At 52.3% G+C, this 69,001-nt stretch overlaps 2 protein-coding genes across 9 annotated transcripts; both read left to right on the plus strand.

The window, feature by feature from the left end:
• The first annotated feature begins 15,131 nt into the window (after positions 1–15,131).
• CARD10 (caspase recruitment domain family member 10) lies at positions 15,132–40,566 on the plus strand. 6 transcript variants are annotated; one of them, XM_081059612.1, is made up of 21 exons: positions 15,132–15,250; positions 15,758–16,009; positions 16,786–16,923; positions 18,414–18,739; positions 22,625–22,816; positions 23,724–23,879; positions 24,471–24,596; positions 25,716–25,907; positions 27,212–27,346; positions 27,692–27,807; positions 28,654–28,682; positions 29,084–29,207; positions 34,358–34,517; positions 34,943–35,054; positions 35,552–35,795; positions 35,977–36,046; positions 37,084–37,186; positions 38,468–38,626; positions 38,708–38,823; positions 39,268–39,380; positions 39,612–40,566. In XM_081059612.1, exons 2-21 carry the CDS (start codon positions 15,775–15,777, stop codon positions 39,847–39,849), a joined length of 3,084 nt encoding a protein of 1,027 aa, XP_080915738.1. In that variant the 5' UTR covers positions 15,132–15,250; positions 15,758–15,774; the 3' UTR covers positions 39,850–40,566. The 6 variants fall into 6 exon arrangements, with proteins under 6 accessions (XP_080915738.1, XP_080915734.1, XP_080915733.1 ...); XM_081059608.1 differs by lacking the exon at positions 15,132–15,250 and adding an exon at positions 15,432–15,630; XM_081059607.1 differs by lacking the exon at positions 15,132–15,250 and adding an exon at positions 15,532–15,630 and having other exon boundaries at positions 39,265–39,380; positions 39,612–40,565.
• A 2,626-nt stretch (positions 40,567–43,192) lies between these two features.
• On the plus strand, positions 43,193–56,633 carry MFNG (MFNG O-fucosylpeptide 3-beta-N-acetylglucosaminyltransferase). 3 transcript variants are annotated; one of them, XR_013993969.1, is made up of 9 exons: positions 43,204–43,689; positions 48,003–48,051; positions 48,414–48,516; positions 48,949–49,102; positions 51,978–52,063; positions 52,284–52,449; positions 54,224–54,309; positions 55,683–55,943; positions 56,364–56,633. XR_013993969.1 is itself a non-coding variant. In XM_081058871.1 (9 exons), exons 1-9 carry the CDS (start codon positions 43,435–43,437, stop codon positions 55,754–55,756), a joined length of 1,020 nt encoding a protein of 339 aa, XP_080914997.1. In that variant the 5' UTR covers positions 43,218–43,434; the 3' UTR covers positions 55,757–56,633. The 3 variants fall into 3 exon arrangements, 2 of the variants coding, with proteins under 2 accessions (XP_080914998.1, XP_080914997.1); XM_081058871.1 differs by adding an exon at positions 52,632–52,678 and having other exon boundaries at positions 43,218–43,689; positions 55,683–56,633; XM_081058872.1 differs by having other exon boundaries at positions 43,193–43,689; positions 55,683–56,633.
• The last annotated feature ends 12,368 nt before the right edge of the window (positions 56,634–69,001 follow it).

The raw sequence follows: 69,001 nt of genomic DNA on the forward strand, positions 1-69,001 counted from the left end.
TTTGTGGGTTGTCTTTGAATTTCTTTAAAAAGATTTTATTGGGGAAGGGGAACAGGACTTTATTGGTGAACAGTGTGTACTTCCAGGACTTTTTTTTTCCCAAGTCAAGTTGTTGTCCTTTCAGTCTTAGTTGTGGAGGGCGCAGCTCAGCTCCAGGTCCAGTTGCCGTTGCTAGTTGCAGGGGGCGCAGCCCACCATCCCTTGCGGGGGTCAAACTGGCAACTTTGTGGTTGAGAGGATGGCTCCAACCAACTGAGCCATCTGGGAGCTCAAGGTGCCATGTTCAATCTTAGTTGCAGGGGGCGCTGCCCACCACCCATCCCTTGCAGGACTCACGTAATTGAACTGGCAACCTTGTGGTTGAGAGCCTGTTCTCCAACCAACTGAGCCATCCGGGAGGCAGTTCAGCTCAAGGTGCCGTGTTCAATCTTAGTTACAGGGGGCGGAGCCCACCATCCCTTGCTGGACTCGAGGAGTTGAACCGGCAACCTTGTGGTTGAGAGCCCACTGGCCCATGTGGGAATCAAACCGGCAGCCTTCGGAGTCAGGAACATGGAGCTCCAACCGCCTCAGCCACCGGGCTGGCCCGCGGGCTGCAGTTTTGACACCCCTGTTCTAAGGCTTTATTGTTTTAACCTTTCACATTTGGGTCTGGAATTTATTTCTATTTATGGTGTGAGGTAGGGGTTGTGGTAGGCTGAAAAACGGCCTCTGAAAAGATGCTCATATCCTAATCTCTGGAGCCTGTGAATGTTACCTTATGTGGTGAAGTATTTGTAGATGTGATTAAGTTAAGGATATTGAGATGGGGAGATTATCCTGGATTTTCTAGTTGGACCCTAAATAGAACCACATGTGTCCTTACAAAAGGGAGGCAGAAGGAGATTTTACACTCACAGACACACTCACCCATCCCCACCCCCATCCTCACAAGGAAGCCATATGAAGATGGAACAGAGAGATAAGAGATTTGAAGGTGCTGGCTTTGGCAATTAGATTGATACAACCAAGGAATGCTGGCAGCTCCAGAAGCTGGAAGAAACAAGCAACGGATTCTCATATAGGGCCTCCAGAGCGAGCTTGCCCTTGCTAACACCTTGATTTTGGCCCACTGATACTGATTTGGGACTTTTGGCCTCCAGAACTGTAAAGGTATGAAGTTCTATTGTTTTAAGCCACAAATTTGTGTTAATTTTTTTTTGTTTGTTTTTTTTACTGCAGCACAGGAAGCTATGACAGGGGTCAAGAAACATTAATCCCCCCCAATAGTCTATCCAGTTGACCCAGCACCATTTACATAAAAGATCGTCCTTCTCCCACTGCACTGCAGTGTCACTTTGTCACAGATCAGGTGTGGGTTTGTTTCTGGACTCTATTCTATTCCATTAGTCTGTTTTTCTATTCTAGTACCAACACTAGGCTGTTTAAATTCCAGTACTTACGAGAGTTCTTGATATGGGGTACAGTAAGTTCTCTAGTTTTGTTCTTTATTTTTGTATTTTATATAGATGGCTTTTCCTTTGCATCTCCATGTAAATTTTAGGATCAGCTTTTTAATTTCAGGGAAAAACCTTTTGGGATTTTGAATGGGGCTGCGTTGAATCTGTAGCGTAATTAGAGATGACTTGATATGCTTATAATATTGTCTTCTAGTCCATGAAAAGGATATAGTCCTCAATTTATTTAGATCTTACTTAATTTCACACGACAATGTTATTAAAAATTTAAAATTAAGATATATTTCACATAGGATAAAATTCACTCCTTTAAAAGTGTACAATTTAGTGGTTTTTAAGTATATTTACACAATTGTACAATCATCACCACTAATTCCAGAATATTTTTATCATTCCCAAAGGAAACCCCATACCCATTAGCTGTCTTTCCCTATTCCCCACTCCTTCCAGCCCCTGGCAACCACCAATCTACTTTCTGTCTCTACGGATTTATGTATGCTGGACTTTCCATATCAGTGAAAGCATGCAATATATGTCCTTTTGTGTCTGGCTTCTTCCACTTAGCATAGTGTTTTCAGTTTTCACCCATGTTGTAGCATGCATAAAAACCCCATTTCTTTTTATAGCTGAATAATATTTCATTGTGTGGATATACACGTTTTGTTCATCCATGTATCCGTTGATGGACATTTGTGTTGTTTCCACTTTGGGGCTTTCATGAATAATGCTGCTATGAACATCATGTGTAAGTTTTTGTGTGGGCATATATTTTCAATTCTCTTGGTTATTTTATACTTAGGAGTGAAATTGCTGGGTCATGTGGTAACTTTATATTTAACTTCTTGAAAAACTGCGAAACTGTTTCCCAAAGCTGCTGCACCATTTTCCTTTCCCACCAGCAATGTGAGAGAGTTCTAATTTCTCCACATCCTGGCCAACACTTATTGTTTGTCACGTTGATTATAACCATCCTAGTGGGTGTGAAATGGGATCTCATTGTGGTTTTTATTTGCATTTTCCCAATGACTACTATACAATAATATTTTGTAGTTTTCAGTTAGAGGACTTGCACACCTTTTAATTTACTTGATACTCTTATAGATGGTTTCATTTTTTAAAAAAATAGATTTTGTGTGTGTGTGTGTGCAGTTTTAGGTTCACAAGAAAATTGAGTGGAAAGTACAGAAGTTCCCCTGTATCTCCTGCTTCCACACATACCCAGCTTCCCCCACTGTCAACATCCCATTGTTTCAATCAATGAAACTACATCGACACAGAATTACCTGAAGTCCATAGTTTAGATTAGGGTTCACTCTTGGTGGTGTCCATTCTATGGATTTGCGTAACTGTGTAATGTCATGTATCTACCATTAGGGTACCATACAGAATAGTCTCACTGCTCCAAAGATCCTCTGTGCTCTACCTATTTATATCCCTACTTCCCCCAATCCCATGGATTCTTTTATATCTCCATAGTTTTTCCAGAATGTCATATGGTTGGAATCATACAATATGTAGCCTTTTCAGATTGGCTTCTTTCACTTAGCAATACGCATTTAAGGTTCTTCCCTGTCTTTCATGGCCTGGTAGCTCATTTTTTTTGGGGGGGTGCTGAATAACATTCCATTGTCTGGATGCACCATAGTTTGTTTATCCATTCACTTACTGAAGGACTTCTTGGTGGTCCCATGTTTTGGCCATTCTGAAGAAAGCTGCTGTAAACATCCCTGTGCAGGGTTTTGTGTGGACTTAAGTTTTCAACTCACATGGGTAAATACTAAGGAGTGTGATTGCTGGATCATATGGTAAGGTATGCTTACTTTTTTTTATATAGATTTTATTGGGGAAGGGGAACAGGACTTTATTGGGGAACAGTGTGTACTTCCAGGACTTTTTTTTCCCCAAGTCAAGTTGTTGTCCTTTCAATCTTAGTTGTGGAAGGTACTGTTCAGCTTCAAGTTGTTTTCCTTTCAGTCTTAGTTGTGGAGGGCACAGCTCAGCTCCAGGTCCAGTTGCCGTTGCTAGTTGCGGGGGGCGCAGCCCACCATCCCTTGTGGGGGTCGAACCGGCAACCTTGTGGTTGAGAGGACACGGTCCAACCAACTGAGCCCTCCGGGAGCTCAGCGGCAGCTCAGCTCAAGGTACTGTGTTCAATCTTAGTTGCAGGAGGCTCTGCCCATCATCCCTTGCAGGACTCGAGGAACTGAACTGGCAACCTTGTAGTTGAGAGGACACGTTCCAACCAACTACTGAGCCATCCGGGAGGCAGCTCAGGTCAAGGTGCTGTGTTCAATCTTAGTTGCAGGGGGCGCTGCCCACCATCCCTTGTGGGACTTGAGGAATTGAACTGGCAACCTTGTGGTTGAGAGCCCTCTGTCCCATGTGGGAATGGAACCTGCAGCCTTCGGAGTTAGGAGCATGGAGCTCTAACCACCTGAGCCACCAGCCCGGCCCAGGTATGCTTACTTTTGTAAGAAACTGGCGAATTGTCTTCCAAAGTGTCTGCACCATTTTTCATTCCCACCATTAATAAATGAGCATTACTCTGGCTCCACATCCTCGCCAGGATTTGGTGTTGTCGGTGTTTTGGATTTTGGCCATTCTCTAAAAGGTACTATGAGTTGTTTGAATTTGCAATTCTCTAATGACATATGATGTTGAGCATTTTTTTATGTTTATTTGCCATCTGTACATCGTATTTGGAGGTATCTGTTCAGATCTGTTGCTCCTTTTTTTGACAGGTTGTTCATTTTCTTATCGTTGAGTTTTAAAGTTTTGTATATTTTGGATAACAGTCCTTTATTGGATATATCTTTTGGAATATTTTCTCCCAGTCTTTGGGTTGTCTGCTCATTTTCCTGACATTATCTTTTGCAGAGCACACGTTTTAAATTTTAATGAAGTGTCCAGGTTATCAATTATTTCTTTCATGGATTGTGCCTTTGGTATTGTATCTAAAAAGTCATCACCAAACCCAAGGTCATCTAGATTTTCTCCTATGTTATCTTCTAGGAATTTAATGGTTTTAGTTTTAAAATGTTGTTTCCTATTTGTGGCCAGTGAATAGAAATACAGTTGATTTTGTATATTGATCCCATCTCTAGTGACTTTGCTAAATTCACATAAATTTATTCAGAGATGTGTGTTAAAAATCTCCTACCATGACTACAAATTTGTGTGTTCCTCCTGTTATTTCCATTAAGTTTTGCTTGTATTTTGAAACCCTTCTATTGGGTGCATAGAGATTTGGGATTATGATATCTTCCTGCTTGACATGTCCCTTTTATTTCTAGAATCTTCCTTCTGAAATTGTGCTTGGTAACATTGACACAGCTACAGTAGAGTGTTTTTGGGTGTTGTTTGTGTGGTATATCTCTCTCTATCCTTTCGTTTTCAACATTTCTGTGTTCTTATATTTAAATCATGTCTCTTGTAAGTAGCTTATAGTTGGGTTTGTTATTTTTATCTAGTCTGACAATGTTATCTTTTACTTGGAGTATTTGGAGTAATTAAAAAAAACACTACATCCACGTTAATCAGCATGAATTGAGTCTTTGAAGTAAAACATGAATCAGCTGTTTTACACGTTCCCCTACTTCCCCTCCAACCTACTTTCCAGTTATTATTGTTTATATTATTTTTGCTTTGTTGGAGCTTATGACATTTAAATTATGTTTTTTTTTTCACCGTAACATCTTCACTTGTTTAGTTTTAATTCTCTGTTGATGTGGATTTGATGCTCACCTCAGTCCTTTTCCCACAGCTTCTCCATTTCTGAGTTCATTTATTTAGAGGCGTTTCTTAGTTGGCTGCTTGTCATTATCAAGTTGTTTTTCAAGAGGGGCTCATATATGCTTTATGTTATTGCTTTCAGCAATACGACATTACCTCCATAAAGATACAAACATATAAAATAAAGCAAAACCAAATAAAACCATACCAAGACGCTCTTATGGGCTCCGCATGGTACATAGTATTTGCTTTTATTTCAGCTCTCCTTTGATCTTAGAAATGGTGGCTCTTAGTGAGATTTCATTCAAAACAGTGGTTTCCATTTCACCTCCAGAAGACTGGCTAAAATTACACTGACCACATCAAGTGCTGGTGAGGATGTGGAACTCACACCCACCACCACCGGTGGGAGTGTAAGATTGTACAAACGTCTGGCAAGGCTGTGCGTCAGATCTGCTGAGGCTGAACATATGAAGAACTGACAATTAAGTTTGTGAACTCATCCTAGAAAAAGTGCTACACACCTCACTGCTGAATATCACTACGGTCACCTTTGAAGTTCTCCCCTTGGGAAGCTATGCACCGACACCAGCGCCTAGCCCACCCTTCAAAGCAATTTTGGAACTCTTTTTCTGGAATGGTCATCAGAGCTGTCATCGTATTACCCTTGATGTCCTGAATGTCATCAAAATGTCTTCCTTTCCATGTTTCCTTTATCTTCAGGTAAAGAAAGAAGTCACTGGGGGCCAGAGCAGGTGAGTAGGGAGGGTGTTCCAATACAGTTACTTGTTTACTGGCTAAAAACTCCCTCACAGACAGTGCCGTGGGAGCTGGTGCGTTGTCCGGATGTAAGAGCTCCTTCGGGACCATTTTTGCACAAACCTTTCTCATGACAAGATATTCAGTTAATATTTTCCAACTGTTTCTGTATCAATGCTTACTTGGTCTGCTATGCTTCTCACGGTCAGCTGATGATTTTGACGCACAATTCGACGAATTTTTGCACTGTTTTCATCAGTTCTGCTCGTTACTGGCCGCCCTGACCTCTCTTCATCAGTGACGTGTTCTCTCCCCTCAGAAAAACGTTAATCCATGTACACTGCCGTTTTCTTCATGGCATTATCCCCATAAACTTGGACTAACATGTCCCTAATTTCACTTCCACTTTTGCCAAGTTTAACAAGAAATTTCATGTTTGTTTGTTGCTCTAATTCAAGCTCAGTCATTCTCATGACGGCACAGAAAAACACACAACCATAATGAACGCTACTCAGCAAGACACCGCCACGCGTTGACATGAACACAGCTGTGAGACACTGATACACCCAGGTTATGAAACCTTCCCGAGCTGTGTGTGTACAGTGCTGCCAAGGGAAGCGCACGGTGGCGAGTTCGCAAACTTAATTGTCAGACCTTCGTATGCTGACCCTATGACCGAGCAAGCTCAATCTTGGGGACCAATCCAACCAAAAGGGACATTATATATGTTTATCAGAAAATGTGCACGTGACTGTTCATAGCTCCCAAACAGGAACTACCCAAATGCCCATTAAAACACAACGGAATACTATTCAGTAACGAGAATGGACAATCTACAAAGACACGTGGAAGAATCTCACTGACATGAGGTGAATGGAAGACTCCAGAGACGGAAGAGCGCACCTGGCATGATTCTATTTATGTGAAGAACAAAACCAGGTGACCCTAATCTATGGCGATAGAGGACAGAAGAGCGGCTGCCTCTGGAGGAGGGCCTGACTGGATGCTGGAAGCGTTCCGTGTCTTGAGTTGGGTAGTGGTCACTTGGGGGGTATGTATACATAAGTGAAAATCCATTGAGCTCCCACGGAAGATCTGTGCACCTTACTGTGTTTTAAACCTCGGCAAAAAAATTAAAAATCTTTAAGAAAAGGTTTGAGGCATAAGGTCACCTCCACCCAACACTTGGAGACTGAATCTGACGACACAGGCAGAGCATGCTCTCTGGTTGACACCTTGGTCCAGCCTCAGTCACCTGCTGTGACAGAAAAAACTTTCTAAAAATGTCTGACATAGTATTTTCCACTCCACACATGCCCGGCCAGAACTTTGCCAGGCCTCCATCAAGAGGGGCAGTTCGTGCTCTGTCATCCTCTTCTCCCCAACCTGGGTGAGCTTGTGGCTGCTTCTGACCAGTAGAGTATGACAGAGGTGACACTGGCTGACTTCCAAGGCTGGGTCATAAGTGTAATGGCTTCCTCTGGCTCTCTTTTGACATGCGCCTTTGAAACCAGCATGTAGGAAGCTGGCTGCCCTGATGACACCATGCTGTAGAGACATTGCAGCGAGACCACAGAAGGACAGAGACAGGTACCTGAGGAACCCCAGCTGTCCAGCCTCAAGCTGCCCTTTGAGCTCTGCTGACTAATGTCACGTGAGCTTAGGTGAGCCACCCAAGTGCAAATTCAAGAGCTAAATTAGTAGTCGTTTTATGCCACTGTGTTCTGAGGTGATCGATATGCACCAATAGATAACTGGAACACTTGGTAACTTTCCCCTAGGGCTTCCCCCAGGCCCTCTCTATTCCAGTCATGCCAGCTGCACCTGCGTCCACTCCGTTCCCTAAGGCACTAATGGGCTCCCCTGTCTGTGATGCAGGAATCTGCCCCACCTCCCCCAGGAAGGCTTCCTGTTTGCAGTGTTGGGCAGTGATTAAAAGCAAGATAATAGTGGGAGATGGTGACAATGGGAGATGCCCTTCATGTTTAGGGGCAGGAGTTACATGGGAAATCTCTGTACTTTTCTTTCAATTTTGTTGTGAACCTAAAACTGCTCTAAAATAAAAAGTTTACTAAAACACAAAAAGGCAAGTTGACTCCAAAACTAGACCAAGTTTGGGTTCAAATCCCAGATCTCTTACTTCCCAGCTCGATGTCTTCAGGCAAGTTCCTTAACTCAGAGCCTCAGTTTCCTCATCCGTAAAATGGGGTCATAATAGTGGCTACTTCCCAGGTCTGTTAAAGGGATTAATCGATGGAAAGCACTCAGAATGACCCCAGCTCACAATAAGCACTCAGCCATATCGGCAATTATTATTATTGCCCCAGACCCTGGGGTCCTGTCATCTCTGAGCTCTGGGAGCTAACTGAGTGTGTAAGATGCATTGGAAACCTAATTCATTCATTCTTATTCATTCGTTCATTTGTTCTACCCATATCTCTGCTGGTGCCACCTGTGTACTAGGCACTGGGCTAGGCTCTCGGGGTGCAGCAATGAAGGAGGTGGGCACCATCTTTGCCCTCGGGGGCTTACATTTTATTGGGGATGGAAACAAACAAATACATCAAAGAATTGATAGATTTTCATGGGCGCTTCAAAGGACAAAAATAGGAGGTGGAGACAGAAAAATAGTTGGAGGGCAAGGTAACCGCTCTGGGGAGGGGACATCTCTGAGCAGAGACTAGAAGGGGATAGAGGAGCCAGTCTCACGAAAAGGGGAGGGCAAAGCATTCCAGACAAAGGGTGGGGCTAGTACTGAGGTTCTTGTGGGGTCTAAGTGTTCTGGGACTTCAGCAGGATGAGTGAGGAGGGAGGAGGCTGGGAGGGTGGCAGAATCTGCTAGAGTCACGGGTCTTCGCAGCAGATAGAGAGCCCTGGCGAATTGCAACAGCCAACACTATACTGGACACCTACCATGGGCAGGCCACTTTATGTGTATGATTTCATTTAATCCTCACAACAGCCTTATCCCATAGGTACTAGTATCCTTCCCATTTTACAGATAGGGAGACTGAGGCACTGAGGTTCTTGGCTGGGATAGGGTAGTGCTGCCAGTGATCTTGGCTTCCTCACTTGTACCTGGGATAGCAACGGGCCTGCCCCCCTGGGGTTGCGTGCGATGCAATGAGTTCAGCACCCAACACGGGGTTGAAGTTCCCTCAGTGAAGCCAGTGGGACGATTATTCACCAGCCTGTGGCAGGACCCGCCCACACACCTCATCTCCTTCTCTGGTGGGGTTCTGAGTCATGAGGACTATGGTGAGCAGGGCTGATGGCTGGGAATGGTGCAAGTTCCAGCAAGTGAGAGGAATGACGGGCCCTTTGGGAAACCTAAGATTTCCTACTTCTGGGATTTTTTGCACTGGCTGTTCCTGCAGACTGGACTGCCCTTCCCTCTCTTGCCTCTCTCTCAGCTTCAGTTTTGTTTTTTTTAAATTTTATTGGGGCATATTGGGGGACAGTGTGTTTCTCCAGGGCCCATCAGCTCCAAGTCATTGTCCTTCAATCTAGTTGTGGAGGGCGCAGCTCAGCTCCAAGTCCAGTCCGTTTTCAATCTTAGTTGCAGGGGGCACAGCCCACCATCCCATGCGGGAATTGAAATGGCAACCTTGTTGTTGAGAGCTCACGCTCTAACCAATTTAGCCATCCAGCCGCCCCTCCCTCAACTTCAGTTTTTGATGTCCCTGGGCAGAGTTGAGGTTTCTCTCTTCTCACCACTTTAAGTAACTTAACTTAAAGTGGTTGGCCTACGGCAGGTGTGTGTGAGGGTTCTACACAGGGCTGGACAGGGCCTTCTCTCCCATGCTTAGTACAGCACCAGTGGTATCCATCACATGGCTCCACATGTTCTAGCTGTTTTCTCTTCTGAAAAATGGAGATTATAGAAAGACCTACCTTGGGGTTTGTTAAGAAAATTTAAGGAGCTAATTCTGGAAAACGCTTGCACATAATATGTCCTGGATATAGTATATAATGAGCTCTCAAAACTGTTTGCTATTGTCATTGAAGGCTAATGTTGTGCCAAGCACTTTACATAAAGTCATTCATTTAATCACACAACAGCTATTGTCTTCACTTCTCAGTCCCACCCAGGGTCACGATCTCACTGAAGGGGGCAGGGCTGGGATTTGAACCATGGTCTGGGTTTGTCTTAGCTGTCGGCAGAGGAAGGCAGCAAGCCAGCGAGCCAATGGAGCCCCAGTGACTCAGAGCAGACAGGTCCCCCAGCCCGTCCTTTCCTACTGACTCAGCCAGGATGATTTCTCAGGCCTTCTCTGGGATTCTGGGCTCCAGCTGCCTTCCCAGGTGGCTACCGCCATTGGGATGCCCTTCTTGGAGAGCTGGTGGGCAGCTCAAGCTCCTATAGTCACCCTAGGTGGTATCTTGTGTTCCTTTTGGGGTTGCCATCTTTTCTCAGGAGGAGGGTTGGTGGCTTGCCGGGATGGGCATCTCCCTCTGATGATAGAGTAGTGCAGAGGGGGAAACCGGGGCACAGAGAGGACCAGTGATGTGGCCAGGTGGCACAGCCACAGTGAGAGAGGCCAGGCAGAGAAGCCCAGCTTCAATTCTGGTCCCTTTCTCTATCTTCTCCCAGCCTTCCACAAACCCCAGCCCAGCCTGGATCCCCCAGCCAGAGACCCCCCTGCCCAACTCATGCTGAGCCCAAGGACAGGGCAGGCACAAATCTCTCTGTAACTGATCCCAATAGGCATGAGCATGAGTCACCATTTCTACTCCCCACCCACCTCCCCCATACTAAGTCTGCTGGGGGTAGCCATAGGAGAAAGGGAAAGTGGGAACAGAGCCCCAGCCCCCCTTCCTCCGGCCTCTACAGAGCATCACGTGATTCTGTAGGATGGCTTCTGCAGGCCATTCCTTCCTCTGCTTCAGGGTACCCTCCTGTCTCTGCTTTGGGGGAGCCCAGTGCCCCATCAGGTCACTGTAGCCTCAGGCCTCAGTTTCTCCAATTTCTGTAAAAGGATGGTATTTTTTTCTTTAGTTTCATTGAGGTATATTGACACACATTAATAACTTTGTATTAGTTTCAGGTGTACAACATAATGATTTATGTATATATTGCAAAACGATGCCCACCATGACATCCATCACCTCATGCAGGCACAAATTGCTTTTTTCTTATGATGAGAACTTTTAGGATTTACTCTCTTAGTAACTTTCAAATACACAATATTGTTAACTATAGTCACCATGCTGTAGTTATTAATCCCCAGAATTTATTAATCTTGTAACTGGAAGTTTGTGGCTTCTGATCCCCTTCCCCATTTTCCCCACCCCTGGCAACCACCAATCTGTTCTCTGTTTCCGAGTTCATTTTTTTTTTTTAAGATTCCACTCATAAGTGAGATTATACAGTATTTGTCTTTCTCTGTCTGACTTACTTCACGTAGCATAGTGCCCTCAAGGTCCATCCATGTTGTCACAAATGGCAGGATTTCCTTTTATATGGCTGATGTACAGTGGTAGTTTCGGAGACCCTTCCAGCCCAGACTTTTGTGATTGGTTACGACAGACTCCCCAGCTCACGCTTCCATCCTCAGACCCATGGAATAAGTCCTAGGGAAGGGACCTAGAGTGTCGCTAGGAGGACACTGAGCAGCGGGCAGGGTAAGAGACATCACGGGGTGAAGTTAATTGAGTGTGTGCTTTAATTTTATTTTTATTTATTTATTTATTTTGATTTTTATTGGGGAATATTGGGGAACAGTGTGTTTTTCCATGGCCCATCAGCTCCAAGTCATCCCTCAATCTAGTTGTAGAGGGTGCCGGTCACTGGCCCATGTGGGAATCGAACCAACAACCCTGTTGTTCAGAGCTCACGCTCTAAACCACTGAGCCATCTGATCGCCCCGAGTGTGTGCTTTTAGACTCTAGCCTGTGCTCAGGCTGGGTGAGAAATTTAGGAACTTGCCCAGGATCACGAAGCACGTGTTGTACTGGGATTTGAACCCTGGGCAGTCTGGCTCTGGTGTTGTGCAGCCCATCAAAAGGCATTCTCCCTGATCCCAGGTCTGTTCACCAGTCTCCTGTTGGACACCTACTGGGCACTACTCTGCTGGGCACTACTACATCTCAATCGGTGGGACGCAGGCCCTGCTCTTGGTGAAGAGATGGCCAGACGAAGTGCAATCAGCCTGTGGACCAGCGTTGGGGAGTGCAGGTTCAAAGGGCACCCACTTTTACAGTCTGGCAGGAGAGAGAAATCAAGGCTCCAGTTCCTGGGATGTGATCAGAGCCATAGAGGAAGAGAGAAGGGGTCAGGGGCATCCTTGAAGGAGTGAATGAAAAAGTAGATCCCTGCCTCTGTGGGCTTTGTGGCTGGTGTGGGAAAGATTATAATAATACAGTACTACTACCGATAAAAGGGAAAATCAAAGCCTTGACAATGACCTGCATGGCCTTCTGCTCTGTCCCCTGTTCCCTTCTGCCACCTCCTCTTCTGTCCTACCTACCCCATTCCTCATCCTCACTGTTCTTGGAACATTCCAGCCCACTCCTGCTGACCAAGGACATTTCTGTTCTTGGAGTGGAAGCAGCAAGGAACAGGTAAAGAAAGCGAGAAGTGGAGCAATATCTGCTGGAGACAGGCACTGCTGAGGGGTCTGAGCGGGTGCATGGGAACTGTGCAAAGGTGCTCTCCCTGTGTGGATGCTCCCGTCCCCAGAGAGGTGACATTTAATGTGAACCCTGAAGAGCTAGAAGGAGCCTTGCATGCCAGAAACTGAGGGGCAAGCCTTTCAGGCAGGGAATAGGCTGGACAAAGACTCTGAGGAGGATAGCTGACCAGTTCCAGGAACAGAAGGAGGCCAATGTATGAGTGGGGCAGTGGGAAAAGAGGGATGAGACAGCTGGCACTTGCATTTTATTCCAGTTTGGTGGGAACCCTTTGGAGGGTTTTAAGCAGAAGAGAAAATTGTTCTGTTTTTAAAGCAATCCCTCTGGCTGCAGAGTGGACTGTCACCCAGAACCCTGTGGGTGGATGGGTATATGGCTGGACCAGCGGGTTCAGAGGAGGTGGGACGTGGACTGTTGAAACCTGGAAACGTGTTTTGCTACGAAGCAGGAAGAGGACTGATGTCCCTGTGTCCATTTCACAGATGAAGGAAATGCAACTCAGAGACAGTCCCTACACAGGGGGACTATTATGCCCCTTTTACAGATGTAGAAATTGAGCGGGGAAGGCATTTGTCCAAAGAGACATAATTAAGGTCAAATGTAGGTCCCTAGGGCACTTTCTCTGCTTGTAGACAGTCTCCCTCTCTAGGTGTGGCTGGGATTACTCAGCACCTGGCTTTTGCAGACAAGAAAATTGAGGCTCCAAAGAACAGCACTCCTGGCAGTGAGCCTGGGATAGGACCCAGGGCCCCTGTCTCTTTGCCGCAGTCCTGGTCTTCCTGGTGTGGCTGTAGAGAGATTAATTGAGCAGAACCCACAAGAGGATAATAATGGAGGCGATGCTTAATTGCACATTTCCACTCTCAGTGCTGTGGCTGCTGAGGGACCAGAGGCTCTGCTTTGTGGGGAAGCGGGTACATCCCCTCCTGCCTCCCACCTGGCTCAATGCCCACTGTGGGCGAGAGTGTGTGTGTGTATGTGTCTGGGAATGTGTGTAACTGTGCATGTAAATGGACATGTGAACGAGGTGTCTGTGGGGACTGCAGCTTCTCCAGGAACATTGGGCACCTAGGGGCACCCAGTACCCCTTGCTTGGACCCAATGTCCACCTCACTTCTCCGACCACTTCTCTGCAGCCCCCTGTTTTCTGTGCCTTCTCTTCAGGCCCTGCGTGGGCCTCTGGATGAGAAAATAATTAACCACACATTCATTTTCCAAGGCTTGCAGCCCGTTCTCCTGGCCAAGTTAAAAATATTCACAATGTGCAGGGCTGCTGGTGGGAGGAGTGCAAGAGGCTGAGGGCCCCTGGGGCCACAGAGAGGAAGGGATATGTTGGGAGGGAAGCCTGGTGTGCTCCTGGGCATAGAGCTTGGGAGAATATAAAGGGGGGCCGGGGCTGGGCTCTGGACTTATCCCATTGTGGCCTCCCTGGGTAAATCTGGGCAATTTCATTGCCCTGTTGGGCCTCTGCTACCTCCTCTGGGAATTCAGGAATTTGCACTTCCAAAGCATTACCCCCCTCCTCCCCGATATAAACATGTGATCCCCAAAACAAAAATGAAAAATAGTCACAACTTTTGGGTTAATTAAGTGTGGAAAACAACACCAGGATCAAGTCAAACCAGTTTCTCTATTGCGGCGCTTTTCAGAGCCTTTATTTGTTGAAAACTTTTGTTGTTTGGGATAAAACACACACGTGAACATAGCATTTAATTCAGATGGTGTGGAAAGAGTTTGGGGAGCTCATAGCTTTTTCCTGTACCAGCTCTGCCCTCTCCTCCCCTCGCTCTCAACAGGCACCATTGGCATTTCCAGTGCACAGAGAGATGGTATCACAAGTATTAGCAGATATGGGTATAGACTTTATCATGGTAAGTGACCATGAGTTTCCCAAGGGGAAAGGGGAGAGTATGCATGCAGCGTTTCTCCAACTTATTTGACTTTGACTCACTCCCAAGCATTTCTAGGTCCAGCATTTGGAGGAACATTCTCTGGGAAATGCGGGGAATCCCCAGTTCCCATGTTCTCTGATGAGACTGTATATAGGTGGGGAGTTAGCAGAGGTCTGAGCAGACTCCCTTCTGGAAGAAGGTAGCCATGACCTCTGACCTTTGCTGTCCACCCAGGGTTTCCCCTGAAGCTTGAGGGAAGGTGCCAGAGCTGGCAGTCTGCCTGGGGATACTGAGGCCCAAAAGACCAAGCACTGCCCAGGTCAGGAGCAGGTCAGAGGGCCGGCTAGGATCTGGATGGAGTGCTCCCAGGCAGTGCTCCCACACAGAGGGCCCCAGTGGCCTCACAGCCGATTAGGGGTGTGGAAGTGTTTTGGACACGGGACAGCTCCGAGAGAGAGACCTGTGGGCAGTTCTCTGAAGCATGGGAGCTCTCGTCTCACACATGAGTCGTTTCCTAGGAAATGGAGCAGATAGAATCGTGACCCAGTGTGCGGCGCACAGATGCACAGGCTGGGTGTGATGTATAGGTGTGTAGGCCCACTGTGCTGAGGGCGCTCTGGGTGTGATGCTGTGTTCTGGTGTGTCACCGTGTGCTGGTGGGGCACTGCCTGCTTGCGTGACCTGTGCGCAGCGCTGAGGTCGCGCCAGGTGTGAGCGGGAGGCGGTGGGGTGTGTGTGTGCCGTGGGCGTGGGGAGCCGCGTTGTGTGACCGGGAAGGTGTGTCGCAGTGTGCGGGAGACAGTGTGAGCTTGCGTGTCCCGGCCCGCCCCGCCCCGCGGCCGGGCAGGTGTGGGCGGGCCGAGCGGACCCCGCCAAGCTCGGGCTTGGAGAGCCGGCGGGAAACAGGAAGCAGGGGAGGGAGGCGCGGCCGGACGGCGGGGAGGCAGGGCGTGCGGGCGGACGTGCGGGGGGCTGACCGGCCGGACGCTCGGGCCAGGCCGGGGCGACGATGTGGGGAGGCCCGGGCAGCCCCCGCGGCCGCGGGGACGGGGGCGGGGTCGGGGGCGCCGCGGACAACGCTCCCCTGCGCCGGCGGAGCCGCCGCCCCAGCGCAGAGCCTGGAGCCCGAGGCGGCTGCGGCGTGCGGGCTCAGTCGGGTGAGCGGTGGCCACGCACCGCGGGGCCGACGGGGCGCGGGAAGGGGCGCTGGGGACACCCGGCGGGCGGGCGGGCGACGCCCCCAGCGCCGGGGCACCGCGCTGACGACCCGCGTCTCGCCCGCAGACCCGGAGGACGCAGCCATGCCGGGCGGGGTCGAGGCGGGGGAGGCCGAAGAGGAGGCCGGGGCCGGCTCAGGGTCCGAGGCAGAGGAGGACGCTCTGTGGGAGCGGATCGAGGGCGTCCGGCACCGGCTGACGCGCACCCTCAACCCGGCCAAGCTCACGCCGTATCTGCGCCAGTGCCGGGTCATCGACGAGCAGGACGAGGAAGAGGTGCTGAGCACTTACCGCTTCCCGTGCCGCGTCAACCGCACCGGTGAGCCGCGGGGCGTCGGGGGTCGGGCCTGGCGGGCGGTGCCCTGGGTCGCCCCACGGCGCCTTGGAGCGCGAAGCCAGGGGGTCTGGTCCCCTGGGCCTCGGTCTCCACATCTGTAGAGTGTGATGGATGGTAGGTCCACTGACCTGCCTTCTACCCCCCCACCATTGTGACCCAGCGGGTCCAGCATTTGGGGTTTGTCTGTTTTGGGGTTTCCGCCCACTTCCTGGGCCCACATTAGAGCAGAAGGTTGGATATGGTCGCCAGGGCAGGCTAGGCCTAGGACCTCCCGGTCACAGCTGGTGGATTGGGCATCGTCCTTGCCCTTTGATCTTGGTTCTCTTTGCCCCCTCCCTCTGTGAGCCTCTCACTCCTTGGAGAGTCATCTTCCCCCAAGTGCTCAAGACCCACCGAAGGGATGGACTTCAGGCTTGGCCAACGGGAGAAATATTTTACATTGCGTTTGGGGATAGAGGGGGCTTCTCTGTGTTATGGAAACGGCAGGCAGCATTTTCTGGCCTTGATCTGTGTGTGTGTGTAGGGGGGTAGGCAGAAGGTTGGGGCGCTGTGGGAGCACAGGGGCCATGGTAGGGATCCTGGCTGTCCTGGCTGTGGCAGACAGGATCTGACCCTGCTGTGTAGAGGCAGGTCCCTGTGTGTCAATGGCTTAATTATCTGGGGCACTTGGGCCCTAGAACACAGTAGGGGGAGGAAGCGGCTAGGCACGGGGGTAATTCCTCACCTTGAACCCTGGACGTCCTTCCGCCACTCCGCAGGGCGTCTGATGGACATCTTGCGCTGCCGCGGCAAGAGGGGCTATGAGGCCTTTCTGGAAGCCCTGGAGTTCTACTACCCCGAGCACTTCACACTGCTCACGGGCCAAGAGCCTGCCCAGCGCTGTTCCATGATCCTTGGTGAGTGGATCCACAGTGGGTGCCATACCTCGGACTCCAGTGCAGATGTTCCTTGCCCCATTCCTGTCAGGGAGGCACTCCCATTATGCCTGTTGACCAGATAGAGAGACTGAGGCACAGAGAGATCTGAAGCACTTTGCCCAAGGTTCCATAGCAGACTGAGTGTGGGGCTGGGACACTAATCCAGTTAGTCTGAGTTGGGAGCAACACACTCAACAAGGGGCAAGAGCTCTTTCACCCTAAAATTGTTTTCAGACATGTATGTGTCAGGCAGGCATGAGTTTATAGAGTCTTATGTAAAAACTACAAACACTCCAGGCAACTTTAGAACAAAAAGGAAAGATCTGCTCTGCTGGTAAGAGTTTGGTAAGTCTCCCTTTTCTTTGCATTCGCTCACACACATACACACACACTCACACACGCGGGATCATCCTACGTGTATTGCTCCATATTTCGCTTTTTCTCAGAACTGATTTTTGTGATTTTCCCACATCTGTTATACTTGTTTTAAAAGACTGCATAGTGTTCATTAATGATGTTGTGCTGTAAGTCATTTAACTGGCCCCCTGTTGATGGACGTCTGGGTTGTTTCTAGTTTTGTAAGATTACAGATGGTGCTGGAAACATACTTGTGTGTGCACCTGTGTGCCAATGTGTATCTTAGGAGGAGAGGTTCTGAGAAGTAAAATTTCTCCAAGAGTATTATTAAGTATTAAGTATTTTAAATGTGAAATCAACATACATTCCATCAGCAGTGTATGAGTGTCCAGTACCCTCATGGATCCTGGGGATCATTTAAAAAAAATTTTTTTTTTAATTTAAAAATATTTTTGCCAGTTTGGTATGTCAAAGGTAACGTTATTTTAAGTTTGTACTTCATTGAGAGATGTAGTTCACAACTTACTAGTTAGTAAACCTTGCGCAAATGACTTGACCTTTCTGTGCCTCAGTTTTTCTGTCTTTAAGGTGGATATAATAGTACCTGTCTTAAGTGTTGTCATGAAGATTAAATGAATGAATATATATATCCCAAAGAATAAAGTCAAATGTTAGTGGCTATTATTATTATTATTGCTGGTGACTTTGAGCATATTTTCCTATGTTTGTTAGCCATTTTTATTTTAGAAATTACCTACTGGTAGTTTTTACCCATATTTTTATTTTGTTGTTTTCCTTATTGATTTGTAAAAGCTTTTTATATATGGTAGCTCTGAATCCTTTATTACATTTTTCTCCTGCTCTGTTGCCTGTCTTTTAATTTCATTTGTTACATCTTTCATCATTCAGAGATTTAAACATTTTTATATGGATTTGTCCATCTTTTATAGCTCCCAAATTTCGTGCCTTATTGAGGAAGGCCTTCCTTACCCCCAAATTATAAAAATACATTCCAGTATTTCCTGCTAGTGTTTTTATGGTGTGGGTTTTTCTGTGTGGTTTGCTGGATATTATTTGCCTGACTTGACTTTTCTGTCCCCTGTCCCTGGCAGATGAGGAGGGGCCTGAGGGCCTGACCCAGTTTCTGATGACGGAGGTGCGGCGGCTGCGGGAGGCTCGAAAGAGCCAACTGCAGCGGGAGCAGCAGCTGCAGGCTCGAGGCCGGGTGCTAGAGGAGGAGCGGGCAGGGCTGGAGCAGCGGCTGCGGGAGCAGCAGCAGGCTCAGGAGCGCTGCCAACGGCTGCGGGAGGACTGGGAGGCGAGCAGCCTGGAGCTGCTTCGGCTCAAGGACGAGAATTACATGATCGCCATGCGCCTGGCACAGCTCAGTGAGGAGAAGAACTCAGCCGTGCTGCGTAGCCGTGACCTGCAGCTGGCGGTAGGCCCTGGGAGATGGTTGAGGTAGAGTGGGGAAGGGGTGACCTTTGCAAAAAAAAAAAAGATGGTGCTATGGTAGCCAGCTCGTGTCCCAGAGCCACCATCTGCTGGACTGTGGGCAAGTCCTTTCACAGCCCTGTGCCTCAGTTTTCTCATCTGCATTGTGGGGGTGTTGATGGCATGTATTTCATTGAGTTATGATTGTGGTTCTCAACTGGGAGTAAATTCCCCCCCCCCCCTTCCCGGAAACATTTGGCCGTGCCTGCAAACATTTTTGGTTGTTACTGCTAGGAGTGTGCTATTGGCATCTAGTGGGTAGGGGGCCAGGGATATTGCTAAACGTTCTGCAGTGCACAGGACAGCCCCCCTCCAACCAAGAACGATCAGGCCCCAAATGTCAGTAAGTGCTGAGGTGGAGAAACCTCGGGTTACGAGATTACACAAGTTTAAGACGTGTAGTGCTTGGCACAGAGTTAGTGCTCCAAACCTGTATCACCATTAGCATGTTGTTATTATTAGTATTATTAAGTGATGCTGTGTGCCAATCAGGTTACATGCATCAGGTCACATGATCCCAGGAAGGCACCATGCACAGGGTCTGAAACCCAGGCCCTGAGGCTTAGATTGTAAAGGACTTGCTCATCACAAAGCCAGGAAATGGAACAGCCTGGATTTTAACCAGGTCTGCCTGGCACCAGCGCTGGTGTCTGCCCCATGATGCTTTCCTGCCTGTTTGCATCCAGGTGAACTCTCACCCAGTCCTCTCCAGCAGGGAGTGAGGCTGGGAAGCCGAGTCTCACTTTCTTGGTGTCTTGTTGGTAGTTAGCATGGGGATAAAATGGTATTTTACTTCCCTAGGGAATTGTTTCAAGGATTTAACGAGCTAATGCTTGTCAAAGATTTAACAGTGCCAATCACACGTAGTAGGCTCTTTCCAGCAATACTGTGCCAGGTGCCACGGGGTATTCTGACCGTGGGATTTGAAATCTCCTGACCTATGAGGCTCGGCTAAGGCTGTGCCGTTGCAGCCTGTGATGGGTGGGAGGTTGCCGGTGTGAGAGCAACTGTGTGCAGGAGCCTGCGGCTGTGCATGCCGGTAGGTTGATGTTTGGGGAAGTGAGTCCTGATCGGGGGTGTGGAGGCCACAGGTTGAAGGGCCCAGGCTGCCAGGCCCGCTGGGGGGTGTCGGAAACTAATGTGTGGGTGTGAGGTTGACAAGGAGGCTGTCCTCTAAGGGCCTGCTTGGTGTTCGGCGCGAGATGGGGCTGTCTGAGGCCCAAAGGCTGGCTGCAGATTAAGTGAAGGGTAGCACGGGCGAGGATTCCCTCTCTGAGCCTCAGTTTCCTCATCATCCTGGAAGCAGGAGGTCATGGGTCAGGATGGCATAAACAATGAAACAGCACCTATGAGCCAGGCACGGTCTTCACTGCATACCACGTACCAACTCCTTGAATTTTCTAGCAACTCTATTGGGACAAAGGTGGGGCCGTTATTGTCCCCATTATTTATGGATGAGGAAACTGAGGCACAGAGAGGTTGGTTACAGCACTTTGCTAGGGTCCCAAAATTGAGAATTTCTGACTTTGCTCTTTGTACTGTTGGGCTGGGGTGGGGTGGGTGGCAGGTGGGGAGAGCTGGGGTCGTCCCTCTTTTTCTGAAATGGACATGAGACTTGCTATGAAATTTGGAAGAAAGGGTCCTGCTACTCAGAGAGGACAGCATGATGGCCACCGGCCCAAGGGTGTTGGCAGCGGCTGTGGCCGGCCTCGCTTGTCTCACCTTTGGGTTGGGTGTGTTTATGAGTTGGGTCCCCTGAAGTGGCAGATATATGCATGTGACTGGGGGGGTGTCCTCTGTGTGTGTATGTACAGCCGTCTGGGATCTCCTGGGGTGGGGTAGAGGGATGAAGAAGAGGAATTAGAAGTGCCTCTATATCTCCAGATTAGATGCAGGCACGCATAGTATGACCACCTGGGGGTATAGTATGACCACAAGGCAGAGAATGGCTGCTTTTTCCCAGTTTAAGGGTAGAGAGTAAGGGGTGAAATTCAATTAATAGGTAAGTTTTTCTTTAAGTGTAGCTACTGTAAATTTGCCTAAATTTTTGGAACTTTTTGGCATTGCAGATGGAAATAAACAGAGCAGCTGATGGCACCTGCCTTAGCAGCTTGGGCTTCCTTCCCCCATGGACAGGTGTGTGTGGTGGCTGTGATTTAATACTGTGTTTTATAAGGTGTGAATTTAATGAGCTGTTATTTCTAACTAACATAAACTTAGGGAACCAACGCTGTAATTTTGTGCTAAGTCAGTTTGTACACCAGGATTAAATGCATCCGTATTTCCTGGCACTCAGTGAAGACTCCCAGGTGCCTTGTCCCCTGAGCTCATCGGGGAGCTTACTGGCCAAGGGTCAGGCAGGAGGCTATGGTGTGTGGCTGCGGTTTGCTGGAGAGGGTGTGACCACGCTTGCCCTTGTAACTAGCTGTCTTTCTCCGGCAGTTCACAAAGCATGTTTTGTGAGGGGAAAGGAATGTGAGAGTCATGAATTTCTTTCTGAGTCCTTTGCGTAGGAGGAGGAGTATCGTGGAATTGCCTGACCTAGCCTCCAGGCGTGTGTGTGTGTGTGTGTGTGTGTGTGTGTGTGTGTGTTGCCATTCAAGGTTCTGAGGGGGGTGGGGCTGCAAGTCATTTTCCAAGAGAGGACAGGGTACTCCTAGGACACCAGATGTTGGCATGCCTGAGAGTAGCACCAGAGGTCATTGTGCCCTTTTTCCAACAATGACTTCATTTTGTGGCCTGCCACCTACTGCTACTCTTGTCACTGTCTAGCCGCCTCAGACTCCACATGAATTTGGAAAATAATGCTGGCTGAGTACACTCATAATCCAGCAAACTGGTCATGCATATCTGCTCTCAGCCAGGTGGCCACCACACAGCACCCATCCACCACCCTGGCCGGCTTCTGGTTGCACCCACCGAATGGGTGACAGGTTGAGGTTCTGGGGCTTTTATTTAAAGCTGTGAAGATAGCCACTGTCACATTCCTGGCAGCTCTATAGCCAGCCTCTGACAGTTTAAAGGTCTCTGTCCACCCTCTGTCTTATTTGATTCTTGCGTTGACTTTGGGAGGCAGGTGGTGGAGCAGGGGAATTGAATGGGCCCATTTTACCGATGAGGAAACTGAGGCCCAGAGGAGGTAAGCGACTTGCTCAGGATGACAGAGGTAATAAAAGTGGTAATAAGTGAAATCTGGACCCCTGGCTTGGAGTGCTTATTGGAGATGAACCGACAGCACCGTCTTCCTGAGGGGGAACCCAGGTAGGAACGTCTTGGAGGAGGGAGCAGACTCACATCTGTTCCATGAGTATATTGAGCTGGCTCGCTGGGTGGGAAGGGAACCTCCTGGCTCTTGGGCTGGGTGAGACCCTCAAAACCATCGTCCTTTGCTCGCCCTGGAGATGAGGAGACTGAGGTACAGAGAGGGGCCATGACTTGCCCAAGGCCACACTGAGTTAGAGGCATAGGGCCCAGACCCTGGTTCCCCCATGTTCTTGGTGCAGCCCTCCGTCTCCTCCATCGTGCTGGCGCTGGGCTCCATTGCCTGAACTGTGTGTTGGAACTGCTGGATGGAGGGGCGCGCTGTGATGCAGCACCCTGCCCACATGTCCTTGAAGCAGAGCTCCCTGGGAGGGTGGCTTGGCCTGGCTGTCCCCTTCCTTCCTCATCGTATTTGCCTGGCCTGTATGTTCTTCGTAGACAAGTCCAGGAGGACTCCTGCTTGGGTCCCTGTGGGGACCCAGGGGGCACTGAGGAGTGAGGAGCAGGACCTCTCCCCGTCGGCTTCATGGGGGTCGCTCTCTGGGCTTAGCCATGTCTCGGTGTCCAGGTGGATCAGCTCAAGCTCAAGGTGAGCCGGCTGGAGGAAGAGTGCACACTGCTGCGCAGGGCCAGGGGGCCCCTCCCCGGGGCTGAGGAGAAGGAGAAAGAGCCAGACAGTGCCGACTTGGTCTCTGAGTTGCGCGCTGAGAACCAGCGGTTGACAGCGTCCCTGCAGGAGCTGCAGGAAGGCCGGCAGCAGGTACATGGGGCCGGGTGGTACTGGGGGAGGGGCAGGGTCAGACCTTTCTGCTGCTCACTCATCCTCCTGAGGCCAGAGATTGAAGTGTCTACACCCGGGGTCTGAGATCTGGCGGGAACCCTGGCTGGCCTCTTGAACCCTGAGCGGAGGGCCCTTAGCGCTTGGCTCTCCTGGCATTTAGTCTGGAGTCTGTGGGTGGCGCCAGGAGGTCCTGGACTCCCTGAAACTGTGCACCTGATATGTGAGCAATTTTCTGGGGAGAGGGCCCCCAGCTTTCCTTGGATTTGTAGAGAAATCTGTGACCCTGGAAAGGTTGAGACCCCTAAAGTATGGGTGGCCCTGGGGCTTGCTGGGTATAGCCTGTGGCAGGTCAGTGGCAGTGTGGGCTGGGCACCTGGCACACGGGAAGTAGAGGATGGGAGCCAGGGCTCTGGTGTATTTTACAGGGTTGGGGGCGCCTGGTTGGGGTGGGGTCTGGATCTTGGGTCTATAGTCTACCTGTGTGGGCCGGGCTCAGCACCTGTGAAGACCCCTTGTCAGAGGGGTGGGAATAGGCCTTAGAAATAGCCACCCGTCTGCTGATCTGGGTGATGGGTGGGGACCAGAGCAAGAGAGAGGGTCTGGTTCTTGTTTAGGAATAAGATCCTGGCTGAAGTTGTCTGAGCATGCCTTCATCCACTTACCTCATTTGTACCCCAGATGCTCCCTGGAGGGTGGGCAGGGCTCGTGCGGCCACGCCCACTCTCCATATGGGACACCGTGGTCTAGAGAGGTCAAGGCCCTTGGCCAAGGTGGAAGAGCTAGTGGGGTGGGTCCAAGCACTGAAGGCTGCGTGTTCCCCTTCCCCCTGATACTCAAGGTGGGCCCTGGGCCAGAGGCTGAGGCAGCTTTGGACTCTGGCTCCCAGGAGGCAAGCCGGCCCGGGGCCCCAGGCTCAGAGCGTATCCTCCTGGACATCCTGGAGCATGACTGGCGGGAGGCACAGGACAGCAAGCAGGAGCTGTGCCAGAAGCTGCATGCTGTGCAGGGGGAGCTGCAGTGGGCCGAGGAGCTGCGGGACAAGGTAACGGCCACCATGTGCCATCTCTCACCCTGCCCTGCCTCCACCTTCCTTCTTGCTAACAGCCTGGGGAGGCTCCTGGGACGGGGAGGGGGATGGGCATCACCAGTTGGCTTGAGCCGACTTTCCCTGCAGGTGTGCCAGGCACTGTGCTAGGAATTACACATTCCTTCATTCTCAAGTATTTATTGAGAGACATCAGTGAACAAAACAAATGTCTGCTCTGCGGAGAGTAAATTCTAGCAGGGGAGATAAACCGTACGCTGTACACCTAAGTCAGCCACTAAGTAGCGGAGCTGTGAGGGCTGTGGAAGAAGCACAGCAGAGCAGGAGGGCCTATTGCAGCTAAAATGGGGAGGCCAAGGTTGGCTGGGAGGGTGTCATTATTGGTTAGTACCATTTTACAGAGTAGGGAGCTGAGGCCTAGTGAGGTGAAGTCAGGCTCAGCTTGGGGTGGGCACTTGTTATTGGGGCTCAGGGCTTGCTGCCTCGACCTGCTGGGCACCTGCTGGTTAGCTTCCCCCGGTCCCCAGCCCTGTGATCTGACCTGGGCACATTCTACCCTGCACTGCTCTGCCCACCGCCTGCCCGCAGTACCTGCAGGAGATGGAGGACCTACGGCTGAAGCACCGCACGCTGCAGAAGGACTGCGACCTGTACAAGCACCGCATGGCCACTGTCCTGGCCCAGCTGGAGGAGATCGAGAAGGAGCGGGACCAGGTGAGCCCAGCCTGCTGCACTCAGGGCCTGGCCCGGCCATTGGTTCTCATACGGCAGCAGACGAAGACAAGCAGACAGGACTAGAATTGTAGGAAAGAGTTTGACAGTGCACTGATCCATTTGTGGGGGGTAAGCAGGCCAGGAGAACCACAGACACGGGGCCTTGAACGCTTGAGTTATGTCAGCCTTGCCCTCTGAACACACCTGCCTTACCTGCGCTCCTGTAACAGGAAAGTTGGTCCTGATGCTCTTCATTTTTGAACCCCTATTCTCTTCACATCAAGGACAAGGCCTACACAGGGGAGGTGCTTGCAGGTATTTGCTGATGAAGAAATTCTCAAAAGTTTTGGCTCCCAGGCCCTGAGCAGCATGGCCCTCAATGCCTGACGCCACGGGCTGTGCCACGTACCGCGGGCCAGCTCCTCCAGGTCTGCAGTTTTCCCGTGCGAGGCTCCCACGCAGCAGGGAGGGCAGCGTTGTTTTGTCTTTGGACCAAGTTTGAATCCCACTAGGGAAGTTAAAGCTTACACATCAGGATGGGCCTTAGGATCCTCTGATAGGCTTGGTGGAAAGGCAGAAGCTTTATCCGTGGACAGTCTGACTTTGTGGTCCCAGGGGTCTGCACTTCGCCTGGTTGCTCCTGGCCCTTGGGCCTCTGGCTCCAGTTTCCCCTGCGGGAGTGGGTGGCAGGTCTGGGCCAGGGGCCCAGCTCTCAGGGACCCTGGTCTTCATTGTGGGGAAATGTGCTTTGGATGCGATGGGCTGGGTTTGAATCCAGGCACCTCCACTAGCCGGATGCAGTGACTAAAGCTGGCTGCACACAGTAGGTCTCACAGAGCTTTAAGTTGTTCTAGGGAAATGGTAAGAGTCTGGGCTCTGCAACTGGACTGCCTGGGTTTGACTCCTAGCCCTGCCCCTGATGCCTTGGTTTCCTTATCTATAAGATGAGAAAAATGAGAATCTCTAACTTGGAGAGTTCATGTACAAATTAAATGAGCTGATATTTAGCACTGGGCCTGGCACACAGGAAGTGATTTTCCTGCTGGCACCCCCATCCGTGTGGTCAGAGGCCAGGACAGTTGAGTCAGTGTGGCGCCTTCACCCTCCCGCTCTCCGCAGGCCATTCAGAGCCGCGACCGGATCCAGCTACAGTACTCGCAGAGCCTCATAGAGAAGGACCAGTACCGTAAGCAGGTGCGGAGTCTGGAGGCCGAGCGGGACGAACTGCTGACCACGCTCACCAGCCTGGAGGGCACCAAGGCCCTGCTAGAGGCACAGCTGCAGCGGGCCCAGGGAGGCCCCTGCCTCAAGGTGACAGGGGCAGGGTACAGGGGTCCTGGTGGGCATGCTGGGGTCCTGGCAGGAGCTCTTAGCCGGGGCTGGGAAGATGCTGAACCTGGTGGGAAACCTTCAACCTGGGGGAACCGGTAGGAGCCCTCAGCTTGGAGTAGGACTTGCAGGGCTGGATGGGAAACTTCAGTGGGGGTATGACCGCAGGAGACCCATGGGGAACTCTCAGCTGGGCTTGAGAAGATGCAGATTCTGGGCAGGGTACATGGGTCCTACCATGAGCCTTCACCCTAGGTCAAGAACATGTTGGTCTTGGAGAGAACTCTCGGCCAGGATGCCGGTCTGGTGGGGAGCTCCAGCTCGGGTGGGTGTGAGTTGGTGCATTAGGAAACAGGACAGAGGCATATGGGTCTGTGAGTTTCTGGGATTGCTTGTGGGGGCACGAAGACTAGTTTGAAGCCTGTCTTTTCGTATACTTGGAGAAGCCTGGCTGCCCAAGGGCCAGTGAGTATCTTGGAATGCAAAACATAAGCCCTAAAAGCCCCTCCGAGATCAGGTAGTTCAATTCCCTCATTGCGTAAGGTCAGAGAGGGTCAGGGGTTTGCCCAAGGTCACACAGCCAGCCGGCCCCCAAGACCCCTTGTAAATTAGATACTAGTTCTTGGATCTCCATCAGGAACTCTACCTTTTCCCATCTTGGCTTTGCTTGGAGATAATCAGCTGGCCAGGTGTTTAATACCTGGAGGAATAGAACAGAGGAAGTGTGACTCTGTGACTTCTCACTTTTCAAAACCCTCAGTGTTTTTTCACTCTTACATTAAGACAAAGCCCCTTCCCGTGCCCCAGAGGCCCCGCAGATGAGCTCCTCCCTCCCTCTAGCCTGGTTCTCTGGGTCTTAACCTTTCATTTCCTGGAATGTGTCACAGTCTTGTCTCCGGGACTTTGCACATGCTGTTCCAACGGCCTAGACCATTCTCCCCAACTTCGTCTACTTAGCACCTACTTATCCTTTAGTTCTCAGTTCAAACCACACTTTCTCTTGAAAGTACTCTGATGCTACCAGGCTGGGTGCGCCTTTGAGTGCCTTCCCTGCCCTGGGTACCTTCCTTCCCTGCTCTCTTGGAAGCTTGGGGCTCTTTCCTTCATCCGTCTCCATGTTCACAGTTCGTGTTCTCCTGTAGGTTGAGAGCTCCAGGAGGGCAGGGACCTGGCTCCCTCAGTCCTGCTGTGTCCCTGTTCCTGGCACACAGCAGGCATTCAGTCAGGGACTGACGCTGGCCCTCACCCAGAACTGCTGATCTCCTTGCTCCCCCTTCCTCTGCCAGGCCTGTGCTTCCTCCCATTCCCTGTGCTCCAACCTCAGCAGCACCTGGAGCCTGAGCGAGTTCCCCTCCCCGCTGGGAGGCCCAGAGGCAGCTGGGGAGGCAGCTGTCATGGGGGGACTTGAGCCCCACAACTTGGTAAGACACCTGCCCCACCCCGAATATGGGGGGACACTGATAGCATTCACATAATTACTAACATGTAGCGTGCTTTCTAGTTTGCTGACTGGTCCCTTTCACCTATGAGGAAATTGAGGCCCATGAAGGCCAAGCACCTTATTTAAGCTCACCCAGGGCCAGTTCCGTGCTGGGCCTGGGCCTGGGCCTGGGCGACTTGGGGGGCCACTCACACACTGTAATCTTGCAGAGCACACTCCTCTGCTGTAGGCCCAGTTCTCATCTGTGGAATGGGCACAAACTTAGGTGTGTTGAATTGTGGGAAGGTGCAGTGGGGGTGACCCAGGCCCTGTCATGACATTGCAGGAGATGGCCACAGACAGCGAGAAGGAGATCAACCGACTCTCCATCCTGCCTTTCCCGCCCAGTGCCGGCTCTATCCTCCGCCGACAACGTGAGGAGGACCCTGCACCTGCTAAGAGGTTAACAGGCTGGGAAGAGAGCCATAGAGGCCCAGAGAGGTGGGGCTGCCATTTCCTGAAACAGCCACCTCCCAGAATCCCTAATGCCAGAGTCAACTCTAGGCAGTCGCTTCCCTTTGTTGCCTTGAAATGGTTGACGCCCTAGACACCCAGGCCCTGAGCGTCACAGGCGTGACTGAGGTCAGAGGTTAAGATAAGGCTAAAGGGCAAGGTAGGCTCAGCCCTAGCCAAGCCTCCTGGGGGGAGAGTCACTAGAGGTCGAGCCTCAAAGTTCCTAAACCCAGGGGAAGTCTGGATGGTTGAGGACTAGGGCATGTGGAGAATGCTTCAGGGGGTCAGGGACCTCAGGCAAGAAAGCCGGCCTCAGGTTTGGGTGTCAGCAGCCAATGGGGGCCAGAAAAAACAAGCCGTCTCCACTAGTGGCAGGACTGGGGGCAGGGATGTCCTGCCTCCTGGTCTATGTCTCAGTCACAAGCTTGATTGTATGAGTGAATCTGCCACGAGTGGGGTGTGTGATGAAGAGGTCATGGTCTAGTGTGGGAGGCAGGCCCAGGAGCCACGAATGACAATGTAGAACGTGAGGGTGAGATGAGGGGAGGCTTCCTGGAGGGGGTGGCATTAAAGGCCAGGCCAGGTGGGGGCTGAGGTCAGGATGTGAACTTCTTGCCTGTGAGTTTACGGGAACGAGGTGACATGAGTGCCCTGTGCCTGGGACCCCTACCTTGGGTCTAGCCTGCATTTGCTTGGGGGCTGCAGGACCTTTGGTGGCATGAGGGCAGGAGGAGGGAGGGGGGCAGATGCCCACCGAACCTCAGCTCCTGTCCCCCTCTCCCTTTCTCTGCCCAGGTCCTTCAGCAGCATGTCAGACATCACAGGTAAGGGCCCTCGGGCACTCTGTGGGGAGGGCTCATGTGGAGGGTAGCTTTTTAGCTCACCTGAGCCCACTGCTGCCTGCTCTGCCCTTGGCCTGTGTCCCCCTCCCTGAGGTGCTCCTGTGCCCTGGCCAGCCAGGAAGGCTGTGCTCAGAAAGCCGCTGGGGGAGTTGGTTCACCCTGAGCCCAGTTCTGGTTCTGGCCGTGCTGCGCTCGCCCACCCTTCCAGGACCCTCTCCAGGAGACTGAAGGGTCCTCCTGGCAGGCCCTGGCCCAGCTCTGAGCCCAGTGGGTCCAGTGTGTTCTTGGGTCTTCAAACCTGCGAAGGCCCTAGGCCTCTGGGCCCTCCCCCCATTTCTCAGTCCCTCAGCCCAGCACCCCTGAACCTCACTCCTCCTCCCCAGGGAGTGTAACGCTGAAGCCCTGGTCCCCCGGCCTCTCCTCCTCGTCATCCTCTGACAGTGTGTGGCCCTTGGGAAAGCCGGACAGCCTCCTGGCCAGAGGCTGTGGCCTGGATCTCCTCAACAGGTACAGAAGCTGCCTGGGGTGGGTGGAAGTGGGGGCGCTGGGTCTCAGATTCCTGGAGGAGGGTGAGCAGGGGCGAGGTGGGAGGGAGGCAGCAACTAAGGCTTTGCTTTGTGCAACTGTCAGAATTGTAAGGTGTTTAGACACAGGCCGACTTGGATTCAAATCCTGTCACCACCGTTATGGTCTATGTGACTAGTGACTGTGCCTCTCTGCGCCTCAGTTTCTTCATTGGCTAAAGGTGATAGTGATGTCTTCTGCATGTCGGTGTTTTGAGATTTAGGACTCATGTCAGTTAAGACACTGACACTCTGCTTGCCAGTCCTCCCTACCGTGTTTCCTTTAAAATAAGACTGGGTCTTCTATTAATTTTTGCTCCAAAAGATGCATTAGGGCTTATGTTCAGGGGATGTCATCCTGAAAAATCATGCTAGGGCTTATTTTCGAGGAAACATGGTAGCTCTGAGCTCCTACCCAGTAAAGCTTCGTGCTGTGGGTCTGGGGTGGGGCCACCGAGGGAGCTCCAGCAGCCGAGCTGGCCACAAACCCATGACAGAAGTCATGCAACACATTGGCTCAGAGTGGGCTGCAGGCAGTGAACTCTGTGTTGGGCAGTGGGCGAGTGGACCTTAGGAGGGGTGATAGAGAAGGTCGTGCTGAGAATGTGGCCTCTGAACTCAGCCATGGAGAGAGAGCAGGTAGGGAGGACAGCTGGGTGACTGGAAGAGGGAGAGAGCAGAGGCTGTCTAGAGATGGGTTTGGAGTTTGGCATTGACTGGAGCACCCGGAGGGTGGCGGGGTGGGTGGAGGCAGAGCCACAGCAGGCTTTGTGAGTCAGGCTAGAAAAGTGTGGACTTTGGCTGGTGCACTCTGGGAAACCTGTGAGGGTTTAGCTATTACTAAATGCAGGACAGCTGCTGCCTGCCTTACAGCATTGTATGTGTCCTGGGAGGTAGGCATTATATCCCTGTCTTATAGAGCCCAGTTTTACTGAGGCTCAGAGAGGTTAAGTGACTTGCCGGAGGTCACACAGCGAGGAGGTGCCCTGGTCGAGGTCTACAGTGACCTGATCAGACTTGGATTTTGGAAAGGGTATAGGAAGCACTGATGTCAGAGCTGAAATGTGGGAATGCTGGATACAGGGGACAGGTCACACAAGAAATCAGGGCAGAGTAGGACCAGGGGCCTCCCGCCTCCTGGAAGCAGCTTGGCCAGGCTTGTGTCCAGGCCCTGCCCCCACCCTCACCCCCGGCAGCGGGCCCAGTGTGACATTGTTTCTCCCTGTGCAGGACATGCTTCTGGGGGAAGGGGTGGAGGTACCTCCCTTCCTGCCTGCCTCGGCCCTTCCTCCAGCTCAGGCCTGCAGCAGGGGTCTTGGCTACTGTCCAGGGGGTGCCGGGATACAGCCTAGGGAGCAGGAGCCATGTGATCATGTGATCATGGGGCCACCTCTGCTGCCCACGCTATTCCCGCGGAGGAGGGAGATGGGGGAAGAACACGTTACATTGGGCAGGGGTGGTGGATGGAGAGAGAAAGAAGTGGATGGACAGGCAGAGAGGGAGGTGAGGTGCCCGTGCATGTGTTCCCGGGCAATATGACAACAGAGTGGGGAAACACAGACTTTGTTAGCCAGCTAAAATCCCTGCTCTGTCACTTACTACTGGGGGATCTTGGGTACGTCACTTAGTTTCCCTGTGTGTCAGTTTCCTACTCTGTAAAATGGGATCACTATAGTGCCTGTCCCCTAGGATCGCTGTGGGGGTTCCAGGATTCCTACTATGGTGCTTAGAACTGTGCCTGGCTCCTCATGAGTGATAATGTTAGCTGTTAGCTGATACTATTGTTGACCTTGTTGCTCAATTCTCAGAGTAGCCTTCGAGGCTGGCATTTTTAGCCCTGTTACACAGATAAGGGAAATGAGGCTCAGAGTGTCAGGAATTTGGTGGTGGAATTGGGGACTCCAAGGTACCTTCCTTTGGGGACTCCAAGGTACCTTCCTTCCATCTAGGCTACTTTCAATCTCACGCCCGTGTTCAGCACTTACAACCTGCTGGGTATTTTCAGCCCTCATCTCCCCTGTCCTTCCGGGGCTCCTTGGGCCTTGGGGCAGGGCAGAGGAGATGGGCAGTGGGTGTGCTGGGGCAGGCCAAAGGATGGATGACAGACAAGCTGGGAGACAGCGAGGAAGAGCTGAGAGTGCAAGTGAGGTGCCGAGCCGGGAGGGGCAGGTGGGAAGAGCTCCAGGTGCTGGGGCCCTGGCCAGGGCCCGCCCTGCCTGCACTTACTACACTTACCGTACTCCATAGACTCGGGAACTCTGGCACCTTCCGTCCTGGCACAGGGGTGTGAATAGGTCATGGCCTGACTCCACCAGCTGTGCAACCCTTGTCCAGTTATAACGTCCCCGGGCCTCAGTTTTCCTCTTCTCTAACATGAGGGGAATAACAGATGTCTCTCATAGGGTTGGCGGGAGCATTAAATGAGGTAATCTGTGTGGCTTGCTCAAGGCTCGGCTACTTTAGTCCCTGACCTAGAACAAAGCAGTTCTGTACACTGCTTAGGGATCTTCCCACAGTGCCCTGGGGCGGGGACACTCATTAAGACCATTTGGGTCATCAATGCTTAGAGCTGACAGAGTGAAGGACTGGCCCTGTTCCCCACTGTGACCTGACACTGGGGTTGGGGGGCTAAGGAAATCCCATCCTTTGCCTTGCCCGCAGGCAGGGTTGGGGGTCAGTCAGACTGTGTTGCTGGAGACCCAGGAGTCCCAGGAGGTTGCAGCAGGCAGCCCTATCCCCCACCATGTTCCTCTTTCTGCCCCCCCACCCCCTGCCTGCTTGTCTGCTGAGGGGGCCTTGATATGAACCCTGCCCCCACTGAGACCCCAGGTGGACTCTGAAAAGTGCTCAGAGTTAGTCGTCCCAGGCTGTGGAGGCTCAGGGAAGTCACTTGGTCCCTCGGGGACGTGGGCTAGGGTGTCCTGAAGGAGGGGATGCCTTAGTTGGGTCTTCAGGAAGTAGCAGGAATTGGCAAGAGGAGCCTGAAAGCCTGGGGTGGAGAGTCAAACGCTGGAATTGCAGGGAGGGGAGGGGTGTGCCCAGGCAGGGGGTGGAGGGCCTGGGTGCTGGCTGCTTGCTGGGTCTTGCTCTCGAGAATCGGTGATGGGGAGTTGACTGTGTATTTGAAACAGGTGGGGAAGCTGCGGGCCCCACAGGGGTGACTTGTCCTGAATCATACCTGATAACAGGGATGTCTCATTTTCACTGAGCACTTCGTTCTTGCTGGGTCCTGTTCTAAGAGCATCCCATGTTTAACTCATTGAATTTAGCAACAAAATAGGTAGACGCAGATGGGGCTGCTGAGGACTGGAGGGGCAGAGCCAGGCCGTCTGGCCCCAGAGTTCCTGCTGGCACCCTGTATGCCACATTTCTCAAACTCTTCCGTCTGCAACCCCCTGTGAGAAAAACCCTGTACACCTACTTGAAACAAAAGGGTCATGACACAGTAGTTGGATTTACTTGAAGGGAGACAGCTTATACTTTCTATTCCATTCCCTTAAAAAACAGAATTTCCCTTCCCACTTAGGAATCGGCCTGCAGTTGGAAGGCCCCCGGAGTTTTCTGGTTTCCCCTCTGCCTGCATTATCTTTACGTTCGTCTGACCTTCACACGCACAGTGGGAGATGGGTGCCACTACTGTCCTTGCTGTATGGATGTGGTGACTGAGAATCAAGCAGCCAGCTCACTCGTTCAAGCCTAGGGCGCAGTGAATGCTGGGGTTTGATGTTGGACTGTGTTGCTCCAGCCATAAGGCCTTTGGGCAGCGTCGCCAGGCCTGGCCTCAGGCCTCCCAGCTCTCTCCAGGCCTTTCCGTGCCGCTCGATACAGCCAGGAGAGTCCCAGGGCTGAAGGAGCCTGTGAAGGCAGCACCCATATCCAGCCCCCGCTGCTCGGGCCTGGTTCTCTGTTTTGACTTAGGGGGTGGGAGCCAAGACGGGCTCCCTGGAGCCAAAGTTCCCATCTCTGCATGAGTGCTGATTGGGTTCAGGTCCTTTGCAGCCTTGCCCACCCCAGGCTGGCAGCAGGGCAGTGTGGCTGTGTGTACTGCAGCTGCCAAGGTGGGTGGGGAGGTGGGTGGATACCTGGACTCTGCCTAGGCCACCTCTTCAGCTGGGGCACACCTGCTGACCCTGGCTTCTCCCCTGCCCAGTACCAGGGCCAGGAGGTCAGGGAGGAAACCGACTTCTGGTCAGTTTTCTCTGAGCCTGGCCATAGGGCCTCACCAATTCTTATCCAGGGACAGGCAGAGTCCTGCCATGATGAGGATCTTGGTGACTCGTTGTCAACCATCAGTGGCTCCCACTGACCATGAGAGGTAGGCCAGATACTGTGCCCTCCGCGGGCTGGTTACAGCTTGCCTTTCCTGGGAACTGTTTCCCATGATGTTAAATTAGTTAATCAGAGCACAGCTTAGTATGGTGTCTGGCTAAGTACCCAGTAAGTGTTGGTTGCTATTAGTCTTACTGTTATTAAATTCTTCCACACGTCCTGTATTGTGTCCTCCACTCCTTCAGCTCCTGCCTGCCCTGCAGCCTGGAACACCCTCTCCTCTCTGCCTATTACTGACGTGCTTCTGTTCTTCATTACGGTGTAGCCCAGCTGCTGCTTCCTCTGGGAAGCCACACCCCTTTGTGCACCCACTGCTGGCTGTGACCTTCCCTGATCTGTGTTGTGTTCTAATGGTGACCTTCCCTCCTAGACTGTGAGCGTAACAAGCTTTTATTAGTCATCTACTATGTGCCAGATACTGTGTTTGGTGCTAGGAATCCAGAGCTGCACACGACAGCAGGCTGGTTATGAGGGTGTTCTTTCCGACGGAGGACACAAAAGGGAACATGCAGGGTGCAGATGCTGTGCTTCTGCAGGAAGCACCTCACTCTGTGCTGGGGTCTGGGAGGGAGAGGTCGCTTTTGACCTGAACCCTATAGGATGAGCAGAATTTGCCAGGAAGAGAAGAGGGGGAAGGCAATGATGCAATGGGCCGGGGGTGGGAGTCACGACATGCTTGGGGAATCGCTGTGGTTTTCCAAGAATGATGAACTGAATCAGAATACTGACTGAACTCTAATTCACATCTGCCTTCTCTCTTCTTAGGTCTCTGGCCATCCAAGTGTCTGGCCGGAGCCCCCCTGGAGGACCTGAGCCCCAGGACAGAGGTCTAGATGGCCTGCCATTCCTTGGGGACAGCTGGTCTGGGGCCGGGGTTCGGAGAGTGTTCTCTGGGCCAGGGTCTGCCAGGGTGGAACCAAGAGAGGTGAGGCCCTCTACTCTGGGCTGGGGGCGGAGTTAGTGGTTTAGCAGGAGTTACGAGTTAGTACCTTCTGATTGGTGGATCTAGGTCACTGGGCGGAGTTTCTGGGGATTGGCCAGAAGGGGGCTCAATGATTAAGCTGCTGGTTGCACTGCCTCACCGGCATTAAATGAAATCTGATTGGGCAAAGGATGGGAGATGGGGCAGACGGGACCTTCACAGGTTCTGGCTTTTAAATATGGGAAGGATCTGGATGAACCTGATGGGTGGGGAGCCCTGTTGATGGGAGCAGAATCTGAAGCCCACTGAGTTGGAGCCGCCTGAATTATGAAACATGGTCAGGCCCACACACAGTCTTCCTCCAGAGACAGGGCTGCGCTGCCCTTGGAAGCTCACTTCTTTTCCTCCATGCCTTGGTTTTCTCCCAGCCAAGGACAGAGGCTGCTGGCCTGGAAGGGGCAGGCCTGGAAGGCGAGGCCCAGCAGAGAACCTTGCCCTGGAACCAGGGGTCCACACTCTCCTTCCTGATGGACTCCAACGGTAAGTGTGGCCGGGGGGACTTACCAGTCCCTCGAGGGCCAACAGAGGGTCATTTAGCCCCTGGTGGAGGTGGGACCACTGAGTCCTCAGAGGGAGATGCTGTTCTGCCTCTTAACTCTCGGCAGTGCTCTTCCTTCCCATGTCACTGCCTCATGCTGCTTGTCTGTTTTATGCCCTCCCTCCATCCTAAGTAAGCAGCTGATAGTGAAAGGAGCACTGGACAGGAGTCCAGACACCCGGGTTCGAGTCCTGGTTCTGTCCCTAGTGGGCTTGGTGGCCTTGGGCAAGACCCGCTCTCTCTGGGCCTCAGACTCGCACTTATTTTTTTAATTTAAATAAATTTTTTAAAAAATTTATTAAAAGATAGCTAACACAATATTATACTAGTTTCAGGTGTATCGGCCTCTCACTTTAAGAAGGGGAAGGTGGGGTCCTGGCGGCTCAGGCTGATCCCTGACTTCATCCTCCTCTTGTCCTCCCTGCTGTCCCATGCCCAGCTTGCCAGTCCTTCCGTGAGGCCCTAGATGCCTGGGTGAAGGGGCTTGGCGCTGAGCCCTTCTACATTCGAGCCAACCTCACTTTGCCCGAACGGGCAGACCCCCATGCCCTGTGCGTGAAGGCCCAAGAGATCCTGCGGCTGGTGGACCCGGCGTACAAGCGGCGGCAGGAGTGGTTCTGCACACGGGTTGACCCCCTCACGCTGCGAGACCTGGACCGGGGCACAGTGCCCAATTATCAGAGGTGATGCAGAGCCAGGAACTTGGGGAGAGGATCGCAGTGGGAGCTGGGACCAGGATGGGGGCCTTTTCCTCCCTCGGCAACCCTTCACCATCCTCTGGGACAGGATGGGGAGCTAGATGAGAGGAGGTGAGAGGCTCCCTGTTTCCCTACAAACAGATGACATGACACCCCTTCCCCCCAGCGCCCAGCAGCTCCTGGAAGTTCAGGAGAAATGTCTGCCCTCCAGCCGGCACCGAGGGCCCCGCAGTAATGTAAGTAGGGCTTGGCCAGCTGGGAGAGGGCTGCTAAGAGTGGGGTCCAAAAGGGAGAGGCCAGGCTTCATTCTCTGGCAGCCTGGGGGCGGAGAGAAGGGAGACCCCACCTTGCTCCTTCGCTTGGGCTTGGTTGATCATTTACTATGTGCCAGCACATAGAAGAACAACGGGACTCACGTCCAGGGGAGTTGTGAGATTAAATGAGATAGAGTGTGCCCGGTGCTCAGGAGCCCACCTGGCACATGGTAAGCACTTGTCAAAATAACGGTCACATCCCTTTTTCCAATCCCTGGTGGGGGTGGGGAGGCTGGGCTGGGTGAGCCTGCCCCTGTACATCTGGGCACAGCGAGGCCCAGAGGCACTAGAGAAGGGGTTGAGAGTGTGGACTCTGGAGCCAGACTGCCTGGATTTGAATGCCAGCTCTGCCACTTACCAGCTGTGAAACCTTGGACAACTACCTGACGCTCCCTGGAGGCTCTGTGTTCTCATCTGTAAAATGGGGAGTTAATGTGCCTGCTTGGCCTCTCAGCATAGAAGTTCAATGGTTCACGCACACCTGGGGCCTAGTTAGTTTGTGTGTCCCATTGTAGGCGTTTGGTACATGTCAGCTATTGGTATAATGAATGCTGTCGTTTGTGGTTTCAGTAATCTTTCTCCCCAAAGCCATATTGCTAATTCACTGGAAGAGATCCCAAAGTTTGTCTCTTTTGCGAGATTAGGTTCCTCTGGTCTCTGGGCCTCGGTTTGCCCATCTATAAAGTGGGAGGTAGACCTAGGGCTCCTCCAGCTCTAACTGGCTCTGACAGGCTTGCTTCCCTCAGCCCATAGGGATGGTTGTCCTGTCCTGTCTGGGGGACTGTGCTGGGCCAGGTGAGGGCAGGAGAAAGCCTGGTATAGAGGGCCATGTTTGTGGGGCGTGGACAGCAGTGGCACGGAGGCCCCCTCTGCTGGGGGTCGCATTCACTGTCCCTCCTCCCTGAGGTTGGGATGGCGCTGAGCTCACAGGTGCCCCTCTTTCCCTTTGCCCTCTCCAGCTGAAGAAGCGAGCGCTGGACCAGCTACGGCTGGTGAAGCCCAAGCACGGGGGGAGCCCGGCCGGAGACCCCCAGGAGCAGCTGCTGCTGGAGCCCTGCTCAGGTGAGTGCACAGGTGTGAAGGTGCAGCCTGGGCTGCCTACGGAGTTCAGGAGTGTGCACCCTGGGTGTCCTTTGGCCTGGAAGCACCTGTTGTGAGGGTGCCAGTGGGGCGGGGCCTGAGAGACAGGGCTCTTCCTGGTGGGAGACGCGCCAATAGGTTGAGGGAGCCGGTCGGTGGGGGAGGTGCATGCTTCTGCGTGTGTCTGTGAGTCTGTATGAGTGTGGGACAGGCATGAGCACGGGCCCGTTCTCATCTGGCAGAGCACATGCAGCTGTGCTTTTCACGTGTGTGGTGGCAGGTGCTGTGAGGACCCCAGTACATTGAGACTTTGGGTCAGAGCAGGGAGGGAGAAGGGGCTGGGGGAGCCAGATGAGGGAGTAGCAGTTCTGAAGGGCAAAGAGGAGGGAATTGGGTGAGGGAAGACTTCCTGGAAGGGAGCCTTCAAGGATGAAGTTTGTTCCAGGCAGAAGGCACAGCTCGTGAAAATGCAGAGGCGAAGCTGTGCCTGGTGTGTTTGGAGGACACCGAGTACAACCAGTGGGTATCGGGCGGCAGCTCTGCCATGCTTTCTGCTTGGTCCAGAGGACACAGTGGTCCCCCACTCCTTTGGAGCTTACTGCCTACTGAGGACGGGGGAAGGCAGATGCCTGTCACCCGTGAACATCATAATCGCAAAGTGTGACCCTTGGGATAGAGGAGAACTGGGTGCTGTGGAGTGCATGCCAGAGGCTCTGCACGTCTGGGAACTGGGGAAGGTGGGCCCTGGGCTCTGAAGGGGGAGTGAGGGTTAATTGGGCCAAGAGGTACCAGGGTGGGGCTGCAGCCTCTCCAGGGCAGGAGAAGGCCCTGTGATTGGAGGCGGCTGAAAGGAGGTGTGTATGGCAGGAGTCTGTGATGGGGCACGTGGCTTGCTGCCTCCCCAGGTCCTGGCAGGGCTGTGGTCTTTTTCCTGAGAGTCGTGGGTGTTACTGGCACATTGAAAGCAGGGGAGTTAAGGGATCTCACTTCAGTTTTAAAACTTCTCTCTGGCTGCTAAGTGGAGAATGGCCTGTAGGGGGCGAGGGTGAGGCACAGGATGGGTGGGCTGAGCCTATTGCAACAGTCCCAGTGAGGGAGGGGGCAGCGTGTGTGTGCCCAGCAGGACTTAGGAAGGGAAAAAAGATGGGGGGCTGGAGAGGAGGTGATGGGGTTTTGGGTATGTAGGGGGTGGCCACACCTAGGAAAGAGGAGCTGGGGCGCTGCCTGCACCCTCATCTCTTCTGCACCCCTCCCCCACCACAGAGCCAGAGCGGAGCCCCAAACCCTACAGCCTGGTGCAGCCTCTGCTGGTGCCCGCCCTGCGGCCGGTGGTGCTCTTACCTGAGTGCCTGGCGCCCCGGCTTATCCGCAACCTGCTAGACCTGCCCAACTCCCGGCTGGACTTCCAAGTGTGCCCAGCGGGTGAGCCTTTGCGTGGAGAGAGGGGAGGGCAGAGTGGCACCCCGGGGCAGCCCTTCATTCCTGCCCCTCCTTGCTCTGCAGAAAGCCTGTCTGGGGAGGAACAATGTGCACCCTCAGCACCTGGAGCCCCCAAGGCCCGGCCTGTCACCCCAGGGCTGGGCAGCAGGATCCGAGCCATCCAGGAGTCTGTCGGGAAGGTAGGTGCTGGGCTGGGGGCTGCCCTTCTGGGCCCAAGAGCCAGAGTATGAGTGGAGGCCCGTGCTGCTCCATTGCACAGTGACTCTGGGCAAGTCCTTTCCCTTCTGTTGGCTCACCTGTGAGTGGATGGGTTAGGGCAGTGGACCTTATGTGGGGGGGTCACTATTGAGGTGTTTGGCTGCATCTCACCTATCTGCCTCTCCCCTACCCTGGGAGCTGACTTGGGTGAGGGGTGGATAGGCTCCATCCTACAGATGGGGAGGCTGAGGTCCAGAGGCGTGAAGTGACTTATTTCCCCAGATGTCCAGCCTTCTCTTCTGGTTCTTCCCTCACTGTCAAGGTCCCTTTGGATGGGGACTGTACTATGGGGCCCCAGGGAAGAAGGGGCAGGGAGGTGAGTGACTTCTGGGCTGGGAGTAAAATGTATCTTGACCTCCGAGAAGAAGCACTGCCTGTTGGAGCTGGGTGCAAGGGGCGTGCGGGAACTGGTCCAGAATGAAATCTACCCCATCGTCATCCACGTGGAGGTGACCGAAAAGAATGTCCGGGAAGTCAGGTGAGGCGGGTGGGGGGAGGCAGGACCCCAAAGCCCCTCCTCTCTGTGGATGTCTCTCTCTCTCTGTCTCTCTGTCTGTCTCTCGCTTCTCCGTCTCTTTCTTTGCCATGTCTCTTTTTGTTTCCCTCCATCTGTCCGTGCTCTCTGACTCTCCATATCTTTGTCTCTCTCTCCATCTCTGTCTGTCTCTATCTGGCACTCTGCCCACTGCCCACTTTCCTCTCTTGGCAGGGGTCTGCTGGGCCGGCCGGGCTGGCGGGACTCAGAGCTGCTGCGGCAGTGTCGCAGCTCAGAGCAGGTGCTCTGGGAGCTGCCCTGCTCCTGGGTGCAGGTGCCCGCCCACACGTGGGGCCACTCGGAGGAGCTGGCCAAGATGGTGCGTGGCCGCATCCTGCAGGAGCAGGCCCGTCTCGTGTGGGTGGAGCGTGGCCCTGGCAGAGGCGGCAGCAGCAGCAGCAGCGACGCCTGAAGGGCCCCTTCTGATGCCTGCAGCTTCCTCACACACTTCAGAAGCCACCAGTGGGGACCCTGGTGTCTGCGGTGGAGCCGGGTCGTCCCTGTGCTGAGCCTTCCCAGATCCTCGGGCAGAGCTGCCACCTGTCCCGTTCTTGCTGCTCTAGGCTTCCCTGTGTGCCCCCTTGTCTCCATGTCCCTCCATCATTGCTCACCCCGGAGCGTCTAAGTTCTCACTCTCGTGTACAGGTTTACACCCAAGTTCTCAGGGGGCAGTCTCCTGTCTGTCCCTCCCCCGTGGGCACACGAGGTCTCCTAGGCTCTCAGCCTATTCTGCTTACAGGAGCCTCGAGCCCGCCTTGTGTGACTCCCACCCGTCCAGCTCACATTTCTTGTGTGTACCTCCTCCACTCGTGGGCATCATGGCTGCCCTGGTCTACTGTCACCTGTGCCCCTGTGTCTACTAGTCATACACGTGTTTGTGGTTCTCTCCTGTGTAAATGTCATGCCCCCCAGCCTCATGACACTTGAGCACTAATACATGTGTGTGCCTGGTGAGCACACGTTGGACCACGTTCTCACAGCGCCCGCTCCCTGCTCTGCCCCCTCTCAGAGGGACAGGTGGGGAGGGGGCTGGCTGCTCCATCACCAGAATGTACTGCTCCTGGATTTTTAATGGACCTTTTTCACTCAGAAGCTGCACATTATGGAACATTAAACAGTTTGTTATAGAAGTTGGTGGCCTTTTGCTTGCTTGTCTCCCTGGCCTGGCCCCCCCCCTCTCTGCACTGTCCCCACCCCCAGTTCAGGCTGATACCACCTTTCAGGTCCCCGCTCGCCCATGGGGAGGGTCAGATTTCTCTCCTGACTCACCAGAGCCGCCCGCCATCTGTGCTGGCGTCACCTTACCTGCCCCTGAATGACCGGAGGAGGGCCCCACAGATGGGCCACCCCCATGTTCAGCTCTGCCTGTGTGTGATCATCAAAAGAGTGTCCCCTGGGGGTGGCGGGGACACTAAGGCCAGCAGGGTTTGGTCTTAGGTTTAAGGGGCCTGGCTCCTGAGTCCTGAGCAGACCAAGAGCAAACCTTCAGTGTGCAAACAGGTCCCTGAGACTGCTCCTCCAGAGAGAGGATGGTCACCTCCAGAGGGAGAAATCTAGGCAGACTTACTGGAGGAGGTACCACCTGAGTTTGGGATTTGGGATTCCTTTCTTCAAGAAGCATTTCTTGGACCTACATGTTTATGTGCTGTCCTAGATACTCCTGTGACTGTCTTCGGTAACAGTAACTAACTTGGGCAAGCCCCTGGGAGGTTTTGAGGAAGTGCGTTAGTAGGTGGAGGAAACCTCAAGAGCAACAGCTCAGAGGCAGAAAATGGTTTGAGTTTGGCCACTGAGGCTGGGAAGTCAGGGGTAGGGGCTGCCTAAATTTTAGTGTCCTTTGAGGTCTGGCTCAGAAACCATCTCCACGAAGCCTGCTTGATTCTCTCAGGTCTTGGCACTTCTTGACCATGCCATGCCCCGTGTTGTGGCAGGTTGGGTTTCTGTGGATGGCTGAAGGCTCCTTGGGTGAGGAGTCCGGATCATGCTCATTTGGGTAAATGAACCTCTTCCCCTCCTTGCTGTGTGCCTGGCCCAATCCTTGGTCTAAGAACCAGAGTCTGGGTGAAGATGTGGGAACCTAGTGGCTCAGCTGCCTTTGTCTGGTCCTATGTTAGGTGACCTTTCCATGGGGTGGAGGAGCCCACTAATCCTTTAATTCTCACCAAGCCTTTTTTCATCCACACTTTATTATAAGTGATGAAGGTAAAGTTCAGAAAGGTAAAGTAACTTGCCCAGAGTCACGCAGCTAGGGAGTGGCCCAATTAGAATTTCAACCCTGGTCTGTGTGGCATGAAGCCTGGGCTCATCTCTTGGTGATGTGGTTCTGAGAAGATGGGCTGTGAAGGGGCGTGGCAGGGGGCTGGCCCATAGGAGGGTGATTCAAAAGGGTTAGTTTTTCTTCTCCCTCCACAGTCTGTCCACCTAATGCAGGGTTGGGCCACAGCAGGCCCAGTTCAACTCATCTGGTACTTTCTTGTGTTTAACAAATATTTGCTGAGCTCCTACTATTTACCAGGCACTGTTCGAGGCACAGGGGAATTCAATGAATAAAAAAGAAAAAAATCCCTGTCCTGATATTTTCATGAGGAAGACAGACAATAAGTAAAATATGCAGGACGCTGGAAGGTGAAACGTGCTATGGAGAGAACGCAGCAGAAAAGGAGGCCTGGGAAAGACAAGAAGACGGGGCTGGGAAGTAGGGGATGTGGAGAAGGGATTGCAATTAAAGTGGTCGGGGAAGGCCTCCTGGAAAAGATGACATTTGTGTAAAGACCTAAGGGAGTGAGATGTGTGTCTCTAGGAAGAGGTCCAGGCAGGAACAGCATGTGCAAAGGTCCTGAGGGGGGTGAGTGCCTGGAATGGCCAGAAGCCCAGTGGGTCTGGAGTGGAGGGAGCTAGGGAAAAGTAGTAGGAGGTGGGATTGGAGGTAACGAGGGGCCAGCTCACACAGGGCCTGTAGGCTGGTCTATGATCTTTGGCAATTGTTTAAAAAGGGAGATGGCAGCCAGTGCAGGGTTCTAGCAGAGGAAGGATGACATGTAAGTGACCTTGTGCAAAACTAGACGGAGGTGGTGGCTGGAGAAGGCCCTCTGTCCACTGTCCTGGCTGGGAGAGAGGCAGCAATAAAGACTGCTGCGTGAGGTGGGCTACTGTGGACAACAGCAGGGCAGGACCCTTAGGGGGCCTCCTGTGGACCAGAGACCTGGGTTCCACATGGCTCTGTGGCTGAACTGCTGGATCATTTTAGATCATTCTGTGCTTTATGTGCTCAGCTATAAACTTGGAGTAACAATCCCAGTGCTATTGTGAAGACCAAAGGAAGTGAGCAAACTACTGTGAGAGTTCCAGAAGTTGGGGGGTGGGGGGCATCAGAGAAGGCTTCCTGGAGGAGGGAACCCTTGAGCTGAGCCATAAAGTCCAAATAGGATTAAGCCTGGTAGAGGGAATATAGATGAGGAGGGCAGGGGATGGGGGAGAGCATCCAGGAGGAGGAATAGTGTGAGCAAAAGGAAGTTGGGAGGCTAGAAACCAGGACATCCATAAAATAATGGGTATTGAATGAGCTAAGCTGACAGTCTCTGGGGAGTGGGAAGGCTGGAGGGCCCCTTCCTTCCATCCGGGCATGGACGGTTTGTTGTTGCCCCCACCCCCACTGCAGCTGCTGGCAGGGACAGGGCTGTCTCTTCAGCTGCCTCTTTCAGCCACCTCTGGGGCTCCTTTGGGCTGGCCCCGCCCCTCGGGCTGCGATGGAGGCAAGGGCGGGGCCAGGCGCCCAGAGCCAGCGGCGGGAGGGCAGCCAGAGCAGGTGGAGGGCTGGTGGCGGAGGGGCTGCCATGGCTCTGACTCTGGGGCCAGAGCACCAACTCTCCCCTCTCCCCTCCTTGCCTGCCCTGGATGCCTGCCAGGCCTCAGCCTTTGCTGGGGCCCCCGCCTGACCAGTCTCCCCTCCCCGTCCAGTTGGGATTTGGGGGCTGAGCTATCTGGGGTCCCAGGGCCAATGCAGTGCCGGCTCCTTCGGGGCCTGGCCGGGGTCCTCCTCACGCTTCTATGCATGGGGCTCCTCTCTCTTCGGTACCACTTGAGGCTGTCCCCGAAGCGCGTGCAGGACAGCCCTGGGCTGAGCCCAGCGTCCCCTTGGCCTCCTGAGCTGCAGCTGAAGGATGTGTTCATCGCAGTCAAGACGACTCGGACCTTCCACCACTCCCGCTTGGAGCTGCTGCTTGACACGTGGGTCTCCAGGACCAGGGAACAGGTGACAAACTGGCACCTGGGCCCCCGGAGTGGCCCCTGGCCTGTGGGATTAACGGAGGCCTTTCTACTAGGCTGCTGTGCCTGGCAGCCTCGAGGGAGAAGCTGCCTGCCTACCTCCCAGGATTGGGAGGCTCCTCTGGCCCTGGCGGTACCCCTTGCTGGCTCTGGAGCTCACTGCTCCTCATGTGCACTGTTCTGTCTTTTTCAGGGGCCAGGGTGGGCTCCTGCCCCAGGCCTCTGGGTCCCTTCTGAAGGTCCCTTTATTCTCTGGCCATTGCGGTGCAGGCTTCCCTCCTGCCCACCCGGACTCAGCCCTGCGTCGGGGGCAGAGGCTTCAGAGGTCCTGGCTGGCATGTGCCCAGGCCAGGCTGCCACCAGTCCAGGCCCTGGGCGATGTTCTGCTGCCCTGGCTGGTAGAACAGAGGCCGAGCTGCTGAGGAGGGGACCATCTAGGTGGGGCCTGTTAGGGAAAGGGACGGAGTGGGGGGCATCCTTTCAGAATTCCTGACAGCCCCTCCCCCCATGCCTCTGGTGCCCAGGGTGTGCCAAGGGGAGCGGCACCTCATCTCCTGTGCTCATTTCCTGTGGGGCGGCCTTCGAGGGAGAGGGAGGGCGGATGGCTGAGGGAGCGGTGGGCAGGAGGTTGGGGTAAGGGCCCCCTCCCAGGAATTGGAATTGTGTGTGTGTGTGTGTGTGTGTGTGTGTTAGTGTGCTCACATGCAAGGAGCCAGAGTGCGTGTTAGACATGCTATGACAAGAGGCATGTCGGTGACAGGGGCTCATAGCTTATGTCTTTCCTTAGAGGCAGCTCTGAGAAGCTGAGTGCCTTGTGGCTCTTCCCCTCTCCACAGCCAGTGACCTCCTCGAGCAAAATCAGTGATTTGGGGCGTTGGGAACCATATCTGGGAGAGGTAGAGGGGCAGACAGACAGACAGACACATACACACATGCATGCGCATGTGCGCACGTGCTGTCCCACTTTGGCGGCTGGCTCACTGGGAGGAAGTGACCGAGCATTCAGGAGGGGTTGGGGACTCCTGAGAGACTTAGGAAAGTGGGGAGGGGATGCCTGGAAGAGGCCAGGACGCCCTGGGGAGAGGGCACCTCCCCCATCCCAATGCTCCGATGTCCTAGCACCCTGGCTTAACCCTTTCCTCGCGGGGCCTCCAGCACTCCAGGCTCTTCCTTGGGGCTTCCCCACAGCTTCTTGTCTTGGGGAGCTTCTGGTTCTACTCAGGGAAGCCGCTGAGCCTGGCCCTCCCTGCAGACCTTCCTGTTTATGGTGTTGTGTCTGTGTGTACCCGGAAGTGTGGCCTCATGAGTTCCAAAGCCCTTTCCTGTCTTGTCTTGATGACTACGCTGGTGCTCTTGCCCCGGATGAGGAAACTGAGGCCAGAGAGGATGAGGTGCTTGCCAGCATTCCCCCGAAGTCCTGAGGGGGAAGAGCCCAGTGGGACGCAGCCCCTACCTCCTGTCTGGAGCCTTGCCTTCTCTACTGAGACCTGGGATAGCAGAGCTGCTTGGTCACTGGGCTACAGGAAAGGGTCCTTGGGCCTCCAACCTGAGTAGCTGGGCCTGGCAGGACCAGGCCAGCAGAGGAGAGGCAAATGGCCAACCCCTCTGTGTCCTGAACTCAATCCCAGATGCCAGCCAGGCAGCCAGAGAGAGAGTACTGCCAGCTGCTCAGCATCTAAGGGGCCGTGTGTCAGATACATACATCACTGTTTAACCCTCACATTAACTCTGAGTGGTAGCTATTGTGGGGGTGCCACAGAGTTTCCCAAGAATGTGCCACCCAGGCATTTCAAGCTGAAAACAAAGCCCAACAAACTCAGGAAGAGGTTTTTTTTTTGTTGTTTTTTTTTTTGGTACTTCTGCTTTCCCTGCCTAAAGAGATTCAGATAGAAAAACCTGCTTCAGGAAGGGAACCTTAGCATGTTTGAATTAAGTGTGGCAGACAGGGAGGCTTCAAGCAAAAATCTGTTGGCTCCATTCCCCTTTGCGTCCCATTATTTCTGGGTGGCCCTGCAAGAATTTGTTTACCAAATGTTGGCTTTTGCTCATCAACCTGTGAATTGACTGCCTCCCCTCCTTGTCCAGAAGCCTCACTGTCTTTTAGAATTTTCATGCTTATGTGAATTCCCTATGCGCAGTATTACAATTTGATTTTCTCCCGTTAATCTGCTGTGCGTCATTTGAATTATTCGACCAGCCAGAAGAACTAAAGGGGTAAGGGAAAAATTTCCCCGGCTGACACTATTGATATTCCCATCTTATAGGAGAGAAAATTGAGCACAGTTAAACAGAGCTAGGAGATGAATTCACTCAGCTGGACACCTGCCCTCACCCTGGTGCCCTCAGTGCAGGGGGCAGTCTCGAGTTGTGTCCTTTAAGGCAGAGTTGAAAAAAGGAGCGATGCTCAAACAGGAAGGGGAAGGGAGACAGGGAGACCCACTCTCTGCATACGGGCCGCCCTTTGGCTCCTATCTCTGTCCTTGGCCAAACCCCTCCCCCTTTTAGCCCTCAGTTTCCCCATCTGCACAGGATAGGAGAGTCTTGGAGTCTCTCTGAGCTCTGCCAACAGGAGCAGGCCTGAGCTGGTTAACTCCAGGGCTGGGTGTACACCCCAGCTGGTTAAGGGAGGCCTGGTGGCAGGTGGGCCTTTGTGGCAGAGGGCTGGGGCTCGTGTGCCGCCCTTTGTCCCAGGCACAGGGGGTGGGCTGGGGAAGGCACGTTTTTTGTGTTCCAAGAGGAGCCTTTCTCTTCCCCACAGTGCCCTCGAGGGTGGGGGTGGGGGTGGGTGGAGCACTGACAGCCCCACATCTCCCCTCTTCTGTAGCAGATGGCCCCCGGCTACCCCCTCCCCTCACCCCAGCAGGCTGCCTATCCCTTTGTTTTCCTGCAAGGTTTTAGCCATTGTCAGGGTCCCCTCTTTAAACAAATCAAATGCAACCTTCCCTCAGAGGAAACTGCCCACCACTCAGTGCCAGCTTCACATTCCCATGTGCTCTGCCCAGTCAGCCCCCAGGTCCTGCTGTGGGACCCCTCCTTTCCCCCTCCCCCACTGATTCATTGGGGCTTTCTCACCCATCAACAAACACTCCCTGGCCCATTTGGCTCATGCTCCAAACAGAGAGTTCCACTATCTGATGGCTGTTTGGTGGCAAAAGTTTACCAGGGAGCAGGGGGAGAAAGGCCTGATTTGTTTTACTGACTCCTTTGGGGGCTGTGTTGAAAACAGACTTAGGGTTGGGGGCAGGACAGAGCAGGGAGCCCAGGGAAAAGGTGACTGCAGCAAAGCAGGCTGGAGGTGATGATGAGGGTGGGCTGGACCATCGGATGGAGGCTGGTGGGGAGACGCTGCACCTGGGTAATTTAAAGGTTGGGTGGACGGAATTTGCTGACAGACTGGATAGGGGTTGTGAGAGAAAGAAAGGTGGCATGGTGACCCTGATGTATTCGGTCCCAGCAAGATGGGAAGATCGAAAGGAGTACAGGTCTGGGGGAGCTCAGTGCTCAGTCTTGAGGTGCTTGCTGAGTCCGAGGCGCCTGCTAGGCCCCCAGGGGTGAGTTTTGGCTGCGGTGGTGTTTAAGAGCAGGGGAGAGGTCCAAGGCCTATGGGTTCGAATCCAACTTGCCAACTGCACCAACTTCGTCCACTCAGTTTTGCCATCTGTGAGGGGGACAGATTACAACACCTGTCTCAATGTTTAGTGAAGTTGTCAGGGATCAGGAGTGTGAAAGCTCCCCGAGGAGGGCTGCCTGTCCCTTCTGGAAGAGCCGGATTGGCTCACGACGTAAGATTTCTGAGTTGCGTCAGGGAGTTTGTGTGGCTGTGAAAGTTGTGACTGCCTCTCTAAGTGGTGCAGTGTCCCAGCATGTGGGTCTGTCCACATAGAGTCTGTTTTCTGACGAAGTGTTGAGGGTTGTGTCTATGTGATTGTGGGGGAGCCAAGTGGGATTGTGTGCGGGTGTGATTCTGCCGAGAGTGTATGACGGTAGAGTCCCTGGGGGCGCTGGTCTGTAAGGAGGCTGAGTGTGAGAGAGACTGATGGGCTGGTGTGTTCTGGGAAGCTGTGTCTACTGAAGCTGGGTTGTGTGGGTATGTGTTGTATGTTTGGGTCACTGAGAAACTCATGCTGTCCTAAAGCAGCGTGCGACGGTGAGAGGGGTTTGTGTCTGTCACGGAAGGGGGACAGAGGTCTGCTGTGTGTGTAGCCACCTGGACGGGGGTTCATTGGGGGCTGGGCTGTGGGGTGACCCCCAGTCTGCCCTTGACCGAGCCCAGTCCTCACTCTTCTTTCTCCTTCCCAGACATTCATCTTTACTGACAGCCCGGATGAAGGCCTCCAAGAGAGACTGGGTAACTCTGCCTGGCCTGGGTGGGGTGGCTGTTCCCTGGCCTAGGAGTCCCCAGGAAACAGGACTGCCCAACCTTGGCACGTGGGGCTTCCCCTTTGCCCAGGAGGGGAGCAGGCTTTTCCCTGTAAATGGAGAGGGACTGTGCTGTTCAAGACCCTGGATACCTGGGTCCCAGCCCAGCTTACTGTCCGTCAGCTCTGGGTTCTGGGCAGGTCAGCCCTCCCTGACCTCAGTTTCCCCAGATGTGAAATGGGAGTGTGCGGGCCACTCCAGGCCCTCTGAGGCGTTGCTCTGCATTGTCAGAGTGTGCAGAGCTGGGGGAGGAGCTGGGCAGCAGGCCCTGACTAGTTCTCGCTTCTCCAGGGCCCCACCTCGTGGTCACCAACTGCTCTGCGGAGCATAGCCACCCTGCCCTGTCCTGCAAGATGGCTGCTGAGTTTGATGCCTTTTTGGCCAGTGGGCTGAGGTGAGTGCACCTGGGTCTCTGGAGGCAGGTGTGACCTTTGCCTCAGCTCAGTTCCTGAATGGGGTATTGTATCGAAAAAGTGAAGTTTGTTGAAAAAGTGAAGTCGTCTGGTTTCTGTGAATTCCATCATGTAGGGCCTCCTGTGGTCTGTCTTTGGGCAGACCGTCTGGTTTCAAATCCTGCCATTCACTGGCTGTGTGACCTTGGACAAGTGTCTTAACCTCTCTGAGTCTTAGTCCTCATGTGTTCAATGGGCAGACCTTCCCCAAGAGCTTACACAAGATGCAGTCTGGTACAGGACGGGCCCTTACATGGAGCCACCCCCACCTGGTAACTGTTCATTGACTGATGAAGGGGATACAGGGGGAGTCTGGTGGGCTGGCGGCCCTTGGGAAGCCCCTCCAAGCTTCTTGGCGCCTTCCATGCCCACAGGTGGTTGTGCCACGTGGACGATGACAACTATCTGAACCCAAGGGCGCTGCTGAAGTTGCTGAAAGGCCTCCCCCACACCCTCGATGTCTACATAGGCCGGCCCAGCCTGAACCGGCCCATCCACGCTTCGGAGCCGCGGCCCCACAACCGCACGGTCCGGACTCCCTGATTCCCTGGTGCATTGGCCAATGGCCAGCGCCCGCCTGGGCCAGGCCAGCTTTGGGGCGGGGCCATGTGTGGGGTGGGGCTGTGGAGGGTGTGGGGGGCTTGTCTGGGTTCCACATAGGGCCTCATGGCTGTGTATTTGGGCGGGTGGCTTTGCCTCTGATCATCGGTCTCCTCCTCTGTGAAATGGGGAGACAGAGATAAAGCTCGTTAGGCAGAGAGACTGTCACGTGGTAGGGCCTTGGTCATTGAGGAGTGGTCAGCAGAGCCCCTCGCCACCTGGTGTCATGGGGTTGCACAGGTTGTTCAAATGCTGACTGCTGCTGGGCCAGGTGGTAAATTGCCACTGCGTCCAGGCCCCGAACACTCCCTTTCCCTAGGCACCACCTCTCCGTCCAGACTTCATTAACCACCAACAAAAGAGTTGACACCTGGCGTGACAGGGTCCCAACACCAGCTTCATTCAGCTCCATACCTGGTAGACGCTGACGAAAGCTGCGTCAGACGCTGATGATAGACGCTGTTGAAAGATTTAGAAAACAAACGTAAACTAGGGTACCCGTTAAATTTGACTTTCAGAGAGACAAAGAAGACTTTTTTAGTATAAGTAGGTTGCATGGTTTCCCCTGTCCCCACGATGCCACCAGGCTTTTGGTACTGGAGATGCCAGGCCTCTAGGGCTTCCTTGGTTCCAGGAAAAAGGCAAGTGGGGGGGGGTCCCTTCTCTAGAGACAGTGCCTGCAGCAGGAGCTGGGCCTGCTGTGGGCCTGTCTCCCTCCCTAGGTCACCATCTGCTTCATGAGGGAAACCAAGAACTGGAAATACAAAACCTTAATTATCAGCAGCTAATCAGCCTCTGAGTACTAATTAAATCCTCCTGGGCTCCAGGGTGTGTGTACGTGAATAGATTCCAGGTGAGCTGAGGGGTTCCCCGGGCTCCTACACCACCTCACCCCTGACCTTAGAGGTTGACAGCTCTGCTCTGGAGCCAGACTCCCTGTGTTCACATGCCAGCCTTGCCATCTCCTGGCTTCGTGACCTTGATGGAAGTCGTCTTCCCTCTCTGTGCCTCAGTTTCCTCATCTGTGAAATCAGTGCTGATAGTCCCTGACTCATGGGGTGGTTGTGAGCAAAACAAGAAGCAATCAGGTGTCATCTATCCCAATGTTTAGAATGGGACCTGGCATGAAATGGACACTAGTAAGTGACCAGCACCTGACTCAGCTCAGCCTTCGTCTCCAGGCCATGTTTTTCCTGTGCAGGTTCCACACGCAGTTGGGCACACCCAGGCTCTGTGCCCTGCAACGTGCACAAATGCCCTTCTTGGCACACACCCCCCCAATGGGATGCCAGGGCTCTGCCCCAAAGTGCCCTGGCCTGTTCAGACCCTGAGGTGCCCCAGGGTGGGACAGCAAGAGCTCTAGCTCAAGGTCCATCACAGCTCTGGGACCTCAGGCAAGTGACTTCACTTCTGTGCACCCGGTTCCCTCATCTGCAGCACAGCCCTTCTCAAAGGGCTGGGCAGTCAGTTCTCAGGGTTAGGCAGCTGTAGTGTTACTGCGGTTGTTACTGTCATTATGCGCCAGTGGAAGCCATGCACTCGTTAATTCATTAAACAAGCATTTACTGGGCTCCTCCTGTGGGTCAGGTCCTCAAGAAGCCATTCATTCTGCCTTGTTGAGCCCTGACATCTCTCTAAGAGGGCAGCGTTTCCAGGAATAAGCTCATACAGGTTTTAGGAAGAGGCTGCCTCCAGGCCAGGACAACCATGAGATTGAAGACTCAGAGCCGAGGTTGCACTCTAATCAGAGGCCCAGAGAGGGGCAGTGACTTTCTCAAAGTTATACTTTCAACTGTGCTGGGGAGGAGGCAGGCTTCCCGACTTCCTGGCCAGGGTTCTTTTCACTGCTGCATCATGGGAGGTAACTCAACCCAACAGCATTCATCAATGAAGCACCAACTGTGTACTTGGGAGAAGGTAACCTTAGGGAACTTGTTTGACCAAGAGATGGTACAGCCGAAAGCGTAGTGTTGCTCACACGCCTTAGAGAAATTCATAGGTGAATTTGCAGGTCCTCACAGAGGAGGGAGAAGAGGTCTTCGTGACGGGCAGAGGTAGAAAGTGGTTTAAGCCCCAAAGGGATGTTATTGGCTCCTGAGATTGAGATGTCAAGGGGTTTGCTGACCTCTGGGGCTCACAGGCCTGTTTGTTCTTCTCTCTTTACTCTGTGAGAGGCCTTATTTTTTCCTTTTGTGGAAAAGCTTTCTCAGTCCCAGGAGTTGGGAATGGCGAGGCCGGTGTACGTGGCCCCGGTGTAGGTAGCATTAGGATTAGAGCTTCTGAGCCTGGTGACCCTGTAAAGGCATCTCTTCCTCACAGTTAGCATAGAGAGCTAAGGAGAGCACTCTGATTGGCTAAGCCTAAGTCACTGAGCCAATCACAAGGAGTGTGGTCCTGTGATCCTTCCTAGGGGACCTGTGGCCTAGGCGAGCTGGTGCTGTGTTTGTTAGCCCCTCTTAAACCACGTGGGGTAAGGTAGAACTATTTCTCTGGGGAAAAGGGTAAGGTATGCTGGGGGGACAAATAGGACACATGTGCTCTGTACCCATAATCGAGCCAGATTGGGGTCTAGTTGGTGTCACCATCACTCTCAATCAGCTGTGTGACTTTGGGCCTCGGTTTCCTTACGTATAATATGGGCATAGTCATGTCAGGCTGTAGCAAGACTCTAGCGCGAGATGAAATAAAAAGCTACTGAGCCATGCTGGCTAGGGGTGAGGGGTGGCCTGACTGTTGCCCCCACCCACGCCCATCCCCAGGCTCACTCTGTCCTCACTTTGGCTCTGCCCTCCTCTCCTTCCAGAGGCTGGTACAATTCTGGTTCGCCACTGGGGGTGCCGGCTTTTGCATCAACCGCAAACTGGCTTTGAAGATGACCCCGTGGGCCAGGTAAGCAGAGAGCTCCAGGTAGGTGGGGGCGAGCGAGGGGTGTTGATGGGGGTAGTACCTGGGGTGTGTGTGAGGACTTTGCAGCAGGAAAGGCTTGAGGGAGAGAGTGCAGGAGGTCACGTCGTGTGCAGAAGGCGGATGCTAGAGCCAGACTCCGCCCTGCCGGTGGGTCCCAGTGGAGGGCCCAGGCCAGTGGCTGTAGCAGCGCTCTGTCCCTCAGTGGCTCCCGCTTCGTGGATACATCTGCCCTCATCCGGCTGCCCGATGACTGTACCGTGGGTTACATCATTGAGTGTAAGCTGGGCGGCCACCTGCAGTCCAGTCCCCTCTTCCACTCCCACCTGGAGACCCTGCAGCTGCTGGGGGCTGCTCAGCTCCTGACGCAGGTAAGCTGGCCTCCGGGCAGGAGGCAGTGGGGGAGGTGTTTGGGTTTGGGCTAGCTCCTACTGATGGGGAAACGGAGGCCCAGGGTGGCGAAGGACCCCCTGAAGGGCATACAGTGACTCTCCACCTTCAACCCTGAAGGGTTAGCATTTGTGATGCTAAAAATCTTTGATCTGGTCCCCAGATGCCAGCTGGAAGGACCTGCACAGATGAGATGAAACTTGTCTTCAGGTTCCGACAACCCAGCTCCCCACCTGCTACCTCCGGTCCCTCTCTTTTCTTTAATCTTCCATCCTCCCCACATCCCTCCGAAGGGGTCAGGTCTGCTCTTTCCAACTTCGCCCGTCAGTAGCCCCTTCATTCATCAAAGCTCACCTGTCCACTGCTCTGCTTTGCCTCCTAACCCAGCTGTTCCTGGGAAGGACCAGGTCTCCAGTGAGGACACTCAAGCATCATGTCAGGCTCTGGGAAGGGTGGGATCCCATCCCACTACCTGGCGGGTAATGACTGCTGAGGACCAACTGGCACTGCCTTGGAGATGCCACTCTCCAACTCCTGGGTCTCCAACCCTGTAGGTGGTCCTGGCAGGGAAGGCCCCTGGCATCTGGGGCCCAACAGTGCGAGTCAGAACCCTTTTGGCTGCAAGTGATAGAAAAGCAACAGACTGGTTAAATAAAACAGGACATTTATAGGCCCATGGACCTGAGAAGCTGAGGGTTTGGCTTGACTTGCTAGATCTGGCTGGGTGTGGACGCTCACTCTTTTCCCTCTTTCATCTGCCCTCCCCCATGGTTGCCTCATTCTCAGGCAGGTTTGCCCCTTGTGCTGGCACAATGGCAGCCCCAAGTGTCTCTCACCCATGGGAGGAGGGTGCCTCCTTCCGCCAGATCCCAAGGCTCGCCCTCATTGGTCAGATGGCCCCGCTTGTGTCACATGACCTGTCTCCTACCAGCACCTAGAGTTAGTGTTGAGGCTAGACCTGGAACTGGGGGGCAGGGTTGGTCTCATTAGGACCGCAGAGCCTGAAGCCAGGAAAGGGGATCAGATTTTGGGCAACCAAAACCAAGGCGCCCTAATGGGGTTTCCAGAGCACCCACTGTGCCAGGCACCACACGGGGGGCTTTATCTTCTTTAACTCTCTGGTTCCTCACAACATTCACATCAGATCAGTGCTAACATTATTCCCATTCTACAGATAGATAAGCTGAGGCCCAAACAATGGAACTAACCATGGCACACAGAGAGTGGAAGTAACCATTGTACATTGCAGAGGGGGATTTGAGCCCTGGTTGGGTGGCCCCTAAGCCCACAGTCTATAACCACTGTGCTTGACAGCCTTTCTACTGGGGTCATTATCCCATATCCTCATTGCTTTCGAAGCAACCTGAGGCCCTGGGTGGAGAGGGATTTACCAGGACCCCACAGTGAGTTCCATCCAGGCACAGAACTTTCTGGAAAGGTGCCTTCCCCTCATGAGTCTCGGTTTCCAAATCTGTAGATGAGGGAATTGTTTCAGCCTCCTAGTAAGCTGGACGGTTGGGGGTACAAATGGGATCGGGGCCCGAAAGTGCTCTACAAGCTTGAAGAACTTGGGGAGTGAAGTGGGCACCTCAGCAAAGCACCCACTGTCAATGGCATTTCAGGCTCAGAGGCATGCTTTCTGTGCCCTCCAAATGCCCATGTGCTTCCCTGCTTCTCCCCAAGTTCTGCCCCTTTGTGGGATCCCCAGTGGAACATCCCCAACCTCCCGCCTCTTTTCTGCTTCTCCCTGCCCAGGTCACCCTCAGCTATGGCGTCTTTGAGGGGAAGCTCAACGTCATTAAACTACAGGGCCCCTTCTCTCCTGAGGAGGACCCCTCCAGGTGGGTCTGGGGGCTGAAACTGTAGAACGGGAAGAGTGGGGGCTGAGCCCAGGCATGCAAAGATCGGGGACAAGGAGAGAGGAAGAGAAAGAGGCCCTGAGGCTGGTAGCACAGAGCTGGGAGCAGAGAACATTGTTTTCAGTCCTTGCTCCATCACTGGCTTGCTGCGTGATCTCGGGCAAGTGTCTTGCTCTCTCTGGGCCTCATTCGCCCCATTTTGTAACACAAGGAGGCTGGGTGTTGTGGATCTGAAGGGCTCTCCCAGCCCTGATCATCTGGGATTCTTCAGAAGCCCCTGGAAGACTGAAATGTCTTCCCTGACCGAGGAGATACTCTAATGGTGGACCTTCAAGCACTGATGGGGAATTTTAATTTGATCTTTTGTAGGCTCTTTGTTTCTTTGATACTCTTCAGAGTTTTTCTTCTTTTTTCTTTTTTTCCCCGGTGGGTAGAAGGTTGGAATGGGGGCAAGATGCCACCTGGGCAGCTTTTGGTTCTGCCTCCAAAACTAGCCTCAGGGAGATGAGGGCTGTTCAGCTCAGCCCCACATTGCTGTAGAGCAGCTTAGAGCACAGCCTGTGACATCCTGTGGCAGGAGGGAACAAGATCAGCCCAAGGAAGTAAAGGAAGCCAGTGTGACTGGAATGCGAAAGGAGGAGGGTGGCGTCAAATTCAGTTGGGGAGGTGGCAGGGGACCCTTCCCTCCCAAAGGCTTTGTGTCTGGACTTTGGATTTATCCGATGTATGTAACCCTTGGGGGAACCAGGACTCGTGGCTCTGAAGTTGTGCAGAGCTGTCTGTCTGGGGACAGAAGGCTCACAACCATCCCGAGGGCCCTGGGACCAGGAAGCTGCCTCCTGATGGGATGAGCTCCCCATCAGTGGCGGTGTGCCGACTGCCGTACTGCCAAGAGGTTTAAGGATTCACGTTCAATTCTCTCTAAGCCTGAAGATCCTGGAATCCATAGGTTTCTGCCAACTGGGGACTGAGATAGGTGTGGTTAGGTGGTCTGGTCTCAGCTGAGGTCTCTTCATGGTTTCTCTGGCCTTTGAAGTCTCTCTAAACCAGTGGTTCCCAATCAGGGGCCGTTTTGTCCCCTGGGGACATTTGGAAATGCCTGGAGACATTTTTGATTGTTACGACTTGGGGAGAGGCTCCTGGCACCTAACAGGTAGAGTTCAGGGTTGCTACTAAACATCCTACAATGGACAGGACAGCCCCCACGACAGAGAATTATCTGGCCCCAAATGTCAACGTACTGAGGTGGACAGACCCTGCTCCAAACCATCTTTGTGCTGTGCGCTCCCCTGAGCCCGTGGGGGTGAGGGTAGGAGTAGGGCTGACCGTCTTGTCCATTTCTGGTCTCTCCATAGGTTTCGCTCCCTACATTGTCTCCTCTACCCAGACACTCCCTGGTGCCCACAGCTGGTGGCCCGATGAACTCTGAACTGCTGGGCAACGGCCTCTGGTTGTTTCTCGCCTCCCAACACAGCCCTGAGGGCCTGTGGCAAGTGCCCTGGGGTGGGCAGTCCCTGGCAAGACCTCTGAGTGGTGGGCAAGCCCAAGACTGGATGGTGGCTGGTGGTGAAGGCATCCCAGGCCCCTGAGAGGTGGGCTGGACAGCCCAGGGACAGGTGAGGGCCAGAGAGGTCCCAGGGGCTGGGTTCCCATGGGCCCTGAGTGGCTAAATGAAAAAGGGTGGGGGCCATTAAGCTGGGCTGAAGCTCAGGGGTTCTAAGCCGGAAGAGAATTGCATAGGCCCCTGGGTGGGGTCTGCCCCCACCCCCACCTCTGGTCTCTCAGTCACCCCCCTGGGGTCAAGCACGGGGCCACCTACTCCTGGATCCCTTGGCTGGGTCCCCAACCACTGAGGGACCCAGGTGGAAAAGTCTCAGAATGCAGATATTGTTGTTGCTGACCAGTTGCCAGCTCCTTGCTCCCCACTCCTTGCTAACAGAACCCGATTTTGTTTGGGGTATCAGCCTGCCTAGACCAGATGATGGCTAACAATGGGCCCCAGCCAACCTTGATGATCATTTTGTTCACTTTCCCAGCCTCCCTTGCTGTTAGGATCTACTATGTGTCCCAGCTCTGGCGGGAGCCAGAGCTCAGTCTGTTAGTGTAAACTAAGCAAAGCCAATAGAGAGGATTCTGGAGAAAGTTTGCAGCTCCATACTGTCTCCTTGCTGTGAAAGCGGGTGTGATGTCTGGATCTGGGGCAGCCACCTTGCTGCCATGAAGGAAAGGTCAAGACAATCATCTACACCTGTCCTTTCCAGCATCTGGTTCTGTAAGAAAATTAAACCCTTGTTTGTTTAAGCCTCTCCTGGTCCAGTGTTTTGTTACCCACCCAGTGTTCCTGACTGGGGCAGGGTGTTTGATCTGTCATGGTGGTGACGGTGGTGTTGATTTGGGTACTGAGCTGTACGTTCTTGCTCTGCCCTCGCTGGCTGTTTACCCTTGAGAGATCCACTTGATCTCTCTGGCCTGTTTGCCATTTGATTGATGAGAAAAGGAATACCTTCTTTATGGGTTGATATCTGGGTAAAATGATACAGTGTTTGTAAAGGGCACAGCACGGAGCCTGGCATACAGAAAGAAGCCTGGCTCAGTGAACGGTGACTGCTATTAATTAGTGTGTGTGAGTCATGGTGTGCCAGGGTGTATAAGGGTGTGCATGGGTGTGTGTATGTCGTGTACCCTTCTACACATATCTGTGCGGGAGACTCATGTGGTCTATGGATGCATTTGTGCCCCTGTCACATGCGTGTGTATAATGTATAGTGTGTTAATATGTGTGTGCCATGAGGTACAGGTATGTGGGAGCTATTCTTCCTTTTCTCTGCCCTCAGGGCCTGGGTTCGGGGTGGCTAGACAATCAGGGAAGGCAGAATGGAGACTTGGAGCTGAGGGATTCAACCTCTGGTGTTGGATAAAGGGGAGATTTGAGAACCAAGGTAGGATCTGCATAAATGCCCAGTACGCTTAGAATCTCACATCTCAAAGGGTTGGATGAATGAATGAAGTGGTTATGGGGAAATCTCAGGCCTGGTGGTGCATGGTGGGGGAGGGTTAGGGCTGGGAGGTCTCGTCTCACCACCAGCATTATACCAGTGATGTGGGAAGTTGGGGTCACAGTGGGGCAGCTCCAGGCTGGGGAGGAGGGAGGGAGAATCCTAAGGGATGGGCAGCACTGATGCAGGCACCCAGGGCTGGGGGCTCCTTTGGAGCACACCCGCCAGTCCTTGCGGGACCTTGTCCCTGCAGTTCTATCTGGGACATCTGGAACCTCTGAGCACCAGAGCCTCAGCCCTTGTTTTTTAGGGGGAAGCCTGAGGCCCAGTGAGGGCCCGGCCATGTGCTTGTGGTCACATGTGGTCAGGTGCCTAGCCAGTGTTTGGGCTCTTCCGAAGCTTCCTTTCTTTCTGGGCTGAGCTAAGGCTGGGTTTGTGGGATGTGAGCCGAGTAGGGGTGGCCCCTAGACCTGTAGCCCCGTGGGCATGGAATGGTGTGCTTCCGAGTTGCGGTCCTCTCCACCCTGCACATGGAAGGATGACTGCTGGCCTGCTTTTATAAGCAACAGCAGATTTGCGGGTTGTTCCCAGATTCTGAGGGTCGGGTGGAGGGAATAGGACATCTGCTGCCTCCATTGTCCCAAAATAGCTGTGGGAAGGAGGGGGAGCAGAGTCAGCAAGGATCAGAATTGGGATGGAGGAAGGAGTCTGGGTTTAACCCTTTGTGTGTTTGTATGGGAGAGTACGGAGCTGCCTGCACTCTGTGCTAAGGTGATTCATGTGGACCCCACAGGCAGGGCTGAGAGTAGGGGGGCAAGGTTGGACCACCCCGTCTTGGCCTTGCTCTTCCCCTTGGGCAAATAGTAACCCCATTTTATAGATTAGGAAACTGAGGCACAGAGAGGGAGAAGGCCCTTCATCCAGGCCATAGGGCTTATTGGAGCCAGAGCCAAGATTTGAGGCAACCTGGCCCTGCAGTACTCATCTCTGTGTGGGCGACTTTGGAAGGTCAGAGAGCCTCATGAGGCCTGGGTTCCACACTCATTTCCACCTCTGGCTCGACAGCCTTGGGCAGGTGGCTTCACCACTCACTGACCTCACCTAAAACAGGCGCAATGACTTCTATGTAATGTGCCATGCGGTCTCAAGAGACTGTACAGAAAGCTCCTGGTGCAGGTAGCCGCTCAATAAACCACCTCCCTGCCCTCTCTGAGCTCAGTGTTCTCAGCCGGAAAAGGGGGTAGAAGGGATGCTGGACTAGCCATCACCTCCGCTTCACCGTTCAAGTCTGAGCCATCGGAGTCCTGCCTGCATTGCCTCAGCCTCCCACTGACCTCCCCCGCTGCTCACAGCCCCTGGCGCACTGGCCCCCTTGTTTCCCCTGCTGAGGGCCCAGGTTCTCCACCTGCACCAGCTTTTCCCTCTCCCTGGAGTGCAACCCCATCTCTGCATAGCTGGGTCGGAGCTCCAATGTCCTCTCCTAGGGAGGCTCTCCCTGGTCACCCATCAGTGCCAATCACCTCACTCTATGGTAGCTCTCTGCATCGCTCTACCCGTAAGAGACCCATCTCTCGATGGCGCAGCTGCTTATTTGTATTTGTTTGTTTTCTCCTCCCATCTCACCGTTGGCTCCATGATCCCAGGGATCGTGTTGGTTCTGTTCAGGGCCGCTTACTGCCTGACACATAGTCCATGCTCAATAAATATTTGTGGGATGAGTAGAAAAATGAGTAAATGGGTTTCTTAGATCTCTTCCAGCTCTGTCAGCGCTTTAAGATTCTGTGAAAGGTGCTAAAACCACTGGGGGACAAGGTTATGGGGAGCTTTATAATGCAGAGATCAGGTTGGCTACAGTGATCATTTTTAATGTCACCCAGACAGGGAAAATCTGACCTAGGGTGCTTTTGATAAATTCAATAGGAAGGACACAGCACCATCTGGAAGTAATTATCAAAATAATTGACCCTACACAGACCCACCTTCAGGATCTGAATACCAGTTTCCTGGAAATGGGGGGCAGGGCAGTCAAGAGTTCAATCCACCAAATGAAGATGAGGACAAAGGATGTGGTTTCTTCAAGTAAAATGGCATAAATAAGGAAGGGAGAAAGGACTGGTAGAGATTCAAAGAGATTTAAGAGTCGCAGCAACAAAATATAATGTATAGATCTTGTTTAGATCCTGGTTCAAATACATGGATCCTAAAAAGACATTTTTGAGAAAAATGAAGAAATTCAAACATAGACTTTGTATTAGACGGTATTAAGAAATTGTTAATTTTATTAAATGTGATCACAATATTGAGGATTTTTTTTTGATGTTCTAACATGTGAGAGACATTCTGAAATATTTATGGGTGAAAGGATAAAATGTCTGGAATTTTCTTTAAAAAGGTGCTCAAGGGGAGAATGAAATAAGAATGACAAAATGGGGATGGCGGTTGAAGCTGGCTGATAGACATATGGAGGTTCTTTATGCTATTCCCTTTACTTTGATGTGTGTTTGAAAATTTCCATAATAAAAAGTAAAATTAAATAAAGAGGGCCTTTGGATATGCCATTTTGCTGGCTCTGGCCCTCCCCCTTCCCTTTCTATTTCCCCTGCCCTGCCTCCAGGCCTCACATTCAGGCCCAGAGAACATCTGTTTCAATCAGACACAGCTGTCCTGACTCCACTTTCTGTTCTCTCCAAACACCCAGAAAAAGGAGAGGCAGACCTTGATTGAAGCTGGCCCCTGTCTGATGGACGCTGGCCTCTGTCTGATTTGCGTTTGGCCTGTTACCTGGTCTCCCTGAGGCCCACACTGATTTCTTTTGCTTCTGACCACTTGTCCCAGCTGTTTTGTAACCCAGGAGCACTTTCCTTGGGCACAGTCAGTAGACACATTCCTCCGCCCACTTCCCATCCCCCCAGCAGCCAATCAATAAGAATGTACTGCTAACCTCCTGGAGTGGGGGTGGGGGTCCCTGTGTTAGAGGCTACACTGGGGAATCAGGTATAAGCCCTCCCCTCAACAGGGGGCTCAAATCCCAGGTGGGGCAATATTGAGTACATGGCATCTCATGTAATCAGTGATGATACACAACCATGGGGCACAAAGAGAGAGGACTAAAATCTAGGGGCCTTCGGGGCAGCAGGGCTCAAGGTTTGATGTGCAAGGTGATGTTGGATCTGGGTCTTGTGCTATGAGGAAGTCAGAAGGAGTAGAATCATCACATATTGCCTGAAAGAGAGCACGTGGAGACCCTAAGCGTTATGGCTATGACGGCTACTGTTTACACGTGCCTACTGATCTCCTCTTGCAGGATAGAGGTGAAGTGTGTACCTGGCACAGGGTCCCCACAAAACAGAAGGAGTACTCTCCCTCCTTTCCTCCCTACATCTCCTCTTCCAGAATGACTTGGGAAATTCCCCCGAGCAGAGACCCTATTCAAAGAATCTCTGTACCTTGTAGTGTCTGGCACCGCGCTGGGCACATAGCATGCATGTGACAAAGACTGACTCCTTAGGTGAGTTAGCCTCAGGCCAGTACCAATAATCAATAATCAATAAACAATAAACAATAATGCTTGGTAAAAACATATTCTAGGGCCCCAACTTAGATCTTCAGAGCCCAAGTCTCCAAAGAAGGGGCCAGGTAATTGGTATGTTTACCTAGTTCCCCAAGAGGCTCTAAGTTGCTGCTAGGTTAGAGAACGAGGTGGGGGTTGAGGGAAGTTTCAGCACCATGGACAGAACCCCCACTACGGCTTCTAGTATCTATCTCCTCGCTAGGACTAACTGGCACAAGCGCATTCTATGTGTCTATGTGGCGAGGGTTCATGGTCTAACCTGATGAGGACCCGGTGACACCTGTGGCCTTGGCCCCCATGTCACAGAGCCCTCGTCTGTGCTTCAGGAGCGTGTTTCAGGGTAGGCACTTGTCCTGCTGTGACAGATAGCTCTAACTCTGCACAGGGAGAGGAGGTATAAATATTCCCTCCATTTCTTTTATAAGTTGTAAGTGACCCCCATACTGTGCAAGTAGCAAAGCATGAAGCCTGAGCCAGTGTGAACAAATTAATCCCCCAAATATAGTTTGAGCACCTACTGTGTTCAAAAACTGTGCCGGTAGCCAAGGGGCACACAGGGATGAGTGAGATGTAGCTGCCATCCCAAGGAACCTGAAGCATGTCAAACATGTTTTATTGATTGTTAGAAAGGAGAGTGGCCCTGAAGATAATGAGACTCGAGTCAGAGAGTGTGCGTACTGGGGAGGCAGACAGGGGAGTGAAGAGAACAGACATTTGGTGGCAGAGGCTTCCTGCATTTGAGACCTGGCCTTGGCACTGACTAGCTGTGTGGCCTTGTGAATGCTGCTTAGCTCTCAGAGCCTCAGTTTCCTAATCTGAGAAATGGGAGTGACATCTCTCTTCCTGCCCCCACCCTGGACATATGTCAGGAAAGTGCTGTCTCAGCCTAGTGCCCAGAATCCAGCGTGAGCGCCATTCATTCACTCATAGACTCCACATCTGTGCCAAGCATGGTGCCAAGCACTGTGAACAAGATAGATGAGGGCTGGCACCCAGGGATCTTATTCTGGGGGAGTAGGGCAGAGGTGGCTTTTCCTCTTCCTCCTTGCCCCCAGCTATAATAGACTACATTCCTAGCCTGCCTTGCAGTGAGGGGGGCCATGTGTTGAAGTTCTGGCTCATGGAGGCGCTCCATGTGTAGGCCTGGCCCAGAAAACCCTCCCACGTGAGATGATCTCTCTCTGCCCTCATCAATGGCTGGATGAAGAGACTCTGGATTAGAGGAGGGGGAAGCCTGGAGGAGGTCCCACAGTCTCCTCCCTATCTCTTCCTTTGGTGGCCATCTGTGTACCAGACAGCTGCAAGGACCGATTAGAAGACTCAGAAATGAACTTGTGTTGAGCTGAGCCCCTGGGTTTTGGGGGTGTTTGTTACAGGGCTTAGCCTACCCTGACTCATACAAGAAGGCACACACACACACACACACACACACACACACACACACACAGGGAAACAAATAAGCGGGTGTTCCAGTGAGTGACAGTGATGAGGGAAATATACAAGATGGCCACAGTGGAGATCTTTGGGGGAGGACACACTGGATTTGTTCTTAAATTCTTCTAAAAGTGACTCATAAACTTTCAGCCCTTTAGTGGTCCTGCTCTGAAATTCTCTTACTTAGGCCCCATAACTTCCTTCTTAAGCTTCTTGAAACCCTCTCTTGCCTGATAGACAAATCCCTCACAAAACTCCTCCACTTTCTGGATTTTATTTCAAGGACCTACTGACCAGGTTTGTCTTTAATTTGGCCCTGCTGGGTTGAAACCATACGATGTAGCCCTACTGACCTTTTTTTCACTCATATCTTCGTCTTCTGGGTAAAGAGCCCCTCCAGATGGACCGATGCTCCTGTTTCTCCAGCCCACTGACCCCCCAGCTTCATTCAGTATTCAGGTGAAAGCATCTTTGCACCTTTAATGACTTTAGAGAGGCAGGATACAGACCATGAGAGTGAAAACACCCAATTTGCCACTTGGTTTGCAAGAGACGTTTATGTAGTCCAAAGCTGTTTTATTTGTGTCTGATTATTTTTAAATTAAATTGAAATAAATTCCAATACATAAGTAATATGCTTAGTGTTCCATTTATCCACTGCTGCATAACAAACTACCCTAAAAACTTAGTGGCTTAAAACAGCAACATCACTCATTTTGCTCACAAATCTGCAATTTGGGCAGGGCTCATGGGACAGCTCGTCTCTTCCCCTTGGTGTCAGCTGGGGTGGCTCCAGGCTGGGGCTCGGATCACCTGCAGGCTCTCTCATGTGTCCGACCTCGTTCTCTGTCTCTATGAGGTCTCCATGGTTGACACTGCAGGGTCGTTGGACCTCCTACATGTTGGTTCAGGACTCCTAGCCAGGAGAGCTAGGGAGACGCTGGATGGCCTCTTAGGACGTGACCTAAGAGTCAGGTAGTGTCACTTCATTAAAAGCCAGTAACCAAGGCCAGCCCATATTCAAAGAGAGGGGATTTAGACTCCCCACAAGCCCTCTCCTTCAAAAATTATGTTATAAATTAAAAAAATATTGTGTTAAAGTATATTACGTTACATTTTCCATTTTAATCATTTAAAAAAAGTATAACATTTAGTGGAATTAATTACCTTCATGATGTTGTGCCAACACCACCAAAACTTTTTCATAATGGTTAAGCATAATGTTTTCAAGGTCCATCCATGTGGTGGCATGTGTCAGAAGTCCATTCCTCCTTATGGGCGGCATGTTATTCCATTGTATGTGTGTGTCGCATTTTGTTTATTCACTTATCCACCCATGGATACTTGGATCGCTTTCATCTTTTGGCTATTGTGAATAATGCTGCTATGAACCAATGTACCAAGTATCTGTTTGTATCCCTGCTTTCAGTTATTTTGGGAATATACCTAGGAGTGGAATTGTTGGATCATATGGTAATTTTATGTTTAATTTTTTTAAGGAACTGCCATACCGTTTTCCATAGCAGCCGCACTATTTTACATCCCCACCAGTAATGCACAAGGGTTCCAATTTCCCCACATCTTTGCCAACCCTTGGTATTTTCTGTTTTTTTTTTTTTCTTTAATAATACTCAACGGGTGTGGGGAGATAGCTCATTGTGGTTTTGATTTGCAAATTTGCGTTTGATTTCAAGTGACATTGAGTACCTTTTCATGTGCTTATCGGCCATTTGGAGAAATGCCTATTCAAGTCCTTTGCTCAGTTTTTAATTGGGTTGTTTTTTTTGTTTATTGATGAGTTCTCATTCTTTTTTTAAACAGCCATGTAGTATTTCAAAGAATAGTTACACAGTAATTTATTAACCAGTCATCTACTGATGGATATTCAGGTTGTTTCCAAACATGCTGTTCAGACAATGCTACAACAAATTCTCTTGTACACGTGGTATTATGTGCACATGTGAGTATATTGAAGGATAAATTTGTAGCGGTAGGATTGGTGAATGGAAGAGATGGTGTATTTATCATTTAAGCAGATACTGTCCAATTGCTCTCGCGAGTGGATGTACCAATTTATATTCCCTGTAGCCATGTAAGAGAGCAAGGCACTGCTTTAAAACTAACACATATATTTTCTCACATTGTGCCAAAGATTTCTTCTTCCTTGGGGATGCTAATCTGACATTTCCTAATACTGATGAAAACATTGGCCTAATACTGTTAGGGGACTTGCCTCTTAATTGCATTTGTTCATAAGATGGAATTAATATTGAATAACTTGCCATCAACAGAACTAATTTTGACCCTGTGCTACTTATTCATGTTTTATGTTTTAAAAATCCATTTACAGTTAAAAAAAAAAAAAGTGCTACTTGAATACCATTCAACTGATACCAAAAATCCGGCTCAATCTTGATCTGTATGCTAACCTTTCCAAATAATACAAAATTTATTTTTATCAATTCTTTCCCAGAGGAATAGCCATAAAAATTCATGACTGGAACTTTTTTTCTCTTATCGATATACTATTTAATGAGAGAATGGAACAACTCACACATCAAACATTAACTCAACCTATACGTTCTAGACTATATGTGGATTTAGAAGCAGACAGCTCCCCTTACAAAGCCCACACCAAACACTCGCTCTTTCAACTACAAAATCAAGAAAGGAACCAACAATTGTTATGAGCAGATCAGAATCCCATTAAAGCAGATGATAATGACTTTGATGACATTATGTGCATGTGCACAATGAACTTGTCACCGATTTCAAGAAGGGGATTTGTGTTTTAGGGGAGAAAATGCACATAAATGAAACACTAACTTGTAAATAAACTCAAGACAGCACATTCTTTGTGTTCTTCACACAAAGTAACATCATCGTTATATTAACTGATAATAAAGACACATGCCAAGGAAAGCAAGATGCATGTGCAGGGTGAATAAATGAAAAACAATCAGTCCTGTTACAACCATAGTAAATACTTATTAATTTTATACTATGTGTCAATTTAGAAGCTGGTTTACACAAATGTTAGCTCACTTTGCTTTCCTTGCACGATACCTTCTAATTCATGTAGTCCAACCGCTCACTCAGCATAGGAATCCCAGGCCACCCAGGAACAGCGTGTTTCCTCCAATGAGGGCAGTTTCATTATCTCAAATGTTAGAGATGCTAGGCTGCTCCTATGTGGCACCCAAATTGGGTGCTTGTGACATTCCTCTCTGGGAGCTATCCAGGATACACCAGCTTCCTTCTCAGCCACCCCAGATTTAGAGACACATAGTGCCCAGAGATATTTTTTTAAACTTCCCCAGGTGATTCCAGTGTACAGCCAAGTTTGACTACTGCTCTACAAAGATCATTCATAACCATCTCTTCAGTCATTCATTTATGACACTGGCATTTATTGAATGCCTTCTATGCTCGGTTCTGAGATACCCACGTTATTTGCCTAATGTTTTTCTTTACACAGCTTCTTTTTACCTAAAGATATTTATTTTAAAATAAACTTTATATCGTGGATCTGATGGGCCAGATATATCAAACACACATCAAAATAAGTACATAATTCTTGAACAAGTTCATAACTATTATCTAAAGATTACCTTGTATGTTACCAGTGATATTCACATCACCTTTCAGGAAATTATGAATTGATTTCTTCATTCATTCACTCCTTCCTTCCGTCATCCATCCACATTTCCTGAGCTCCTCTGATGGGTCATGCTGGGTACTGAGCATGCTCCCTGGCCCTCTTACTTGACCAGGCCTGGTGTCCACTTGCCACCCAGAAGCCTCTTATGCTCCCTGCTGCCGGAACAGGAACTTTTCCAGGACCTGATGCAGCTCCCTAACTTCTCCAGGCCCTGATACAGCTCTTTCTCAGGGTTTCATGCTCCTTTGCCTAGTCAGGCAGTTCTGAAGGTGTGCTGCTACCTAGACCCGTGGTTGCAGTCTCGGTGGGCAGTGCAGGCCATCACCACCAGGGGGCACTGCTGCTTCATCGCTGGCTTCATGCCCAGGCCAGGGCCAGGGCAAGGTGAGCTTGGATAGAAGGTTAGGACACCTGGGGTGCTGCTGGAGGGACCAGGTCAGCCTTAGAAGGGCTTTATGAGATAAGAGGGCATGAAAACTGACCCTCTGCACTCAGATTCTAAGAAAATCTTCCCTTCCCCCTGCCAGGGCAAAAAAGCACACAGCACATCTCTTTACCAGGTTCAATAAAATATGACCCATTGGAGACAGCAGCCATCAGTTAAAGAATCCTGCCATTTGGTGTAGGGCAAGGTTGCCCACATGCAGATGCCGAGCCCACCACAAGCACCAGACAGCATGCCTGTGGCGTCACCCTGGATCTGCCCTGTACCTCAACCCTGTGCTGATTCTTTCCAGGGAGAGGAGAGGGGCAGAGAACAGGATCAAAGCCCAGTGAGGGCCTCTGCTGGGGTCTGGGGTCACTCTTCAGCCAGGAGGACCAGTCCAGGTGGACTGGGCCTTCTGCAGCTGTCCTTCCCCCATTCCTGGGGGTTCAGTTTCCCCTTCTGTAAAATGAGACTGAAATCATGTTCACCCTGCCTGTCTCTCTTGGCAGTATGGATGTGGAAATTGCTGCAAACAGCAGGAGCAGAATTTAAACAAAAACAAGAGGATCTAATATGGAGTCTGGCTACCCTTCTCCCTGCCCCTTCCTGCTCTGGAATCTGTGCAGATCTGGAATCTGTGCGAGTGGGTCTGTGCTTCACCATGCCTTGCTGGAGCTGGTAATTAGGTGCGGTTGTGGCTCCTGCCCTGCCCTGCGATGACTTTTCTCTAATTGCTCTAATCTGTATTTTCACGCACTTGCTGGAAAATGAGAAGAGCCGAAGCTTCATGGACCGGGGAGTGAGCCTGGCAAGGAGTGGGGGAGGTTTGGGGCCCTGCACCCACTGTATGCAGCCCCTGTGATGGGGGCTGGGGAGACTGTAGAAAAATGGCAGAAAAACGTTCCTGGGTCTCACAGTTCCCAGGGCCAGGAGGGGAGTTAATGGAGGAAAGATGGGGAGTGAGAAGACTCCTGTGGGGACAGGGGGCTGAGTACTGGGAAGAGGATAGGGGAGGAAGAGGAATCCTAATGGGGTTTGGTTCCTGCGGCTCCTATGGAGGAGGGGAGCTGAGAGCCTGGGGGGGGCAGAATGCCTAGCTAGGGCCAGGAACGGGGGTACAGGGGTAGAGAACCCCCAGGGGAAAATTGGTCTGTGTGTAATGTTCCTCTCTGCATGTGTCTCCCTTGTTTGTGGGCGTGCACAGCTGTGGCTTTCTCCATGACAGGACAGTTCTTTGTAGTTTCTCTGGATTTGTCATACCCTTGGGAGGACACTTCAGGGTGTATCTGTGTCTAGTGTGTTGTCTCCGACTGTGTGTATCTGCACGACTGTATCAGTGAACGTGTGTGAGTGACAGGGAGAGGGTTGTGTGGCTGCTAGATCTGTTAGATTCAGCTTCTAGCCCGGCAGGGTTTCCTTGCTGAGACTCTGGGAACTGCGCCCCCACTGCCCACCTTGGGACAGAGGTGGCTGGTGCAGCTGGGGAGGGGGTGGGGCTAGCCTAGATAGCAGCTTAAGTCCAACCGGCAGGGGTAAAGCGATTATGAGGGGTGTGTGTGTGTGTAGGTGGGTGAGACTGAGCTAACAGCTACAGAATCCTCAGCTACATTGAGAAGGTCCAAAATTTGCTTATGGCGTTACTCCCCCTTCCCCGTCCTTCCCCCTGGCTGACCTGGATACGTGCTCCTGCATCGCTTTGCCTTTGAGGGGTTCTCTGGCTCTAAGGGTGGCATTTCACTCAGTGTCAGAGGGGAGATAGTCTGGGATGCAGGGAGCTTCCTTGTGCTGCCTTATGACACGGACAAATTGGGATTCTTGACCTTGTGCTTGACAAATGGATCGCTTATAATGACCACTTAGTTTTACTTTCAGCAGCCTAAGCGAGAGGAAAAGCTCTGGGTTGCTCCTTCGGGCACCAGGAGACTCTACACAGGGTTAATTACAATAAGAGCAGTTAGTGTGAAGTCAGCGGATGAAATGTGCCAAAACTGGTGAGTAAATTCAGTTTCCTCTAACAAACAGACAATAAAGAAATGAAGTTCTCACCTGGAACAAGACAATGGCAGCTAATCCTTCATAGCTCCTCCTGAGTACCTGGCATTGCTCCAAGCTCTTCCCAGGTTAGCTCCCTAATCCTCACAACCACCCTAGGTAAGGAGTCCATTTTACAGATAAAGAAACTAAGGCACGAAGGGGGGTAAGTACTTTGCCCTGATGTGACACAGTTCACGGAGCGCGATTTGAACCCTGGCGGTCTGGTGCCCTTGTCGAGTTCTCCGCCACTGTGTCATGCGTTGTAGGACAGCACTGTAGGGTGGTCATGGTGTGGGTTTAATGGTGCCCCCCTTGCAGGAGAACCACAAACCTCAGTCCCACCTGAGAGCTTCTTGCCAGTGACTCGGTTTTATGTGGCAAAGGCAGAGGAGTTTAAAGGAGACATTTTTACCCCGCCCAACTAGCATTCGCTTTGCTTATTTGTTTGCTCTTTGTAACTATTATCTGGCTCCCCCTTTATCTCTCCAACAGGCATGCCATCTAGGCCAGCACTTTGCTGTCTCAACAGCCCTTGTGTCAACAGCTCTCGC

Source organism: Rhinolophus hipposideros, assembly GCF_964194185.1.
Source record: "Rhinolophus hipposideros genome assembly, chromosome: 9".
NCBI classification, from domain to species: domain Eukaryota; kingdom Metazoa; phylum Chordata; class Mammalia; order Chiroptera; family Rhinolophidae; genus Rhinolophus; species Rhinolophus hipposideros.

What these genes read in the sequence shown, in the direction of transcription:
- CARD10 (XM_081059608.1), top strand. Translation starts at nt 15,483, where the DNA reads ATGTGGGGAGGCCCGGGCAGCCCCCGCGGCCGCGGGGACGGGGGCGGG. An exon ending in CAGCATGTCAGACATCACAG is followed by an intron (nt 28,683 to 29,083) that starts GTAAGGGCCCTC and finishes CCTCCTCCCCAG; the next exon opens with GGAGTGTAACGCTGAAGCCC. An exon ending in CCAGGGTGGAACCAAGAGAG is followed by an intron (nt 34,518 to 34,942) that starts GTGAGGCCCTCT and finishes GTTTTCTCCCAG; the next exon opens with CCAAGGACAGAGGCTGCTGG.
- MFNG (XM_081058871.1), top strand. Translation starts at nt 43,435, where the DNA reads ATGCAGTGCCGGCTCCTTCGGGGCCTGGCCGGGGTCCTCCTCACGCTT. An exon ending in TCTCCAGGACCAGGGAACAG is followed by an intron (nt 43,690 to 48,002) that starts GTGACAAACTGG and finishes TCTCCTTCCCAG; the next exon opens with ACATTCATCTTTACTGACAG. An exon ending in CCTGAGGAGGACCCCTCCAG is followed by an intron (nt 54,310 to 55,682) that starts GTGGGTCTGGGG and finishes GTCTCTCCATAG; the next exon opens with GTTTCGCTCCCTACATTGTC.